Here is a 72,089-nt window from a genome sequence, read left to right as displayed (position 1 = left end):
CTGGGCGACAGAGTGAGACCCAGTCTCAAAAAAAAAAAAAAGAAAAGAGAAAAAAGAAATTAAAGTAGATTAGATATGTTAACAAGTAAGAAGCAAGCTTACTGGTCACATTAAAAACTGTATGTGGGTAGTTTAATGTATGTAAATAGTGTTTAAGTTGGGAAGTTGCTTTTCATTCATATTTTTGATTAGTTACAATCATGAAATGACAAAAACTTATTAGCAAAACAGTGATTTTTCTGTATTAGTTGTCTACATACATATTTTCACTGAATAATATGGATAATTTTTGTAATTCTTTCATTTTTAACATTTGTTCCAATGGCATTAATTAAAATATAATTTTATGTCTATGGGGTCTAATAATAAAAAATTGGAATTATATATTATATGTCTTTTAAAATTTGTTCATTTTATTTATTTTTTAATAACTCAATTTTATTCGTATTTTCTAAAACTATTAGTTCATGACTGATTCAGAGTAAAAAACATACACAAAAAAACTGGAAGTTAGCCACACTGAACTAGGAACTGAAAGTCTCACTGAACTAAGAGACTTTGAGTCTCTGTTTTCTGTTCTATGAAACAAGAATGTCAATACTTTAGAAAGATACTGTATAATTAAATAAAATCACGAGTAACACATTCCTGGTCTCTATTAGTCATTCAATACATGTAATCTTTTATGGCATATGCATTTAGACTATTTTAATAATAATATCTAGCCTCCATAATGTTATGTACTATTCTACATTCTTCCTGTGTATTAACTCATTCAATCCAAGTCCTGTGAGATGAATAATATTATTAGCTACATTTGACAGGTTAATAAACTGAGGGCCATAGTCAGTTTTCACTAGATAATGCTGTAATAAGAAACAGCTTCAAAATTCCAATAGCTTTTAACAATAAATACTTATTTCTCACATATATTATTTTGGTGGCTGCACCTCACTTTCCTTAGCTCTTCCCTGTGGGTCTTCTCATTCCAGGCCCCAGGCTGAAGGAGTAGCCAGCTCTTCTGAGGGACACATCATTTCCTTGGAAGAGGGTAAAAGCAAGAGAGATGGTGGAAACCCACTGCAGCTCTTGAAGCTGCTTGCTAGATACAGTATACATCATGTTTACTCACATACCACTGGCCAGAGCACACTCATGGCCAAGACCAAGGTCAATAGAACAAAGAAGTATCATCCCCTTAGAAGAAGGGGAAACGATTATTTGGGAGCAATAATAGTCTGTCACAGTTACACTATCTTTTTTTGTCCCTTTTGTTCTGCTATAACAGAATACTTGAGATTGGGTAATCTCTACAGTACAGAGATTTATTTCTGAAAGTCCTGGAACTAGGAAGTTCAAGGTCAAGGGGCCTACATCTGGTGAGAATTGTCTTCTGCATCATCCTATGATGGAATGCAGAAGGGAAAGAGGGAATGTGCATGAGAGAAAGTTGGAGAGTGGGGGAGAAGGGACTGAACTTATTTTATCAGGAACCTACTCCTGTAATAATGGTGTTAATCCACTCATAACTGCAGAGCCCTTGTGACATAATCACTATTTATTTATTTATTTATTTATTTGAGATGGGGTCTTACTCTGTCACCCAGGTTGGAGTGCAGTGGCACAATATCGGCTCACTGCAACCTCCGCCTCCCAAGTTGAAGCGATTCTCCTGCCTCAGCCTTCTGAGTAGCTGGGATTACAAGTGTACGCCCCCACATCCGGCTAATTTTTTTATTTTTTTATTTGTAGTAGAGACGAGGTTTCACCATTGCCGAGGCTGGTCTTGAGCTCCTAACCTCAAGTGATCCACCTGCCTTGGCCTCCCAAAGTGCTGGGATTAAGGCATGGACCACCACACCCAGCCCTAATCACTTCTTAAAGGTCCCACCTCTTAAGGCTGTTGCTTCCAACACATGAACTTTGGGGGACACATTAAAATCACAGCACACAACTTGCGAGAAATTATGCTAATATTCAAGCCTAGCAGTCCAGCACTGAAGTCTATTCACATAATAGCATCATCTCTCCTGTTCCCAAGAAGGTTGCATCAGATGGAGAAAGAAAAATCCCAGCAGTGCTTTCTCTCTCCTATATCCAACATGGTATAAAAATTGATGACTATATAGAATCCATGAAACTAGACAAGAAGCCCAAGGACAAGAAGTTCAAGGTCTCTCAGGGCTATAGAGTTTCATCATCAGTGTCTTCTCAACCATAGAGAGATGCCTAACTTGGAGAGCACAGATGAGATAATTAATAAGTGTCCATGCTTCAGTTCCAAATAATGACAAATGTTAGAATTTAAGGTCAATATGTGCTATTCTCATTCTGTTTTTTCTTTTCTTTTAAATCTTACTTAAGACAAAAGAAAGCATAACTCCTCAAAAAGTACATTTGGCACTGTACTGTCAGGCTTGTTTCCAAGTAGTGATATTATTAACAATATGCAGAAGATACTGCATTAACCATTTATTTTGCACTGTCTCATTTAATATTCATATATGATATAGTGCATTTGTAATTTTCTCTTTTGTTTAAGTCTATGTGTAGATTGTTTGCCACCTAGTGGCAGTTGTTTTCAACTCAAACATTAATATTCATGACCAATTCTAATTAGTTTGGCAATGTGCTTTTTTTTTTTTTTTAAGGAAAAATTCCAAAGTCGTAAAATGTTTAAAAGTGGTGACAATGACATTATTCTGCTGTAGCAAACTTTAAAAAAAGTACCTTGCAAATTTGGTTCATATTTAATCCTTGACAATGACAGATGAGGCAGTGTATTCAGAAGTCATTTCCGGTTGCAAGAAGAATGTAGAGAATGATAAAATGAACGTTTCAATTTTTAGCAAATAATACTAGGATGTTCTTTGGATGTGTTGGTTTTCTGTGTTGCATTCACTATTGCTTGGCAAAATATATACACATAGCTACTAAATTCATTGACTTATCTCATGCATATGTTGACCTATGTAACTTAAAAGAGTTAATCAGTTAGTAGTGATGTTTTAATTGTTAACATTTTATTAAAAGTTATCTAGTCAAAATCTCATAAGAGCCTGGGCAGCAGGACTGAAATAATTCCCACAAATAATATAAAAACAACATTCCACGTTTTACAAAAACATAAAATCCCAAACTTCTGTATTTAATGTATTTGAATATATTAGAATGGTAGGAGGAAAGAGACATGGAATCAGGAAGTGGATATAAAAGGGAACAAGTGAAGGAATGAATTAATGACTAAGCTAACAGAAAGGAGCTTAGAGGCAGGGCACGGTGGCTCTCACCTGTAATCCCAACACTTTGGGAGGCCAAGGTGGATGGATCACCTAAGGTTAGGAGTTCAAAAAGGGGCTTAGAGGATAATGTGTCTTGAACTGAAAACTCAATGATGATGAAGATCAACTAAATCTCTAAATGTGAGGTCCAAAAAATAATGAGGGTGGTTTTACATTTAGGAATCAAATTTAAAAGTATTTTTTCAAAAACAAAACTTTCCCTTTTAAGCAAAGGAGGTATTTCTCTGAAGTACAGGAGATACTTGTTTTAGTTGGATGATTTGGGGTTTGGGATCATTATAAACAGCCTGAGGTTATTTATATTTCAAGTTCACCAGGTCTTGAGATTTTGAATATACGGTTATTAAATGGACAAAGTTTTGAACTGAAAGGTAACTGTCTGATACAAACACTTGGTAGAAATAGAATAAAAGAGAACAGGATTTAACAACAACCATAACAAAAACCCCAGAGATATTTAAGGAGAGAAATAGCTGGCCCACTTGGTTTGGGTCAGCATTTCTCAAATGTTGGCTGTTTCCCCCCCGTAAAAAAACAAAAAAAATGTCCGGCATTGCTCCATAGGAAAAGATGGTGTTGTAGGGACACCATCTACTCTCTCCATTTTGCAAACTCACAGAAAGCCTGAGCCCATTAAAGCCTCAGAGATGCCCTGCATTAAATAAATTAGCCTGCTTGACTTCACCGAACTTCGTATTTCTTAGACTTATTTGACCAAATGATGTTTGTTCCTGTAAAAGCCGTTAACATCCTGAGTTTTGCAAACTTAGCCTTTCATGGCCATTTCGCAAAACACTAGTTTAGGCAGACTCCCCTCTTCTATCCCTTTGTGTTAATCTCCATTTTTCATTTCACAGGATTCTTTGTGACGCCTGTAACTATACGAATTTCCTTGAAAACACTCACACACAATAGTAAAAATAGCATATTCTTGAGAAATGGAACCAATAGGATATACCTTATAGAGAGAAAGAGACATATAGGAAGAAATTTATAAGAAGTTGGCTCACGTGATAATGGAGGCTGAGAAATCCCAGGATCTGCGACCTGCAAGCCAGTGGTGTACTTCCGGTCCAAACCCAACAGCCCAAGAACCAGACAAGGGGAGCCAGTGTCGCAGTCTGAGTCTAGAACCGGGGTTGGGGTGCTGAGCAGGCAATGGTATAAGTCCTGTTCTGAGTCGGAGAATCAGGAGCACATATGTCCCAAATATATATGCTTATTGAAAAATTTTAGACCATAGGGATTTTTAAGTAACACATTTTATTTGAGAAATGAGATCGTAGCACACCTCCCAAGCTATACCTCCCCTTCTTCATTCAATAATACACCTTAGACATCCCTCGTCAGTATAGTCACATCATTTAACTTGTGATTTTTTTTTTTTTCTAACCAGCCACAGAGTATTCCAGTGTAGGGATGAACATGAGATCTGGGGGCAGGTTTAGAAGCAGGATTGAGGAACAGGACACACCCAGCCCACGCAGACACCCCACTGGAGTAGGGACCCAGGAGAATGTGGCAACAGGCGAAGGAGCCTGTGGCCCTGGGCAGTGTGAGGGAGTCATGAATCATTTTAAACATGAGAGGAATGAGGCTAAGGCAGGAGATAAAATGAGCAACCATGGAAGTTAAGAATAGACCAGGCAAGGCTGGGCTCGGTGGCTCACGCCTGTAATCCCAGCTCTTTGGGAGGCCGAGGCGCGGGCAGTTCACGAGGTCAGAAGATCAAGACCATCCTGGCCAACGTGGAGAAACCCCATCTCTACTAAAAATACAAAATTAGCCAGGAGTGGTGGCACTTGCTTGTAATCCCAGCTACTCGGGAGGCTGAGGCAGGAGAATTGCTTGAACCCGGGAGGCGGAGGTTGCAGTAAGCTGAGATCGTGCCATTGCACTCCAGCCTGGGCAACAGAGCGAAACTCCATCACAAAAAGAAAAAAAAAAAAAGAACACACCAGGCAGGAAAATGACATGTGTCTAAAGCAAAACAATATTCAGTACGATTTTTGAATATTTACCATATACCAGGCACTAGAATAAGTACTTTACTATTTTTTTAAATGGTCACTAAAACAAAATCTTTTGAGGGAGATATTATTATCTCCATTATACCTATAAGGAAATCAAAGATTAGGAAATTCAAGCACACTAGCAGAGATGAGAAGGCTAGCAAACCTCAGGGCCATGTGTCTGACTTGAACAGTCAAGCCTCACTTATCACTGCAGCTCACGGTCCAGGGTACATACTAGGTGAGAGAGGCAGTAATGACTCGTATGTAGGGGCCTGGCATGACCACATGACTCAGGACAAGCCGTTTACCCAAGATGACCAATATTTTTAGTAGCATAGGAGGTAGGGAAGGTGTCAATGACAAGGTGAGGAAAATGCCGCAATGCTCTGTTCTTTTCCTGAATTTAGATGTTTTCTCATCTCTTTCCTTCTAAAGCCAGCTGAATAATGTCCCAAAACCACGTGGCTTGACATCTTTTAAATTTACATTGTCCTGGTGCCTTTGCTACATTTTCTGACCAGCTTTCTCACACTTTGTCAAAAAAATCATCCCTGGCTCTCCCTGCTCACTCTGCATTTGGAGGAGGACTTTCCCTCCTCCAGCCTCCTCCATGTCCAAGTCAGCCTCACCGGCTCCACCACCCAAACTGAGCTTCTTCTCATTCAATTGTGAGCTCCTGGAGAGCAGAAATAGTGACTTTCTGTCTTTGCACATGCAGTGCCTCGTGTTGCTCTGCCTGGAACAGACACTGGCATGAGAACAGGAGCTCAGACATGTTTATTGCAGGGAGGGTGAGACATTTGGCCACAGTTAAGGAAGAAGAGAAGACAGGTGTGTAAGATTCACTTTCTTGGTTTCCGTGGGTATGACATGAATGAGAAAGACAAAATAATGTGAGTGGACATGATGTTAAGATGATTCACCAGGAAAGTAGCTAGAAGGTGTGTGGCTCACTTTACAAAGGGAAAGAAAAGGAATTGAATTTACCTATTTTTCAAATGTTTTACTCAATTTTCCCTGTCTATCATTCAGGCATAAAGTAAGAGTCCAACCATATATTCTTTACATATACATACATATATATCTATCATGTATGTATATACACACACATAATTTTTTCTTATATATGTGATATCTATATAAATATCTACATACTTTATACACGTGTAAGAAGCTTAGTCATCTGTACCTAAAAATCCAGCTATCATTGGGATATACACTTATAGGCATTGACATATCATGCTTTTATTTTATGAAACACTTCATCATAAATTAGTTCCTTCCATATTGAGGAAAGATTTGCAGAACAAAAAGTTCTCACAATAGAGATGTTGGTGAGTCACTCCCACTTTGGTGACTCATGCCATTTTGGTTTTATAACCATTTAGTAATATGATAATAGTAACTCTTGAATTCCATGTGCCTCTACAGACCTCTAAAGATCACACAGGCAGTGTGAAGCAGCAGATAGAGGCCTTAGAATTTTAATTCTAGCTCCACTGCTTCTGAAGTGTGTGCGTTGGGGTAAACTCTAAGCTTTCATCTCTCTCTGTGTAAAGTATCTACCTTAGACAGCTACTTTGAGGATTAAAGAAGGTAAGCAAGAGAAAAAGCTAACTCGTATTATGTTCTCAAAAATGTTAAATGTATTTTTATCCTCCTGATGCTTCTCCTAATGGCAATAAAAATGTCAGGTAATAGGCACAACAGACATTAACATTCATTTAAGTTAAAGCATACCTTTATATATTTTAGCCTATTTTTATCGATTAGCAAAGTGAGCTAATATTAGTTGCCTGCCTAGGTGGTAAGCGTTTGAGGCAAGACTTGCATTCACGTTTTTTGTCAAAGGTGTTGTGTTCAATCTACTGTAACATTCTCTCTGGGAAGAGAGGCAAAGGAAGGATGAAAGTAAGAAGTATGGAATTGAATATTTTGAGCATTTACTTCTCACAATCTTTCTAGGGTAGACCATATTGTGTAGTTGATAAAAGTGAGACACAGAAAAGTCGAGTAAACTTACACAAGGTAATAGCAAAACCAGAAACCATGAGTGGGCAAAATTGGAAAACTTGTATTTTATATTCCAGGGGTCTCTGTGGTCTCTTGTTACTATTGTGACTCATTTGAGTGGCTATTGTTCCTATGCTGTAGCAATTTGTAACAATAAAAAAGATGACATATTGAAGGCCTATTTGTGCCAGCTTCCGAATATTTCAATTCAGCCAACATCTACCCAGTCTCATCTGCAAATGCTACATTTAAATGTTTCTTCCGTCCGCAACGTTTCCCTTACTCGTCTTGCTAATAAGTGAAAATCTACCATTAGAAATTAAACCTTTGGATTAATGGTCTGCTTCTTCTTAAAATGCAGAGTGTTTTCTCCCCATATCAGTATCAGTATCAATCTTCCCCATATCAGTAATTTGTATCTTAAAGTGAATTAGCTTGCCAGATCCTTGCCTCCCACATTCTATAACAATGAGGAGGAATGCCATACAGCAGTAAAAAATGAAGACTGTGAACACATTGTGTAGGCTGACCTCACAGGACATGAACTTGATTCTCTGCTCCACTTGGCTCATTTAGTTCTGTTCAGAAAAGGCTGTAGTGTATGTACATAATAGAACATCATGCAGTTATTAAAATCATATTTTTGAAGAAAATGGGAAAACATCCCTAATGAATCATTAACTAAAAATAATAGGGCTGGGCATAGTGGCACACACCTGTAATCCCAGCTACTTGAGAGGGTGAGGCAGGAGATCACCTGATTTCATGTGTTCAAGACCAGCCTGGGTGATATAATGAAACCCCATCTCAAATACTACTACTACTAATAATAGAAATAAAAGTTGCACTTACCACATGATCCTAACTTTTTAACATGGATATCTGTGTGTGCGACACACACACACACACACACAGAGATAGGAGACAGTATTTTGGTCAAGTCAGAGACAAGATGATGTGAGCCCAGCTGCTTGCAGCATGAAACCTACGACGCTGCAGAGGTTACCTGTGAGCTCAGGGTGAAACAGCCTCTCACCTGCCGTGAAATCTTCCAGGAGCTGTTGCTGCTGCTGCTGTGTCTCCTTCCTCTTCCCTATGAAATAAAAATAAAAGAACTTCAAACGATACTGAAGGGTGAAAATAAAAGGGCCTTAAGATCATGTAACTCCTTGCCATATCCTAGAGGTAAACTCTTCATTTCTTATTGTGGCTTCCAGAAATGTTTTATTCATATGGAAGTATGTATCTCACCTCTATCATTTCATTTCCATATATGGATACACTCTTCTGCACCAGTTTACTTTCTACTTTAGAAGTCTACTTCTAAACGACTTTCCATGTGAGTATTTATTATATTTCACAAGAACTTATATAGTGCTTTCCATGTGCCAGACCCTTGTCTAAGTGCCTTGCAAATATTGTATCATTTTATCTTCATAGCAACTTCATAGCAAGAGGTCCTATTCTTGTGTCCATTTCACAGACAAGCAAAGTGATACATATGGATATTATGATATTTGCTATAGATAACCCCAGCTATAAATGGTGGTGCGAAGTTTCAAACCCAGGTATGATTCCAGACTCCGCACTGAGCCTTCAGAATCTACTCACTAAGCTGAGCTGCTGGTTTGCATACATAGTATATATAAATCTTGGTGGATAAATAGATGTCACTCTTCTTAACAGCTGAGTGATATTCCCTTGTATGAATGGCCACAATCTATCAATCTAATCTCCTATTTATGAAACAGATTGCTTTCAATTTTTTTATAATTACAAAAATTATTACTATAGATGTTATTGCATTTATCTGTCTCTGTGTAAATGTGCAAGATAGACTCAGGATAAATGCTTAGTAGTGGAATTGCAAAATAAAAATCATTTAAACATTTGATAAGTAATGCCAAATTATTCCACAAAAATTTGCACCAATTTTTCTCTTATTAGCAGCCTATAAGTGTGCTTATTTCTTTCACATCCAGAAGCTTTTTCTTGCCAACTTACCAACAGGGGAGGGAGGAATCTGAGATTGGTCTCTCATTATTTCTATTTGCATTTTTAAAATTAAGAGTAAGATTGGGCATACATTTATGTGTTTATTGGACAATTATATTTTGTCTTCTAAGAGCTGCCTTTCATGCTTTTTATCCTTTGCCACTTTGTCTGGTAAGTTAAAAAAATTGATTACCAAGTGCTTTTCGTTTTTTAGGGATATTAGCTTTTGTCTGTCATATGTCGTGCATATCTATTTTCCCAGGTTGGAGGAAGTCTGTATCAGCCAAGTGAACATTGTGAGGTAGGATTTTCAGATATGGCAGTTCATGTAAGCATTTCCTTCCTTCCTTCCTTCCTTCCTTCCTTCCTTCCTTCCTTCCCTTCCTTCCTTCCTTCTTTCCTTCCTTCCTTCCTTCTTCCTTCTTCCTTTTTCTTTTCTTTCTTTCTTATGATGAAGTCTCTGTCACCTAGGCTGGTGCAATCATAGGTCATTACAATCCTGAACTCCTGGGCTCAACCTATCCTCCTATCTCAGCCTCCTGAGTAGCTGGGATTACGCGTGCATGCCACCATGCCCACGTGGGCATTTCTTGAAACTTCTCTCAGTGAAAAGCAAGGTAATAATAAAGCCCAGTTAAGACAATTTCATGGGGCAATAAAACAACATGGCCCCAGTACGTAGCTTTGGATGATCACACATGATTAGAATTAGAATACTGAAATGGAGACATTGTTTTCCTTCAAAGAAACACACTTCTTTTTGTATGTCTATATGCCAATATTTAGATCATCATCTACATTAAACCTAACATATAATAAAGATTTATTTCATAGCAATGGAAAAAGAATGGACTATAAAATACATGCTATTTCTGACAATTAGAACATTTGGGGGGAAAAGCCTAAACTTCTTTGTAACCCACAAATAAAAATAAGTTATCAGATTGGCACTACATTTTTTGGGATCATATCCAAAGGAAAATAGACCTTCACATATACTGAAAGTGTAAATCAGTGTAGGCCTTTTGGTAGTCTGTATCAGAGCTGGAAATCTGCATCTCTTTCTCCAGTGGTTCTACTTATAGCACTCTATCCTTTCGAAGTAGTCATATTTGTGTAGTACACAATATGTGTTGCTTGTATTACCCAGTAAACCAACCAATCAAAGAAAGCAACCCATAGAGGAAACAGTCTCAATACGCACATGTAGGTGAATTACTAAACAATTTATGGTGCATTCCTGTTACTCAATAACATGCACTCTCTAAAGAAATAAGATGGCTAATGTTAGCCAACATTTATTAGCACTCAGTACATGCCACACACTGAGCTAGGTGCTTTGCATATTTTTTTATTATACTTCAAGTTCTAGGGTACATGTGCACAACGTGCAGGTTTGTTACATAGGTATACATGTGGTATGTTGGTTTGCTGCACCCATTAACTCGTTGTTTACATTAGGTATTTCTCCTAATGCTAACCCTCCCCCACCCCCCACTCGACGACAGGCCCACAGTATTATTTGCATATTTCTACTCTTACTGAGATATTGGCTTAAACCATACATTTCACGTATGGATGGATTATCTTGAGAACACAGATCATATTTTCTAATTTCTTTTCTCTACTCACATGTGACACATTTGGAAATTTAAATTGCACTAACTGGTTTGATCCAATGCCACAAACATATTCCTTTTCATCTTTAGCTGTCAATACATGAATTTCATATGTAATTTATTTTTATGTTTAGTTTGGACAAAGTTAGATACTTCAAATTATATAAGGCTTTATGAGAAAACATTAAAGCTAAGATCCTTTTATTGCATGGAATTCAGAAATGCTTTATGTCAAAAATTGGGGTTGAAATCCTCCTTTAACTTATGTCTTCCAATCACTTTGCATATTTGGAAAACACTTCAAATTGATGAGGTGCTTTCTTCATCAGAATGTTTGATGTTAAAATCCAGTTATTGCTCTGATTTCCCTGCAATGTGTGTTTTAAATCAGAAACTTAAAATAAATCCTAAGCTTACTTAGGTATGATGAAAAGGTAATTAAAGATACACAAAATCATTCCCCTTTTATATTAGCGCTACATAGATAATAATCATAAATTTCAACTACTTTAGTAACCCGTCTCAAAAATTAGCATTTCAATATTTTTTAAAAATCTATTCTTCCCTAACAAAGTGTGGTCTGGAAGGATTGATTTTTCCAAGAGTTGTCAGGTTTTTTTTTTATCTTGTTTATTTAAATTCAGGAAAGACTACAGCTTCCTAAAATATCACAAATTTGAGATATTGACAGGTTTATCTTTTTATCTCTGGTATAATTATATAGATCTCTTTTGCATCGGTACTTGCCACTCTTTCATCAACTCAAATAAAGAAATCTTTTTATGCCTTGTATTGTTTTAACATATTTCCTCTTGACTTGAAAGACTATTTCATTGTCAAATTATTATAACCTGTGCAGGGCCATATCTGCATTTATGTTGAAATCTTTTTTAATTTTACCTTTGTCATATGGGAACTGAAGTAATTTAAGATGTGATATTAAATTTTGGATACTAATAAAAAAATTTTTTTACATTAATAAAAATTCTTTTTATACTAAAGGCTTGCTTATTATTCCAGTTGCCCTCTGGAAACAGCTGAAGGACCTCCTTAGGGTGAATCATGTTGCACTGAGGATTTTCTGCTTTTCTGATAATTGACCTCCCTTGGCCGACCAAGACAGAGCCACACAATGCCAAATTTCAACACTGTCTTTGGTCGTGTAGTCAAAATTTTTATTTAACAGAATGACTGGTGTGATTCAAAATAACTTTTTAAAAAGCTAATGTACAAATTTTAGGATCTCATAAAACTTGAAGCATATGTTGAAAGCCAATCGAATATAATCATAACAATATTAGCAACTCTTTCAGTGTTTTTCTGAAAGCAGGTTTGAAACAAGAAGATAAAGATAAAATGAAGGCCTTTGTAAGTACAAAAAACTTATTTAGAAAATGAAGCAAATTTCATCATGAGAATAAGTCATTGCTGCCAGTGAAGATACTGAGCTAAATAGTGCTGAAATAAATTCAATGAAAACATTAATCCCAAGGTTTCCTAGATTAGATGAACTGAAGGATCTCATATAATACATTTCTATTGCACTTATAATGAGTGTTATACTATTGGCAGCTAAGATTTAGTGGGTACTTACCATATGTTAGGCAAAAACTGTATTACTGAGTTCTCACATGAACTCTCAGAGGTAGTTGCTATTATTATTCATGTTTTGAAGATGAAGGGACTGATACATACAGAGAAGTTAAGCAAATCTCCCAAAGTTATGTGATTATTAAGTAGTAAGTAGCTGGGATTTGAATCTATAATCAGGCTCCAGAGTCAAATATCTTAACCACCACATCAACTCAACTGGGTCATATCTATATTTTGATAGTAGGATTTGCTTATCATCAAGATAAGTGATTACATGACCAATGAAGTAACTGCAGATCAGAAAGTTTAAAGAAATGATCCCAAGTCATTCAGTTAGTAGGAAAGCCAAGAATGAATCCTGGGTTCCCTGTCCAATGTGGCCCTCCAAACTGCTGCCTCCCAGTTATATAATACGTTAAGAAAACCAGAAAGTAGCCAGGCGCGGTGGCTCACGCTTGTAATCCCAGCACTTTGGGAGGCCGAGGCGGGCGGATCGCGAGGTCAGGAGATCGAGACCACGGTGAAACCCCGTCTCTACTAAAAATACAAAAAATTAGCCGGGCGTGGTGGCGGGCGCCTGTAGTCCCAGCTACTCAGGAGGCTGAGGCAGGAGAATGGCGTGAACCCGGGAGGCGGAGCTTGCAGTGAGCCGAGATTGCGCCACTGCACTCCAGCCTGGGGGCGACAGAACGAGACTCCGTCTCAAAAAAAAAAAAAAAAAGAAAACCAGAAAGTAAAATTAGAAATAGAGTCTGTGGCAAAATGACCACAGAATAATGAAACATGACCAAAATGATTTAATCATTTCGATTTACATAGCCTGTCTAGGTGCCCCCCCACAACTCCCACTCAAAGTTTTCTATTCATCATGGCATTTTAAGTAGCCTCAATAAATCGATCTGACTGAATTTCTTAGATATATATAATTCTGCCAGTGTCCCGAGTTATGGCCATGGAGATGACACAGTTTTAGCTCATTTGTAAATGATGTTATTAAAAGCATGTTATTGTTTGGATTGTAGATTAAGAAGGTAGGAGCTTTCTGAGCTATTCATCTGACATCTTTTATTAGTTTTAAATTAACCTAGAAATTAAACTGAATTACTTTTATGAGGATGAAAAATTGGTTTGGTAATTATCAGAATAGTCACTAGCTTGCATTTTATTCTTAGGTCATGCCTTGAGTTGCTTATATAACCTTCAGAAAGTCAATAAATCTCTCCAGTGATCCATGGAGAGGAAGGAAGAGCAGTGCGGTTAGGTGGCCCGCCTGAGAGCCAAAACGGGGCAGGGAAGCCCCCCCTCCCAGCCAAGGGAGGCAGTTGGTGCCCCTCGAGGTCAGAGGTCCCAGAAGAAAAAGCAGGCACCCAACTTTGCCGCTCTCCAGCCTCCTTGAGTGACATCTCCAGGCACAGGAGCGAACCAGATGGACAGGCCCTGAAGTGAACCCCCAGCAAACCACAGCAGCCCTACAGAAGAGGAACTGACCATTGAAGGAAAAACAAACAGAAAGCAACAACGGCAACATCAACAACAAAAAGTCCCCACAAAAACCCCATCCAAGGATCAGCAGCCTCAAAGATTGAAACTAGACAAACTCAAGAAGATTTGAAAGAATCAACAAAAAAACACTGAAAACCCAAAAGGTCAGAGTGCCTCTTCTCCTCCAAATGATCATGATGACTCTCCAGCAAGGGTGCAGAACTGGCCAGAGGATGAGATGGATGGATTGACAGAAGTAGACTTCAGAAGATGGGTAATAAAAAACTCCACTGAGCAAAAGGAGCATATTTTAACCCAATGCAAAGAAGCTAAGAACATTGATAAAAGGTTAGAGTAGCTGCTAACTAGAATAACCAGTTTAGAGAGGAATATGAATGACCTGACGGAGCTGAAAAACACAGCACGAGAACTTCATGAAGCATACACAAGTATCAATAGCCAAATCGATCAAGCGGAAGAAAAGATATCAAAGTTTGAAGACCACCTTTCTGAAATAAGGCATGCAGACAAGATTAGAGAAAAAATAATGAAAAGGAATGAACAAAGCCTCTGAGAAATATGGGACTATGTAAAAAGACTGAACCTACAATTGACTGGAATACCTAATGCACACTGGGAGAATGGAAAAAGGCTGGAAAACACACTTCAGGACATTATCCAGGAGAACTTCCCCAACCTAGCAAACAGGCCAACGTGCAAATTCAGGAAATAGAGGGAACACCCCTAAGATACTCCCAGAGAAGATTAACCACAAGACACATAATCATCAGATTCTCCAAGGTCGAAATGAAGGGAAAAAATGTTAAAGGCAGCCAGAGAGAAACGCCAGGTCACCTACAAAGGGAAGCCCATCAGACTAACAGCGGACCTCTCAGCAGAAACTCTAGAAGCCAGAAGAGATTGAGGGCCAATATTCAACATTCTTAAAGAAAAGAATTTTCTGGCCGGGCGCGGTGGCTCACGCTTGTAATCCCAGCACTTTGGGAGGCCGAGGCGGGCAGATCACGAGGTCAGGAGATCGAGACCACGGTGAAACCCCGTCTCTACTAAAAGTACAAAAAAATTAGCCGGGCGTGGTGGCGGGCGCCTGTAGTCCCAGCTACTCGGAGAGGCTGAGGCAGGAGAATGGTGTGAACCCGGGAGGCGGAGCTTGCAGCGAGCCGAGATCGCACCACCGCACTCCAGCCTGGGTGAGAGAGTGAGACTCCGTCTCAAAAAAAAAAAAAAACAAAAAAAAAAAAAAAAAAGAAAAGAATTTTCAACACAGAATTCCATATCCAGTCAAACTAAGCTTCATAAGTGAAGGAGAAATAAAACCCTTTCCAGGAAAGCAAATGCTGAGGGATTTTGTCACCACCAGGCCTGCCTTGCAAGAGCAAACTGGAAAGGAAAAACTGGTACCTGTCACTGCAAAACAACCCAAAATATAAAGTCCAATGACACCATGAAGAAACTGCATTAACTAATGTGCAAAATAACCAGATAGCATCATGATGACAAGCAAGTTAGATAAAGAGTCAAGACCCATCAGTGGGCTGTATTCAGGAGACCCATTTCATGTAGAAAGACACACATAGGCTCAAAATAAAGGGATGGAGGAAAACTTACCAAGCAAATGGAAAGCAAAAAAAAAAAAAAAAAAAAAAAAGCAGAAGTTGCAATCCCACTTTCTGACAAAACAGACTTTAAACCAACAAAGATCAAAAAAGACAAAAAAGGGCATTACATAATGGTAAAGGGATCAATTCAACAAGAAGAGCTAACTATCCTAAATATATATGCACCTAATACAGGAGCACCCAGATTCATAAAACAAGCTCTTAGAGACCTACTAAGAGACTCAGACTCCCACACAATAACAGTGGGAGACTTTAACACCCCACTGTCAATATTAGACAGATCAACAAGACAGTAAATTAACAAGGATATTCAGGACTTGAATTCGGCTCTGGATCAAGTGGACCTAATAGACATCTACAGAACTCTTCACCCCAAATCAACAGAATATACATTCTTCTCAGTGCCACGTGGCACTTATTCTAAAAACAATCACATATTTGGAAGTAAAACACTCCTCAGCAGATGCAAAAGAACTGAAATCATAACAAACAGTCTCTCAGACTACACTGCAATCAAATCAGAACTCAGGATTAAGAAACTCACTCAAAACCACACAATTACATGGAAATTGAACAACCTGCTCCAGAATGACTCCTGGGTAAATAATGAAATTAAGGCAGAAATCAGAAAATTCTTTGGATCCAATGAGAACAAAGAGACAATGTACCAGAATCTATGGGACACAGCTAAAGCAGTGTTAAGAGGGAAGTTTATAGCATGAAATGCCCACATCAGAAAGTGGGAAATATCTAAAATTGACAACCTAACATCACAATTAAAAGAGCTATAGAAGCAAAAGCAAACTAATCCAGAAGCTAGCAGAAGAAAATAAATGATTAAGATGAGAGCAGACTTGAAGGAGATAGAGATACGAAAAACCCTTCAAAAAAAATCAATGAATCCAGGAGCCGGTTTTTCAAAAAAAATTAACAAAATAGATAGACCACTAGCTACACTAATTAAGAAGAAAAGAGAGAAGAATCAAATAGACTCAATAAAAAATGATAAAGGGGACATCATCACTGACCCTGTAGAAATACAAAATACCACCAGAGAATACTATAAACACCTCTACACAAATAAACTAGAAAATCTAGAAGAAATGGATAAATTCCTGGACACATACACCCTCCCAAGACTAAACCAGGAAGAAGTCAAATCCCTGAACAGACCAATAACAAGTTCTGAAATTGAGGCACTAATTAATAGCCTACCAAGCAAAAAAGGCCCAGGACCAGACGGATTCACAGCCGAGTTCTACCAAAGCTACAAAGAGGAGCTGGTACCATTCCATCTGAAGCTATTCTAAACAATTGAAAAGGAGAGATTTTTCCCTAACTGGTTTTATGAAGCCAGCATCATCCTGATACCAAAACCTGGCAGAGTCACAACAAAAAAAGAAAACTTCAGGCCAATATCCCTGATGAACATCAATGCAAAAATCCTCAATAAAATACTGGCAAACTGAATCCAGCGGCCCATCAAAAAACAGCCACCATATGGATCACCTGAGGTCAGGAGTTCAAGAGCAGCCTGACCAACATGGTGAAACCCTGTCTCTACTAAATATACAAAAATTAGCTGGGTGCAGTGGTGCATGCCTGTAATCCCAGCTACTCAGGAGGCTGAGGCAGGAGAATTGCTTGAACCTGGGAGGCAGAGGTTACAGTGAGCCAAGATTGCGCCATTGCACTCCAGACTGGGCAACAAGAGTGAAATGTAGTCTCAAAAAAAAAAAACCAACTTAGCTACCATGATCAAGTCAGCTTCATCCCTGGGATGCGAGGCTGGTTCAACATATGCAAATCAATAAACACAATCCATCAAAAAAACAGAGCCAAAGACAAAAATCACATGATTATCTCAGTTGATGCAGAAAAGGCCTTTGACAAAATTCAATATTCCTTAATGTTAAAAACTCTCAATAACCTAGGTATTGATAGAACATAATAAGAACTATTTATGACAAACCCACACCCAATATCATATTAAATGGGCAAAAGTTGGAAGCATTCCCTTTGAAAACCAGTATAAGACAAAGAGGCCCTCTATCACCACTCCTAGTCAACATAGTACTGGAAGTTCTGGCCAGGGCAATCAGGCAAGAGAAAGAAATAAAGGATATTCAAATAGGAAGAGAGGAAGTCAATTTTTTTCTGTTTGCATAATTCTATATTTAGAAAATCCCATCATCTCAGCGCAAAAACTCCTTAACCTGATAACCAACTTCAGCAAAATCTCAGGATACAAAATCAGTGTGCAAAAATCACCAGCATTCCTTTACACCAACAATAGACAAGCAGAGAGCCAAATCATGAGTGAACTCCCATTCACAATTGCTACAAAGAGAAGAAAATACTGAGGAATACAGCAACAAGGGATATGAAGGACCTCTTCAAGAAGAACTACAAACCACTGCTCAAGGAAATAAGAGAGGACACAAAAAGAAATGGAAAAACATTCCATGCTCATGGATAGGAAGAATCAATATCTTGAAGATGGCCATACTGTCCAAAGTAATTTATAGCTTCAATGCTATTCCCATCAAACTATGATTGACATCTTCACAGAATTAGAATAAACTACTTTAAATTTTATATGGACTCAAAGTAGACCCTGTATGGCCAAGACTATCCTAATTAAAAAGAATAAAGCTGGAGGCATCACACTACCTGACTTCAAACTATACTACAAGGCTACAGTAATCAAAACAGCATGGCACTGGTACCACAACAGACATGTAGACCAATGATACAGTACAGAGACCTCAGAAATAATACTACACATCTACAACCATCTGATCTTTGACAAACCTGACAAAAATAAGCAATGGGGAAAGAATCTCCTATTCAATAAATGATGCTGGGAAAACTGAGTAGCCATATGCAGAAAACTGAAACTGGACCCCTTCCTTACACCTTATACAAAAATTAAGATGGATTAAAGATTTACATGTAAAACCCCAAACCATAAAAACCCTGGAAGAAAAGCTAGGCAATACCATTCAAGACATAGGCATGGGCAAAGACTTCATGACTAAAACACCAAAAGTATTTGCAACAAAATCAAAATGAGAAATGGGATCTAATTAAATTAAAGAGCTTCTGCACATCAAAAGTAACTATCATCAGAGTGAATAGGCAACCTACAGAGTGGGAGAAAATTTTTGCAATCTACCCATCTGACAAAGGTCTAATATCCAGAATTTACAAGAAACTTAAACATATGTACAAGAAAAAAACAACCCCATCAAAAAGTGGGCAAAGGATATGAACAGACACTTCTCAAAAGAAGACATTTACATGGCCAACAAACATATGAAATAAAGCTCAACATCACTTATCACTAGAGAAATGCAAATCAAAACCACAATGAGATACCATCTCATGCCAGTCAGAATGACAATTATTATAAAGTCAAGAAACTATAGATGCTGGCAAGGCTGTGGAGAAATAGGAATGCTTTTACCCTGTTGATGGGAATGTAAATTAGTTCAACCATTATGGAAGACGGTATGGCAATTCCTCAAGGATCTAGAACCAAAAATACCATTTGCCCCAGCAATCCCATTACTAGGTATATACCCAAAGGAATATAGATCATTCTACTATAAAGATACATGCACACATATGTTTATTGCAGCACTATTTACAATAGCAAAGTCGTGGAACCAACCCAGATGCCCATCAGTGATAGACTGGATAAGGAAAATGTGGTACATATATACCATGGAATACTATACAGACGTAAAGAGGAATGAGATCATGTCCTTTGCAGGGACATGGATGAAGCTGGAAGCCATCATCCTCAGCAAACTAACACAGGAACAGAAAACCAAACACTACATGTTCTCACTCATAAGCGGGAGTCGAACAGTGAGAACACATGAACACAAGGAGGGGAACAATATACACCAGGGCCTGTTGGAGGATTAGGGGGTGAGGGAAGAGAATTTAGAGGACAGGTCAATACGTGCAGCAAACCACCATGGCACAGGTATACCTACGTAACAAACCTGCGCTTCTGCACATGTATCTCAGAATTTAAAATAAAAATAAAAAATAAAATAAATCTCTCTTACTTTTAAGATAAAAATTATGAAGCTTAATTTTATCATGCTTTCTGTCATTTAGCACTGGCCAACAATTCTTATATGTGTAATGTGTTTCACTTACAAGATTACATGGAATAAGCAGATGAAGTCAAAGAAGCACATTTGCACACATGTTTAGCAGGGCTTTCCCCTCTCTCTCCCAAATTCCAGGCCTCAGGCCCCATGCTTTTAAGACTTACTGAGACAAAATTGCAAGGGCTGAGACGGAAGCCTTGAAAAGAACCTCACCTTTCCTACATGGTTGGTTATCAATCAGTATAACCTTTCTAGAGGAGCATTTTCAATACACAACAAATGCCTAGAAAATGTGCAAATTACCTAGCAATTCCACTTCTAGTAATTTACTTTATTCAAATATTTATTCACAATCATAAAAGAATTCACATCACAGCATCATTTAAAATAGTAAAACAACAGCAACAATTACAACCAAGCCTGTGTATGGTAAAAGTCTGTCAATAAGAGATTTGTTAAATAAAATGATAACTTCCATACTGTGCAGTATTCATTCTACAGCAATTTTAAATATATAATAGTTATTGACACATGGAAATGTCAATTAAAAGTTAATTAAATATGACCTCTATTTTTTTAAAAAAAATTTATATTAATAGTCTAAAATTTAACAAGGATTATATCTGAGGAATGGAATTATGTGTTTATTTCTTATTCTTCTTTGTGAGTTTCCATATTCCCCTACTTTCCCTAAACAAACTTGGAACATTTCCTGGTCTGATCTCTTTGTAAGTACTGACTTTAGATTACCATTAAATTTGGGGTATTTCTTATCTGAATGCTCACCTTGGCCAGGTGCAGCTTCCACTATATTTATCCTCAGCAATGGTGACATATCCGTCTCTTTCCCAGCATCAGTTTGGCTGTTTTGTTTTGGTTTTGTTTGCCTTTGTTCCATCAATGTTCTGTTGGTAAGATCAAGGGGAAGCCCTGATAAGAATCTTTTTTTCCTTTCAGTAATCCTTGAGCATCTTACTCATCACTGTGAGCTGAGCGATTAATTTATTCAAAGCAAAACTTTAGAGTAACTGACAAATGGGAGGAATCTTTCTCTAATTAATTTTACTGATGCTATTTATGTTAAAATAAATAATGCCCTGGGGATAACTAGGCTTGCAAATGAACATTTACTTAAACATGGACAAAGGGAGTGATGTGTATGATCGTAAGACTTTCTCCAAAGTCTCTATCTTACATAATAAATGTGCTCCCCAAAGTAACGGGGCATGAAGAAAAAAATGCATGACCTTGCAATTGAAAAGAGAAAAGCTTCTTATAAGACAAATATTCATTCTGTAATTTTCTGATTGGTAAGTTTAAATCCGACATAATCTAAACAGTTAATGTCTTGAAAAGGGCAAGGCAAAGCTTTCTTGGAGGAAACTTTGTTTATCTGAGTAACTTCAGTTTTGTGTGGGTTTGGTTTCATGCAATTTGGTTTCACTTCCTGTAATACATCATTATTTTTTTAACCCATGATGAAGAAAGTGTGTAAGTTTATATCATAGCAATTTGAGCAAGCTAGCACAATTTAATTAATGTATCAGGTCTTATCTCACATGGGGTTTTTCTGCAAAACTTCAAATTGTCCAAGAATGCCATTGCTATATGCAAACATAAATATTTTTCTGTTGGCACAAAACTTTCTATGTAAATTTGCCCATATTCAATTATGCTTAGCTGAATCGCCAGGCTCAAGAGTCATTATGATTGAGTTTCACAAGAACATCAGTCTGGAAATGCAAATATAGAGCTTATGGACTTATTTTTGGAACACCTGTCTGCGTTGTGTTGTCTGCAACAGTATTATTGAATGGTTCTTTTTATAAATGTTCAATATGCTCAGTTCTGTAACAGTATCTTCTTTTTTGATTCGAAAAACACTTATTTTACTGCCTTAAACAAAAACATAAAAACCAGATAGGCAGGGGAAGTCTAGATGACTTATGATTGAAGCAGCTCTATACAGTAATGAAGATGGTACAATGCTGTGACTTCAAAGAAAATGACTAAAACAAACATTCACAAACATCTTCATGTTTGTAGTAATATATCAATGCACAAAATATCAAAAACACAAAGTCTGTTTTTTTCCCTATAGGTTTATGATAAACTATCAAACTTCTATTTAACACATTTACTTTTACAAGCCTTCAGTGTTTAGAAGTATACACTGTACAAATACATACATGCTGGTATTTTACCATGAAAATTTTAGTTTTAGTCTCATACTAGTGACTTGCCTTTTTACCCATACTTATATACATTTCACTTCCATTGTAAGACATGTAATATCTTTCTAGTGGTACATTTTAATCAACATATATTTTTAAAATCTTGATTTTTAAATGAATCATTTTAGTGCTGTGACATGACAGGTTTAGCAGTTGAAGCACAATATGGTAACTACATTGTACTGTTTAAGCTAATTCACAGCTGTAGGAAAATGTTTGGTTTTTAAAATATAACCAAGATGAGGCTGGATAGTAATAAACACTGAAATACTAGAAAACAGTGAATGAATAGGTAATATGATTTTTCATCAGTCCCCATTGATTGTTTTGTTTTTAGAGACCTGGAAGAAATTGTCTTGAGTTTTAAATGTTCTGGTAAATTGTAACAGTATCTATTATAAGTCCAGTGGTAGTTTAGACTCATTTATTTCCAGATACTTCTCAAATACTTCAGGTTTGCTCAAACTCTAAAGACCCTCATCTAACATCTCCTTCCTACCATCCATTTGAAACTATTCATGCCCTAGGGGTAACCGAATTCTAGAGAAACATGCAAAGTTAACAACCAAGTTATCATGGTGTCATTTTCTCTACCCTTTTTATTTTCTAAACGTTTCAGAAGTTATTTCACAAACTGCTATTGCTCTTTCTCCTCCTCCTCCTTCTTTTAAACTGCTGGAAAGATGTACTCCCTAGTGCTAGGCAAAGCAAAACCCAGAAAGAGCTGGAAAATTCAGTGTATTCTAAACTTAGATTCCATGAAGTTTTGAGTGGGTCTAAATTTGGTAAAACCTGTTCTCTCATTTTTACTGTCAGCTTGTTTTAGATCATCTGGACTTGATTTTCAGAGAGAAGAAACTAAGGATCAAAATTCAGCTACATAACTTATTGCCAAATCAATACTTTAATGGGCATATGCATGTAGGATGTATGTGTTCGCATGTGTACGTGCGTGTGTGCTCATATATGCCTTTAAATAAAAGACAAGCTATACATTGAAACTAATGATTAATCAAATCAAGTTTTAAGGTTCCTACTCCCATCCTTGGTGCTGACTGTGGGTTTGCATTGGAAGGAACAGTGGAAAGCTATCAAGAAATGGGTCTAAATAGTCTAAAACTTTTTTTTGGCATTTTTTTTAAGGCAGCAATCAATGTAGAGTTGTTTTTTCTATAATTTATTGGTCAAACAACTAAGGCCTTTATTGACCTATGTTACATTTGAAAAGAGGATGTCAAAATTCATACTTTTTCAACAAGTTTCTTCACGCAACTCTGTATATAGCAGCTATTCAATACATTTTAGTGAAATGAATGTTTGAATAAATGAATCAGTGAACGATCCTGTATACAAAGGTATATAGAACATTCAGTGATTAAAATAATTTTATGTTTTCTTATGAATATGCTATAATTATTCATTTTTATTTAAAACTATACCCATATTACTGATTGCTATAATCAATTCATTTCTCTTAACTTTTGTCATGTAAAAATCCTTGTTTGGTCCTCAGGCACCCTCTAATCATATTATCTACCCAAGATATTAATATTTAATGATATTCGTGTTAGCCTCCAAAATGACCCCCAATGACCCACGCCCTTATATAGCCCCCTGTGGATTTAGTCGATGAATCAAGGCTGGCCCTGTGTGACAGAGAGAGTACAAAAGTGATTGTATATGGCTCTCGGGGGTGTAAAGGTATTGTATCTATCACCCCGATCTCTTAGATTGCTCTCTCTGGGGGAAGATAGCCACCATACTATGAGGGCATTAAAGTGGCTCCTTGAAGAGGAAAACTGGAGCAGCTGATCAACTTCCCACACATGTAAGTAAGGAAGGCACCTAGGAAGAGGATCCTGAAGCCCCAAAGCCTTCAGATGACAGTCACCCCAATCAAAATCTGACTGTAACTATAAGAGAGCCATAAGTGAGAACTAACCAACAGCACCCTTCTTGAATTCCTGATCTAGAATTTATGGGCATAAAAAATCATTACTTTATGCCATCAAGTTTTCCATAACTAGAATAATATTTAAAGGTCTTCATAGTTAGCAAATTAATGAACTAATTCTCACTTTTAAGAGAATTGAAAATCAATAGTGATTCTAAGTTCAAGCCCATGCTTAATTGTCCAACAATCATCTATGAAATTTCTCTTAGAAAAATTTCTATGTTGAGTGTATTCAGTTCTGAGTCATTAAGTTCCTTGTTGGTTTTGTTACTATTTAACATTGGAAGGCTGCAAAGCAGCCAGTTCCAGGTCCAGCTTTTCTAGACTTTAACTGCTTTGGTGGATTTACTTCTTATCCCTCTCTGAAGACATGCAGACAGGGATAAGAAGTAAATTTTATAGTCGATATCTACAGCTCCTCTTGGGATTGGTGAGCCAGACCTGGTGAGTGAATAAATTAAGGGATTAACAAATAATAAGTGATAAATATATAAAACAATGAACAGATTTTGGTGCCTAATATGTGTTGGGGACTGTGTTAAGTCTCTTCCCACATTATGCTCTGTGTTTCCACCCACATTACCCCTTCTATGTGTGCAGTGAGTTTTGCAGTACCTCACATGCATTTGATCTTTCCAATTAGCCTGTGTATTCAGAAAAAAAGAAATCTCATGGACAAAGGGAGTTTGTTAGCATTTGGTATCTTCCTGACATAATTTTCTTGTGAAGGATGTAATCAGCTTTTGATTTGTGTAAAAAAAAAATATCTGAGAATTACCCATTAATCGAGAGCTTCAACTTCCTCCAAGTGCCACAAGACCCCTGCTCTCTAAGGTCTTCATTCTTTTAGAGCAAATGACACTAAACAAAAAGAAGAAAAGTACTAAACAGCAATAAGTTCTGTGCAGAGATGTAAAATAGAATGGTATGCTAGAGTCACTGGATGGCTGTTTTAGAGGACAGATAACCTGAGATTTGAAAGAAGTGACAAAGATGAAGGGAAGGGTATCACAGGCAGAAGCAGCAGAAAGTAAAGGCCACACAAGGTGGGAAAGAGTTTGGTGTACTTGGGATGCAACAAAGGCAAATAGGTGGCAGAAAAATGTACAAAAGTGTACAATGGGCAGGAGAAGAGTGTACTTGTCAAATGAGGTCAGACAATTCAACCATTCCAGGTAGGGAGACCTTTCTACAATAGAAGAAAAAATTAGAATCTTTTCTTTAAAAAAAAAAAAAAAAAAAGGCAGTAAGAAGCCAATGAAGATTTTAAGCCAGTGATTTGACTTATATTTTAAACTGCTTCCGGCTGCTTTGTGGTAAATGGGTATTATATGGTGGCAAAGGTAAAAGCAGAGAGTTGTTAGAGTGGGCGCTAATCCAATCCGACTGATGTCGTTATAAGAAGAGGAAATTTGGACACACAAACAGCCACCAGGGATGTGCACACACAGAGAAAAGACCATGTGAGGACGCAGAGAATTAGTATAGTAGTATAAGGAAGGATAATGGTGGCTTGACCGCTTGACCATGGAGATAGTAATAGAAAATGAGAGAAGCTGATATATGCAATGTACACTTTGGAGGAAGATCCAGAGGAACTTGATGGATTGCATGTGGGGAAGCTGTCTGCCAAACCTCAGCTCTTTTGGCACTGTCACCTTTCTGGCCGGCACAGCTCTGTTTCTACACTCATTTTAGTCTTTACTGCCCTTTCCCTTCTTATTTTGTAAAACAATAAAAATTGGAAAAATGAAAACGTTGGTATTAATGATAAAAACTATGGATTTCATAAATGTGATATCTCAAGACAAAGATGGATATCATTAGGCATGCTGAAAAGAACAATTTTTAGCTTCAATCTGTTTGTTAAATAGATCTAAAGCAGTCAACAGTGTATTCAACACTGAGGAATGAAAGAAAACTAAAGGTTGTGTAAAATGAGGGAATGTATAGTTTCTTTAAGAAAAAGCACACTTAAAAATGTTTTTTAAATCTCTCTGGTCTGGAAATCTATCATGTTTAAGTCTGTTGTTGAACTTTTGCACACTTTTGCTATTCTACTATTCATGTTTTCACACTTTCAAATGTATATAGTCCTTTAGTAGGTACTATATTCCACTTAAAGGACTATAGATATCTGAATGTAGCCCACGATCCATTTATTTATCTGTTAATATATGTATGGATGTGTGTGTGTATGTGTATATATATATATATATATATATATGTATGTATATATGAATGTGTGTGCGTGTGTGTGTGTGCGCGTGTGTGTGTGTCTGGGACATTTTCTATGTGCTTGGGTTGCAGAAGTTAACAAACCAGGTCAGACACAATACCTGCCTTCATAGGGTTTATAGTCTAGTGGATATAAAGATAAATAAATAGGCAATCACAGTAGAAAGTGACCAGAGCTATGATGGGCAATGTGCAAGGTGCCATAGAAACACACAGGTAGATGCACTAACTAAGGCGAATGTGTTGGGGTGGGGAAGGGTATTGGAAAACACCCTGAAGGAAGTGAGTCTCAGGCTGAGGCTCAAGTTTGAGCTCTGTATGCTGTGGAGCTCATTCATAAGAACTCGTTGCCTCACTAAGGCGAGAGTGCAGTCATTCATTCATTCATTCATTCAGTAGCCACATCCTGGAGCAGCTTCTTTTCCCTCCGTAATATGTCACATGCAGTAAATCTGGTAATGAGACAAAATTGCTCTTATTTTAAAAAACAGGCCCCGGAAAGAAAGACAATTGTTAAGGCCAAAGATGGAAGTGAAGAGGAAGTAACCAGTATAATAAATTAATGGCTTTTAGCCATAAAAATAGAAATCTATGATCTATTGAATTGTTTTACAATAGCTCCGCTCTATGAGGCAGCTGAGCTCCCTTGTGTGTTCTGTATGGAAATAAATAAAAGCAGATTGAAAAATTGATACAGCAAGTACCAGAGCCAGTAAAAATGTACTTGTAGGTGAGAGAGATCAATCACCATGTGTCTGAAGAGGTGCACAGATCTTCACTTGTGGTTTTGCTTTTGTTTTGTAGGAAAATAGTGTTTTATGGTGGCATTCACAAATTTGGAAATTCACAGAGGTATCTGGACTTCCTTTCTGCCAACATGAAGGCCTATCCCCTTCAGAGAGATAAGATATCTTCTCTAAAGAAAAACTTATAGAAGTCAAGCATCTGTATCTCGGGTGTCTTAGCATCTTCTGAGTAAACCCATCCACTTTCGCGTGGCTGTTCACCCTCTCCAAGTTCTCATTCCCTGCATATGATAGGATAATGCCAGAGGTAAGAAGTCCATGAGACTGACTTTCAAATATTTTAAATGTTATTTACACAGCTAATTTAGTTTGCCCAAGTAAAAATGTGCACACCTAACAGGATCTATAAATGACTCTCCAGTTCAGCTCAGATTTCACTTAAAAACTGCTCCTATTATTAGCTTATTAGCTGGAAGTGCTTATGATAGGTTTTATGCTCAAATGAACCTTCCTTTTGAGAAGCTAGAACCCACCTGCAAAGTAAAAAACAGTGAATTCACTTACCCAGGATCAAGAGCAAATTCGGGGTAAGTTGAGGTTTCTAATATTCTTGCTTATGTCCATGGTATGTTTAAATTTTAGATCCCTGGATTAATACTACAAAGATTATCATACATATACAACCCTATAAAAGCTCTCACCATGCATTCCATTCCTCTTCTCTGCCTTCCTTTTCAACTAAACACTGGAAAGTGACTATTTAGAAAATCTCTTTATCACTACTTTCTAAGCTATTACATGAATATAGTTATTGAATAGGATCCTGTATGAATAGGATACTAGTTTTTGATCCACTAGAAAAAAGGCACGGGAAAAATTGTTAAACTAAGATCTTTGCTAGTGCTGAACAATATTTAGTACAATAAAAACAGTAGAACTGAGATTTTTTAAAAATACATGTTTTCTTCATATATCATTTTGTTAACAACCTTTTAAAAGCTTATAAAGCTACTTGAAGCTTACTTTTACTTGCTAAAGCACCAAGATTAGTATAAACCTGGCTTTGTCTTACCTGATACTAGAAGTCCCAGAAGGCCCTTACTGTAGCATGGTCACACCCCAAGAGTGATATGATATAGACATGCTGTGTACTAAAACAAACAAAAAAGCCTAATAATGCACACACGTAAGCATCACTATGTGTTTTTCTTAAAGTGACGTTTTAGTTATTGTTGTTGTTTATTTTAGTTTCATTTAGGTTGAGGAAAAAAATGGCCAGCAAATGAAACATTCTCCCCACAGCATCAGGTTGTACTACTGCTATATCTTTGCGCATTGAGCATTTCTTTGTAGTCTGTGAAACTAATGCCCATGTTTGATTTACATTTGCGCTTAAACGCCCTCAGCCCAATCCCTTAGAAAACTAATGCTTATCTGTGAAGCTTGGTAGTTGCTGTACAAGCAGTATTCCATGTCTTCATTAAATTACGATTAGGTGACTTTTATTTCTTTTTTTAGTTTAGTGCAGTTTGTAAAAATGAAAAAAAACTTGGCACAGTTTTGCATCCACCCAGGAACCTCAGATAATTTCTCAAATGTTTTTGGTTCAGTAAAATCCCAAATGCATCTTGCCAAGTGCCCTTTTCTCCATGACTTCCAAATCCATGCAAATTTCAGGGAAAATTTAATCCGTATGTTTCTGATCCATTCACTCAACTCATCATATTGTTGTCTTCAAAAAACAATTTTATGTCCAAGAAACCCTACGGGCATGTTTTATATTATATGTATATATATATATATATATATACACACACACACACACACACACACATATAATCTGGCTTTAGTCAAATTTTTCCCCAGTTGGGGCCTGGAAGCTGTACATTTTCAAGTATTAAGGGTTGCTTGAACTTTCCCCCAACTTCATTTTAACTTCAAATCATTCTTGTAAGAGGTAAATTCCAATCAGGATACAGAGAATGTGAAATGGCTGAACATTTCTGCCAGCAGCTGCCTTACCAGAACCAAGGCTGATACAATGAGCTTGAGCCTGCTAAACAAAGCCAGGTTTGCCCCTTAATCACCTTCCGTGCTCTGGAGTCTCAGGCGAACTCCCCTCCACTGAGTCATCCTTTAAAAAGTTAAGTTCAGGGATCTGAACCTGCCATTTTGTAAAAAGTGTAAGCTCAGACAGGTCTGAGCCCTTTGGGAACAATGTAGTATCACTTTGTAACCATTATTTCTGAAGGGTTGAGGGGAGCCTTTGTATAAATGGTATGCTCTGCATCTACCACAATATTGTTTGTTTACTTTTCCAAACATCATTTTAGGGTCATCAAATCATATTACACAGGACTTTAGTTCTCATGCAAAAAAAAAAAAAAAAAAAGGCCAGAATACGTCAAGATACTGAACACATTAACAAGTAAATAACAAATACATGTTTATGCATTGGCTTCTAGTTGAAGCAGTCTGGTTGGCATTTTCTCAAGGGAGTTATTTAAATTTTAAATGGAACAACATCTCATTTAGATTTCTACAAATATGCTAGGGCACAGAAGTAATTTATATGTACATGAAACTCTTCACTTAAGCACCTGGGTACTTGACAATAATTAAAATACAAAGTAGACTTATTAACTTTTCCTTTTAAATTTCCATCTTTTTGCATCTTTGCAGAGGGTGAGAAAAAATTTCTAGAGTAGATTGTCAAGTATCTAGTCTTTTTTCCCAATATCACATAATGCCTGATTGCAATTCCCTCCTGGTTCTCTTTCTGCTGCATCCTTCAAAAGCTATGCTCTGATCTTCCCTTATACACTCATTGTCTATTTTCAGAATGTTTTTATTTCTTAAACTTTCAGTCCCTTTTACTCCCAACTGCCAGAGAATAAACATTCATTTCACTTCAATATGAGCATATAATTAAGGAAACAGTTGAGGGAAGGTATCAAAATCATAGAGAGTGCTGTAAGTCAGAAATTTCCACAACAAAATTTCAACAATAGCTTGGGTATAGATAATTCTCATACTTATGTCATTGGCCCAGACCTCCATCCTCACCTTCAACCATCATGAATTGTCTTAGAGGACATAATTTAAACAAGTGCTTCTCAAAATATGGTACTCAGAAGTGCAAACACTAGGTCCACCCAAGACCTACTGAATTAGAAACTCTGGTTTGAGGCCCTTCTATCTGTGTTGTAACAAGTCCTCCAGGTGATTCTGATGCCCACTGACTTATGAGCTGACCCTGGAAGTTAATGTATTGAATCCCACAGTTTGCTTTTCATTTCCTGTTTTCATAACGTATTCTTATCAATAGCACTGTAATCCCCTCAATTCGTTGGCATTAAAATCCTGACGTTATTTTTGTTCTTCTTTGTTCCCCCTTCTTCAGTTTCTCATCAAGAAGGCTGTTATTTCCAAGGTGTTCTTAAAAATCTAATTATTCTCAGTTATTCTAGGCCCCAAAATCAAACCTCAAGCCTTTTCAATAAGCCAATATATATCCACTTTGTAGTTTCTTCTCCTATATTGCTGTTAAAATAATTTTTCACATCTGCTGATTTTGTCTTTCATGCTGCTGCTCAAGAACAGTGCTGTTTTATTTTGAACCAAAATACAATGCTCCTTTTGTTCTTTGAGGCCTTCACCAATCAACATTCCAACCCTGCATTAGTCTTATTTCTCATTCTCTAGCAAAGCAGATCTCATTGACTTGTTCTCACTTCCTTTGTACTTTGTATTTCCCTTATCCGGATGCCCTCTCTCTCCTTCTTTCCACTCTATTTTCTCTTCCTATTGAAGACACAATTCATATTCTTTGAATTAGGGCTCTAACTTTATCTTTCGCATTTATTTTTACTCTGTGATGACCGTATTGAATTGCTGTAACTTGTATGTTTCTTTCCCAATATTAATTCAAGTTGATACAAAGTATATCTCCAGATATTTTCTATATCCTCTTAAAGATGATCCTTTACTCTGTACTACCTATGATAAGATGCAGCACATGGTCAACTGGCTTAAAAGTAGGTAAAATTAGATACCAAAACTCAAGTGTCCACATTTGCAGTCATTGATAACCCTGGTTTAGGTTTATGGAGAGAGTATGGAAACTACTAGCTAATAACAGTTTGGATATTCACAACTAGTCATCCATGCCAACTGTTTTATGATGCTGTGCCATTCATTACCATATAGGGCACTGCTCCTTATTGTGCCTTTATCTTTCAAGACACAGTTTACTATTCAACAAATATGAAGCAGTGAAATCAGTGTGTGCTCATGTGTATACGCGTATCTTTGCCTTAACATGGGCCTAAACCTAAAGGAAATTCCATAAAGGCTATTAACAGAAAAAAAAAATTACCTCAATTTTGACCATTATTTTCATGGCTCCCTGAAATAAAAGAGTCTGTTTGTTCTTAATATTTTTATGATTTCATGATATCCTATAGAATAATTCAATTTCAAAAAGGCAGTGAACAATAGATGTGGTAGAAGGGCCTGAAGGGAAGAAATGGGTTAGAGAGAATCAGTAAAACTAAAAATATAACACAATCAGACTTCCAAAGCAAAGCCAGCTATAATGGAGCAGAAAGCATCAGGGGAAATCTCTTATTTCATTCTGGCACTGAGGGCAAAGAAATTTTACTTTTTAATTTCTTGGGGACAAATTGACTTTGTCAACACAGCATCTTTATTTTTACCACGTCATTTAAAATTGTATTTACAGTTTTAAATGAAAAACTTTAGACAAATTAAATTTAGCAGAGTTTATTTGAGGAAAGAATAATTCATGTATTGGACAACCCTCAGAACCAGGAGAGGTTCAGAGAGCTCCACCCAACATGGGGAGGCAGTATTAGATAGGAAAAGGAAATGACATACAGAAACAGCTTAATTGGCTACAGCTTAGTATTTGCCTGATATAGACATGCTCTAATTGGTTGGCAGTCTGTGATTGGCCAAAGCTCAGCTGCTGTGATTGGCTGAGGCTCAGCAACTTGTTATAAGAATATGCTCTTAAGTTAGGCTGCAGTTTGTTATGTGCAGAGGCTGCTTTAGGCCAAATTTAATTTAATTTAGCAAGAGTTCTATTATCAATGCCAATCTGTAGATTCTTATAATTAAATCTGTATTTGTCCACTACTCCTTTTGTGAATCCAAAAATCTAAAAATCTGTGGAAACTATTTTATTGTTTATTATCCTTGGGTGACAGAATATTACTAGACCTTAATGAATTTGGTGATGAAACCAAATTGACAAAATTATTTAGTTTTTATTCATCCCACTTGTGGCAAATATTTATACATTTTGCTGCTCAAACAATGTTTGGATACAGAGGGAAGTTCCAGACTACTTGGACATGTGATATAATATACTATATGGATCCTATTATTTAAATAAAATGCAAAATTTTCTGAAATTGGAAGCCTATCTGGCCCTAACGATTTGCAATTAGTAATTGTGGATCTGAGCTCATTTTCTCCTTTGATTTTATTAAGGAGAAATTCTAAATTATGTGCTACAATCATGAAAATATTTCTTTAGTACCTTGAAGTTTTTGAATGCCTCTATCATGAAGGAAGTAGCTGAGTCCAATTTTAACAAACAAAGGAGAACTCTGGATACAAATTATACAAAGGGACTGAAAATAATTTAAAACATGATGAAATATCAAGGAGCACAATTCAGAACTAAAGAATGTGAAGAGTTTTATGTATTTTGTTCTTTATCATAAGTATGTGCTGAATGAATACATGTACACACAATATATATATACACACATATATACATATAAAATGTACACATGTAAATATTTTGTCAGCCTAATGACAGACTTGAAAATCAGAATTGTAGTTGCTAAATGTGTATGCGTATGCCTCATGCCTTATTCTCGCAATAGATCACAGTAGCAGTTCAAAAAATAATGCTTAAATCCAGTGCGGTGTCTCTGATGAAAAGAAAAAAAAGATGCTTATTATAGATGTAAATACCCATACACACATAATCTCTACTCATTAGACTATTGGTCATCAAATTTTTTTCCAATATAACTATAGAAAATTAGTACTTTTCAGTATTTTATCCAGTAGAGTTGCTGGAGTATTAGTTCCCAATGTATGGTGCCAACTTCCTGAGAGGATAGTTTTTGGGTGGTTATTGTTTACCTGAGTAACTCAGAAGGCACCTGAGTTGTGCACAAAGCAGCCTGTGTTGGGAGTAGAGTGAGTCAGGCACAAATTCTCTGATTTATGCTGTGCTGTGACTCCCAGGAAGTTCCACTTGCCCCCCCACCCTCCTTTTTTTTTTTTGAGACGGAATCCCTCATTGTTGCCAGGGCTGGAGTGCAATGGCGTGATCTCGGCTCGCTGCAACCTCTGCCTTCTGGTTTAAACGAGTCTCCTGCCTAAGCCTCCCGAGTTGCTGGGATTACAGGCGCCCACCACCATGCCCAGCTAATTTTTTGTGTTTTTAGTAGAGACGGGGTTTCACTATGTTGGCCAGGCTGGTCTCGAAATCCTGACCTTGTGATCCGTCTGCCTCGGATTCTCAAAGTGCGAGGATTACAGGCATGAACCACCACAGCTGGCCTCCGCCTGCCCTCTTTAAGGAGAAAGTCTGGGTCATCACTCTTACAAATAGGGCAGGGCATGGGATTTGGACAATCAGCATTTACTGAGGGTCCGCTGTGTGCTGAAATCTGAAGACAACACTGGGAGCTGTTGCAATGTTACTAGCAGGCAGAAAAGTCTGTTTCTGCAAGAACTCACAGTATAAGCAGAGAACAGGGCAACCACACATTAAAGGAATTATCTAAGGTATATTAATAAAAGAGCATTGATAGTGTTATTAATATGCATTATGAATGTCAAATTCAATAACATATTCAGATGAAAACTATCAAGGCCTGGACTTGCTGAAGGCACTCTTTTCACCTTTGCTTTTGGTATGCAGGTAGATATTGCAGAATGTGCTCTTTATAGAGGTTAAGAAGATGCTGTAACGGAAAAAGGATTACAGGGCACAGCTAAGTTCCCATCTAAAGTTGGTGCCACAGCAAAGGAATCAATCAACAAAGTGAAGACACCAACCTGCAGAATGGGAAAAAAAATGCTCAAACACTACCCATCTGACAAGGGGCTAACAACCAGAATATATAAAGAGCTCAAACAACTCTACAGGAAAAAATCTAATAATATGATTTAAAAATGCTCAAAATATCTGAATAGACATTTCTCAGAAGAAGACATACAAATGGCAAATGGGTATGTGAGAAGTGCTCAACATCACCGATCATCAGAGAAAGGCAAATCAAAACTACAAAGAGATATGACTTCACCCCAGTTAAAATGGCTTTTATCCCAAAACAGGCAATAACAAATGCTGGTGAGGACGTGAAGAAAAGGAAACCCTCATACACTGTTGGTGGGAATGTAAATTACTATAGCCACTATGGAGAACAGTTTGGAGGTTCCTCAAAAGAGCAAAAATAGGACTGCCATATGATCCAGCAATCCCACTGCTGGGCATCTACCCCAAAGAATGGAAATCGTTCTATCGAAGAGGTATCTGCATGCCCATGTATATTGCAGCATGTTTCACAATATCCAAGATTAAGAAACAACCTAAATGTCCATCAACAGACAAGTGGATAAAGAAATGTGGTACATGTACAGAATAGAATTCAGCCAAAGGAAAGAATGAGATCCTGTCATTTGCAACAATATGGATGGAACTGGAGGTCCTTATGTTGGGTGAAATAAACCAGGCACAGAAAGACAAATTTCATATGTTCCTACTTATTTGTGGGAACTAAAAATGAAAACAATTGAACTCATGGAGATGGAAAGTAAAAGAATGGTTACCAGAAGCTGGGAAGGGTAGTGGGAGAAAAGGGGGAGTGTGGGGATGGTTAATGCATACAAAAAAGAGAGAGAATGTATAAGATCTAGTATTTGATAGCACAACAGAGTGACTATAGTCAATAATAATTTAATTGTACATTTAAAAATAACTAAAAGGGTATCATTGGATTGTTTGTAACACAAAGAATAAATGCTTGAGGTGATGGAAATCTCACTTACCTTGATGCGATCATTACATATTAGATGCCTATATCAAAATATATCATATACCCCATAAATACTATGAGGTATATTACTATATTACTATGTAATCATAGCAATAAAAATATTAATAGAGTTGGTGCCAGTAAAAAGATGAGAGAATCAATTGCAAATGAAGGATTGGTTCTGGAGCCTCAGGACGCAGACAGACACAGAGCTCCAATACTGCCTCCTGGCAGTTAACGAAAACATTCCACCCACTGTATTGTGGCCATTATTTTAGAGTATGGGAACCCTTTTGTTTCCTAACAAAAAGTCATAAGTTTTACATTTCTTTGCCATGATGTGAAAGGAACTGATGATTTCTTTCTCAGAACTCTGTGGCCCTTGTGAGTGAAACAGAGAGGACAGGCCACGCTTCAACATGAATGCAGCAGCATCCTTTGGAAACAATCTCAAGACCTAACTGAAAACCCATGTTTCTAATTTAAGTATGAGACAGTAATTACTCATACAGCCAGAGAGGATTCCAAGTCCCTGCCTATTTGCAGCACTATCTAAAAACAATCAACTCATCTTTCAAATCTGACCAAACTACAAATGGTATGAGAACTCCATCGTTTAATAAGGATGTTCATTTTGGCACTTAGCAGCTTACGCATGGCTCACAGATGGCATCTGTCTCGTTTTGCGTAATCCAATCATCCTGCACTACTGCGTCTCACACTTAGTCTCCAGGAGTAATTGAAAAGCTCACAGTGACAATTGTGTCTTCTTCCAGATGTCATCGCTATAAGGAGTGGGGCTTTCATCACCTCCCTGACGTAGGATGTGTACATGGCTCTCCAGGTCAGAGTTGCTCCAAGCAAGGTAAAGAGAAATTACTTCTTTGCATTGCCTTTCAGTTGCTGCCTAGCACTGGTGTAAATGAATATGTTCTATAAATGGCCTCTCTGTCAGTGGGCAACTTGTTTCACTTTTGGCTGGGTACCATACAGAAAACATTCTGCTGCACGGCTTGCATCTTGTGGTAATAGGGCAATATAAAGGCACCCAAGCCCAAGAAAGGATTGTAAAACATGTAAATAGTGGCTGTTTAGAAGGCACCATTTTATTGGGAGGTAAGCTCTCTGGTATTAACACCTGCACGTCTGCTATCGTTTTCTGAAATCATGACAGTTTGTTCTCAATCTTTTTTTCTTTTTTTTTTGCAGGGAGTGGCTTTTATTTTTGTAACTTCTGAAGGGTGTGCAAAATTTTAAAGGCAAAGTGTTGAAACATTTCAAGCTGTAGGTTTGTTAGTTTCTTTTTCCCCTGAGGCTAGTGTTAATAGTTGTGTTTTACTTCAGTGCAAAAATACCCCTTTAAAAAAAAAATCAAAGAATCTAAAACAAGGAAATATGCAAAGCCTCAAAGCAGCTGTGTAAATTCATACAGGCTTTAGGCCTATAACGAGCCAGCCTTAAGGGAATGATAGTGGAAAATCAGATTTTTACTTAAAAATTAAATTATAATTACGAGTGAGTGCTACATTCATTTTAGTAAAATATCAGCACCGTGTGTATTTCCTCAAGCTTTTTCTTTACACTGCCATCATCACCACATATGTCATCAGTGAGAAATGTTGAGCATGACAAAAGCTAAGAAAAATTTTCAAGGTCAGTAAAACATTATTTCAGGAAAAATATTTTTAAAAAACTTATTTTTAAGAGGTTTTTAAACTTCATAATTTATGTATAGATTTGGGATTGAACTAGCAATAATAACTTCTGCTGAAGAGATAAAAATTAGAAGATAAAATCCTTTCTCTTAAGTAGCTTACACAAAGAATGGGGGCTCTATATTTAGTCAGGGCTTACACAGACCAGACAGACACACACACACACACACACACACACACACACACACGCATTGCAGGGAAAATATCCAGATAGTTGCTGCAGTTCCTCACTATCTTAGAATCATCTGAGCTTCATGTGTAGAATTACAGCCTTAGAACATTAGAAGAATAGTGAATATGTTTGAAATAGACAGGTTGTTGACTATCTGAATTCTCATGATACATCCCTATAAGTTATGAGTTAACTTTTCTTTTAAGTGCTTGTTCACTGTCAATATTATCAGCACAAGAATTACTGATATGCTCATAAATTAATAGTAATGGCAAAAGTGACCTTCATCTAGAGATAACTCGAATACTCAACAAACATTTATTGAGTGCATGCAATGTGCCAGGCATTGGGCTAATTAAATCCCCCCTATCTCTATACTTTAAATGAGAGAAAAGCTGACTCAAGGGAAAAAGTCATGGCCAAAGGCCATTTAATTAATTTGCTGTCTGGGAAAATAGCACAAGAACTGGGAAGAAAGCCCAAGTGTGAGGACTGCTAAATTGTTCAGAATACAATGTATTCTACTCCAGTAGACGACATGTTTCCTAACTATGTTAAACTAATGGAAACTTTCCTCTGTAAAACAAATGTTGTAAAAATCTCAGAAGCACAACACATTCCTGCATATCGTCAGAATTGTTCACCTGAACTGGAGAATTTCATTCATTCAGGCAATTTCAGAGGGAACTACTTATCAGTAGGATGGAGACTTTGCTGTGATTCTACAAGTGAGAGAGTCATATCTCATGATTTCTCCAGGAATTGTCCAAAGAACTACAATGCAGGCTTTCCTATGGGGAGAAGTAAGAGAGAAAGTATTATCTATTGGGCACATACAGTACTTAATGTTAAGAATTGTATACATGTTCAGAATACAAATCCCTTATGAAACTTTACCTGTAGATGAGTAGAACAAAACTCAGAAAGTAACCAGCCAGTGTCACACACTTGTCAGTGATGAACTGGCGGAGAAATTCCAGTGTATCTGACTGAGAGTCCACATATTTTATTAATAGACTATGGTTCCGGCCAGGTGTGGTGGCTCATGCCTGTAATTCCAGCACTTTGGGAGGCCAAGCCAGATGATCACTTTAGGTCAGGAGCTCAATACCAGCCTGGTAAACATGGTGAAACCCCATCTCTACTAAAAATACAAAAATTAGCTGGGTGTCGTGGTGCACACCTGTAGTCCCAGCTACTCAGGGAGGCTGAAGCAAGTGAATCTCTTGAAGCCAGGAGGCAGAGGTTACAGTGAGCTGAGATTGTGTCACTGTACTCCAGCCTGGGTGACAGAGCAAGACTCTGTTTCAAAAAAAAAAGACTATGGTTCCTACTATAGTGGTCTTGTCTTCCATTATTTCTTTCCTTCCTTCCATGATTATTATTCAAGATATATTTATGGAATACCTATGAAAGCCTGACCAATATTTTGGGGGCTGAAGAATTAAATGTGGTCAAATCAGTGTCTGTCTTTTAGAGACTGGAGAAAGAAATGTATACCTCCAAAATAGGTACGCTACAATACAAAACGATCAGATCTATAAGACAAATATAATATTATGGAAGCAATAAAATAAGATAGAGATTGATTCTGTCCTGCAGTGAGGGGTGGAGTGAGAAGATGATATATGAGCCAGACCTAGAGAATATAGCTACTTGCTCTGTAAAGAGTGAAGCTACTGTAGGCAATGGGAACATTCTGCTTTGCAAAATCACACAAGAGCTTCCAGTTTCCACAGAATAAATGGAGAAGGCTATAGAGAAGGACTAGGCCTAGATTTCACAAAAGAATTCTCCTAAATCTTCAAAGATCATATACTCCCAATGCTACTTAAATCATTTTTGAGTATAGAAAAACAAGAAAAGCCACAAGAAAGTTTTATGAAACAAGAAATATGTTGTCACCTAAACCATATAAAGATAGTACAAAAAATAAACTATAGATCAATCTCACTTATGAATACAGAAAAATCTAAACATATTAGCAAACAGAACCCAAGAACTCATCATAGCCGGGCGCGGTGGCTCACGCTTGTAATCCCAGCACTTTGGGAGGCCGAGGCGGGCAGATCACGAGGTCAGGAGATCGAGACCACGGTGAAACCCCGTCTCTACTAAAAATACAAAAAAAATTAGCCGGGCGTGGTGGTGGGCACCTGTAGTCCCAGCTACTCGGAGAGGCTGAGGCAGGAGAATGGCGTGAACCCAGGAGGCGGAGCTTGCAGTGAGCCGAGATTGCGCCACTGCACTCCAGCCTGGGCGACAGAGTGAGACTCCATCTCAAAAAAAAAAAAAAAAGAACTCATCATAAAAATAAAACATCATGACCAAGTGACATTTATTCCAAAAATGTACGGATGGTTCAATATTAGGTAATCTACTAACATAATTTAGATGTTCATAAATCCAAGCATAAAATCATATGATCATCTTCACTCATCTTCATAGACGCTAAAACTGCCTTTGACAAAAATTGGCAACTGTTCCTGAACCATTCCTGATTAAAATACTGAAAAAAATAAGAACTGATGATTTCGTCTGATCAGATATATATGTATATATATATATATATAAAACCACACATGCACACACACATTGCAATCCTAAAGCTGGTATATTACTTAATGGAGAATACTAGAGGCATTTACAGAAAGGCCAAGAACAAGGCAAGAATGTACACTAACTCCACTACTATCTAAACATATGTTAGGGTTGGGTGCAGTGGCTCATGCCTGTTATGCCAACACTTTGGGAGGCCAAGACGGGTGGATCACCTGAGGTCAGGAGTTCCAGAACAGCCTGGCCAACATGACAAAACTCTGTCTCTACTAAAAATACAAAAAATTAGCCAGGCGTGGTGGCATGTGCCTGTAATCCCAGCTACTTGGGAGGCTGAGGCAGGAGAATTGCTTAAACCCAGGAGATGGAGGTTGTGGTGAGTTGAGATCTCACCATTGCACTCCAGTCTGGGCGACAGAGTGAGACTCCATCTCAAAAAAAAAAAAAAAAAAAAAAAAAAAAAAAAAAATATATATATATATATATATATATACATGCTTGTATGTGTGTGTGTGTATATATATATACACACACATATAAAATATATATGTTAGAGATACTATCCCATTCAATCAGATCAGAATAAACAAAAGAGCCATGAGAATTAAAATAGAAGTAAAACTATCTCTATTTACAGTTGATATTGTAGTGTATCTGGAAAATCCAAAACAATCAATGAAAACACTAACACAAACAATTTTAAAAATTAGTAAGGTAATAAGACTATTTAAATACAAAAATCAGAAGCCTTTCTATACACAAACAATAGCTAGTTAGATAATGTAATGGAAGAGGAAACTTCAGTTGTATTAGTAGCAAAAAATTTGTTTAATCATAAGCTTAACAGGAAGTGTGTAAAATCTATATGAGAAAAAAATTAACATACTCCTGAAAGATACAAAAGTGGACTTGAATAAGTTTGGAAATTTTTCTCATTTTTGAATGGTACTCGTAAACATAATAAAGCTATCATTTATTTCCATTTTAATAAGTGGCATGATCTCAATAAAAATAAGTTGTTTTTATGGAGCTAGTCAAGTAGATTTTGAAGTTTATATGAAAAAATAAAAATAGCTATGAGAACCCTAAAGAAAAGAAAAAGGAGAGGTGACTAGCCTTACTAGATATTTTTTAAGCAGCTCTATTGAGGAATAAATTAATATACAAAAAGTGCACTTATTTAATATATACAAGTTTATACATTTGAACATTTGCAACACCTGTGAAACCATCACCATAACTAAGATAATAGACATATTTATCACCTCCACAAGTTTCCTTGTAAACATTATAAAGTTTCCTTGTGTTCCTTTGATGGTTTCCTGTGTGTGCATGCGTGTGTGGTAGGAATACTTAACGCAAGCTCTATCCTTTTAACAAATGCCTGCCAGATATAAAAACATACTATAAAGCTTCTGTAATTAAAACAGTGTGGTATTGATTCATGAGTAGATAGCTCAATGGAAGCGAATAGAAAGCTCACAAACAGACCAAAGTGTACATGAAAATGTAGTAATGAAAAAGACAGTATCCCATTGGAATGTCATAAAGCAAGGAAGTACAAAAATGATGGGGATATGTAAAAAGAACACAGGTGGTATCTGGTAGGTGCTCAAATTGGTCAAACTTGGGATAATTTGAGCATTAACAGGAATCATGATGTTAATTAATTACGGCATACAGAAAATAAAAAAGACCATAGGTTATCAAAAATAAATGAATAAATAATAAATAAATTAATAGGTAAGTTCAAGGGTAAGAAAGGAAATCTCTTTATGGAAGAATATCTACTGAAATGTAGAAGAAAAAATAAAATAATAAAACCATCAGTTTACAATACCAATATAAATAATTAATTCAGATGAGATATGTTAATGAATGGCTAAAAAGTTTTGGGGGAACAGGATATTTATATAGTCTCAAGTGTCACCCCACAGATTACTTATTAATTACAAATGATAAACTGTGCAATGAAAATAGATCTAGTAGATATCACCTTTACCAAGTGATCAAACTGACCAACAGTAATAATGAAAGTCATATCATGCATCTTCTCATAAGATACAATGGGAAATGCACAATATTACCTTTGTAGAATTCTTCCCCAAAGAATCTGATCATGAGGAAGTCATCAGACAAATTCAGAGTAGGTTACTATAGAGACATGACAACCAAATGAAACATGTGAAAATATGATTGATTCTAGAATTCTCAGATTTTCAGAACAATAGAGGAAATCTGAATATAAACTCTGTATCAGTAATATTTTATATCCATGTAGGATTTATTGTGTGTAGTAATAGTTTTGAATTATAGGAGAATGTCCTTGTTCCTGCCTGTGAGAATTTGGGAAAAATACTTAAGTTCTTTAGAAATTTTGTCTTCACTTTCTGTCATTGAGAAAGAAATGTGTTATAATGTCACATTAGCTTGACACTATACCCCGTCATCTTTAGCAAGGCTGTCTAGAACAGTATGCATTTCATTCACCAGAACAAGTAATTCATTTTTTAAAAAAGAAAAAGTATCTTCGCTAACTTGATAGAACAATAGTGTCTATGAAGTTTGGGTATGTGTTTCTTTATTGTTAGTAAAGTAAAAGATTATATTCGCTCGTTTTAATTGGAAATTTGTCTGTTGCCCATTTTACTCAGGAACCCAGACCTGTGGCTGTCCCATGTGGAAATCCTGCCTGAGGGGAAACTCTAGGACAGGCCTAGGTTTCTGTTTGTCACCTAGACCAGTTCCTATATCCTCAGTAGCTATTTGCATTGTATTAACCTGAGAGGTTTGTTAAAATGCAGTTACCAGGGTTAAGAATAATAACTTTTGTGAACCACTTAAAGGCCATGTATGCGGGCAGATATTGAATATGAAGAGTATGGACCATTATGATTGTTCCTAAGAGCCTAGATCTTCATGAAACCTAGCTTATCCCTTTTCTTTGAGGTAGTTTTGCAATTACTTTCAGCAATTATGGATGCTCCTTGACTTACAATGGGATTATGTCCCAATAAACCTGTTGTAAATTTGAAACATTGTTAAATTGGACCATTGTAAGTCAGGGACCAGCTGTAATCAGAACCACAAAGCTTACTTTCTGACCAGGATTCAATAAATTTTATATACAGTTGTAACTCTTTCAGTGACTAGCTTTGTGAAAATCACTTAATTTCTCTGGGCCTCTGTTTTTTCATCTGTAAGAGGTGACTAACCCACATGTTTATTTGGATGAGTGAGCTCATCTAGGCAAGTACACAGTGAAGAGTCATATAAATGTTGGGTATACTTGCTTGTTCTAATTATTTTCTGTGTGATTATTTTGTCTCTTCTTACCTCTTCCTTTTTATCCCCAGGAAGTCTGAAACAGTTTTGGGCAGAATGTCAACACTTGATAATTATCTCCTGATTGGTGACTCTCTCACTGTACAGCAAAGATTGCTTTTATCTGGGGTACTGTTCAGTGTGGCCTGGACTCTGACCAATCATAACTGATTCTACTTAAATAATCAGAATGTCGTGTAGGGCCAGCCTTCTATTAATTCTAAAACTGTAATGAATCATCCAACAACTTATATTCTTTGAATACCTACTGTGTGCCAGGAACCACACCAGACACTACACATATATTAGTGAGCCAAATGGACACATCTCTTCCTCCCAGTCCCTTCTTAAATAAAATGAGGTAAGCAGCATAGAAAAAGTAGACCCTGTATCTTTTAGCAATTACTTGCAGAACCGTAAAATAATATCTAGAAGACATCCCACTAGGGTGTTGTTAAATGCAACAACAAGAAAAACTTGAGAGCTGAATGAAGAGAGGTGGCTCTCAACTCCAGGAGAGTGGAATGAACGTGAGCTTTTCCGTTTTGAATTATGCCCCATTAAGCCAGTGTAGAAATTGGCAAGTCAGTTAAGTGAGTTACACTGCTGAAGTACTCAGGCTCCAATTAAGCTCAGAATCCTTAGGGATGCCACCTGCACATGCTCATATTCTATCCAGGTTCCAGCCTAGTCCTAGCAAAGATAGTGCTCGTGGTTTTGGGAGATTCTAAAAGCGCAAATCAATAGCTCTTTCCTCTATCCTTTTTTACATAGGTATAGTCTTTTCTTAATTTCAACTTATTAAAACTGCTTTATTTTTTAGGGCAGTGGAAGGAAGGCTGATATCAAAATATTTTGATCAAAAAAGATGACAAACATGTAAAGACCAGTTGTAGCAGACCGTTTTCTGAAAGCAACTTGGAAAAACATTCATTACATCATAAATGTGCACAATTTGCAGACTGGTACACATTTATTTCACTTTCAGAATAGGATTGTAAAAAAAAGGTGGAAGCTTTTTAATAAAGAAATTGCATTTATAATGATCTGTGTTTGAATATTGTAAATCTTCAGACTAATGAGGAATTTTCGGGAGAAAAGAGAGTGTTAGGGAGCATATAGTAGAGAATAAGAAGTCAGGGGAACTTCTTGGAGGAAGTGAGGTATCAGTTTAGACCTGAAAAGATGAGTGAGAGTTAGTTTTCCAAAGAGAGGAGCCGTTAATTCTAGACAGGGGGAACAGCACTGAATTTTTCCAGAAATAGGAAGTACTTAAGTATGGCTGGAGCATCAAAGAGGAGAGTGAACGCAAAGGAAATAACAGGACCCATGGGTGACCTTATATACACAAGATAGTATGTGAAATGTGCTTGTGTTTTCCTTTTCTACCAGTTCCTCCATTGGAGGTGATGTTGTGCCAGATAATTAGATTTGGTGTAGCAGGAAAGCAATGAAGAGGAACATTGAATGCTGTGGGTGCTCGTTTGTTTTCTCAACTTCCAAAATGAGCTCCATCAATAGACTGGAAAGAGAATCCCGGAGAGAGCTTGAATAGCCTCTGCAGGGATCTACCTGCGGAGCACCAGGTCTTGAGGGAGAAAAGAGGGAGATGGTGAGGAGGTGGCTGGGGGAGAGGCTGAGACTGGACTGCAAGTTTTGGGACGTGTATGGAGAAGAGCTGGAGAAGGCAGGAGAAGACTACCTAGAATGGTTTGTGGCTGGCACCAGGGAGCTAAAAGGAAGGTGAGGCACTAGTTGCAGGCAAAACCCTAGTAGAGCCCTGTTAACCTGCTGTTAATGGGGGAACGTGTGTTTCTCCTTGCTAGTAGGTGTAGCTACCTGCCTCTTCATTGCCCTTGTATAGTCCAGCAGAACAACCCATCCTCTGGTCCCTAGGACTTTGCTGAGTCCATGAACTTGCTCAGTGATCCTCTTCTCTTCATGCCAGCACCATCTCAATGGGCCAGAGTACTTGTAAACCCCCTGAAACTGTATGTCCTTGACCCCAGAGGAACAAAGAAGGCAAAGCGCCAGCTTCTGTGCTCCAATGATAAAGATGAATCATACTTCCTGTCTGGCAGTGTTGTTGTGAGGATTAAAGGAGATAAGGTTTGCAAAGTGGCTTGCTTGGCGTCTTGCACATACAGGTATTAAGCAAAGGTTACCCCTTACCACATCCCCTAGGGATATTCCTCAAAATTGTATTAATCAAAGCATGCTTTAAAAGTTTGTGAAGATGCTCATGGGTTGAATAAATTTATTGAAAAAAAATTATTACCAAAAAAGTAAACATATGCAAATTTAAATAAAATGGTATAATGAATCCCATTTATCCCTCACCTAGCTTCAAAATTATCAGCTCCTATTCAATCTTGTTTCATGTTGATTTCCAGCTATTCTCTTACCTTTTTATTTTGAAGCTAACCCAAACATTATACTATTTCAACTGCAAATATGTCCTTAGGCATCTTTAAAGATAAGGACTTAAAAAAAAAAAACACCATACCATTATCTTACCTCAAAAACGTAACAATAATTTTTTAACATTATTAAACATCCAGTCAAGTTTAAATAGCCAAAATGTCTCATAAATGTCATAATTTTTTACAGTTTATTTGATTCAGGATCCAAATACATTTAAAAACATAATAAAAAGTTTGGCAGTAGCCAAATACCTAGACTGCTACAAATTCTGACTCTCATATATTGGCTTTTCCTAGAGTGCAGCAATAATATTGTATCATAATAAAATAATGTTCCCTCATTTGGAAGCATTATTAAGTGCTTTTACTTTGTTAATTCAATATAATTATTTTCCTAATCTCAACTTGGCCACTAAATAAAGGTGTGTCCTTGGGCTATTCACTCAACTTGTCTAAGTCACAGTTTTCATACGTTTAAAAAGAGAGTGTTGAACTAAAATTGATTATTCAGGCCAGGCGCAGTGACTCATACCTGTAATCCCAGCACTCTGGGAGGCTAAGGCGGGCAGATCACTTGAAGTCAGGAGTTTGAGACCACCCTGGCCAACATGGTGAAACCCCGTCTCTACTAAAAATACAAAAAATTTGCTGGGCATGGTGGCGGACGCCTGTAATCCCAGCTACTTGGGAGGCTGAGGCAGGAGAATTGCTTGAGCCTGGGAGGTGGAGGTTGCAGTGAGCCAAGATCAAGCCATGGCACTCCAGCCCAGGCGACAAAGCAAGACTCCATCTCAAAATAAATAAATAAAGATTATTCAGCATGCTTTCATTGTGAACTTCTGGGTGGGAGGCAGGACAGCACAGGGTTGAGAGGAAACATCCAGCAGGTCTGGCCTGGAGCCCTGCCACATATAGGCCACATGAGCTGGGATTACTTCCTTAATCTCTCTTTGTCTCAGTTTCCAAGTCTGTGAAATGCAAATGAAAGACAACCAAACCCAGAAAGTTTTTCCTGTATGCATATAGTGGTGGGGTACAGGGAAGGGTGAATACAATGAGAAAATATGAATACAATGAGAAAATATGAATACAGTGATTGTCACATAGGAATCCTTCAATAAAGAGTCAATATAGTTAGGCTATCAACTGGGGCAGAGGATGAGGAGATGAGGCTGGAGGACGGGCAGAGGTGAGAACTGTCTTGTCCACTGTGGCAGCCACTGGCCACACATGACCGTTTAGCGTTTGAAATGTAGCTAGTCTGAATTGAGATGTCTTGTAAATAAATTACCTTTTGTACTTCTAAGACGTAGTATGAAGAAACAACATAAAATATCTCTGTTTTTAATGATTCATTTATGTCAAAATCTTAATATGTTGGATACATTGTGTTAAATAAATATTATTAGAATTAATTTTACCCTTTCAAAATTTTTATAAATGTGGCTATTAAAAAATTTAAAATTACATATGTGGCTTGCATTGTGTTTCTGCTGGACAGCACTCGCTAGATCATCAATTGCCATTCTAATCATTTAGAACTGATCCTGCTCCTCTTATTGTCCATCTAGTCAATAAAATTGGTTTGGAAAATTGGGAGATAGAGTCAACAGTTTCCTCTCCCTTAACCCCCACAAGTTATCCATTCTGTTTTCTTAATAGTTCACATACCTGTCCTCCTCTCCATTTCCACTGCAAATCCATTTAAATGCTTTCCCGACCTGATGGCCCCTCTCTAGTCTATACTACTCCTTAAATCTTTCAGTCTCCCCAGGGCCTTCAGAGACATGCAAAATTCCTCATTAAGGCATAAATTTCCCTTCACGTCTGACTTCAGCTCTTTAAACCTCTCCCACCAAAACCCCTCTCCATCAAGGTTTGGCTTCACCTAGGTCTTTGCAAGTGCTTCTTGTGCCTATGGCAACCCCTGCCACTGCCCCAGCTCATCGTAAGTAGCATAAGGGTTGAGTCAGAGCAGGGCTTGAGTCTCAGCTCCACAATTTATTGTTAAATGTTCAGAAAGTTATAAGACCTCTCTGAGCCTCATTTTTCTTCTCTCTAAAAAAGGATTCTACCACTCAGAAGTTTTATAAGGATTAAATGAGGTAATGCAGATGTGATGCCTTAACTCAAGAAAACCTACAGTAAATGTTGTCAAGGATTTTCCAGGGAATGTTCATGCCCCCATCACACACGTGCATGGAGGCACACATACACACACACATAACCCACCCATTTTCTACTGGTGTCTCGCTTGGGCTTACATAGCACTCCATACCCTCCTCAATAATACCTCTTCTCTTTGTATTGTAGCCATTTCTTGATTCATTCTTGCCTCTAGATCAGTAGTTCCCAAAGTGTGGTAATAGGTACAAGTGACCCAGCATCAGCTGGGAACTTGTTATGAACACAAATTCCTGGAGCCCATCCCAGAATTACCAAATCAGAAACTCTGGGACTGGGGCCCTGCAATCTGTGTTTTAACAGGAACTTAATGTGAGTCTGATGCTTGCACATTTGAGAACAACAGCTCAACTGCATCTCTACGGCTTGGACCACATCCAATTTACCTTGCATTGCCACCCTGCCCAGTAACTATTTGTCAATGAAAAAAATGGAGGAATAAATCCTGATAATGATATGAGGGCATAAAAGGATATCAAGCAGAGGAAGTGACGGTCTGATTGTTTTTTAGAAAATTGTTACGTTCTATAGGCTCTGTAGGGTGTAGATTTGAGGAAGAAAATACTAAAAGCAAATGAATTTGCTTATGAGAAAAGTATTATTTGAAAATCTAGATTTATAATTCAGGTAGAAAAATTAATTATTTACAAAAATTATGCCTTGCTTTTCCAAATATTTCCTACAAGTGATTTTTAAATGTATTATTTTGATATTATTTTATATTTAGTGTTTTATAAATTTGTCAGGAAAAGTAAGTGTATCTCTATGTAAAGTTTGTCAGGCCGGGCGTGGTGGCTCACGCCTGTAATCCCAGCACTTTGGGAGGCCGAGGCGGGTGGATCACAAGGTCAGGAGATCGAGACCATCCTGGCTAACGCGGTGAAACCTCGTCTCTACTAAAAATACAAAAAATTAGCCGGGCGTAGTGGCGGGCGCCTGTAGTCCCAGCTACTCGGGAGGCTGAGGCAGGAGAATGGCGTGAACCCGGGAGGCAGAGCTTGCAGTGAGCCGAGACTGCACCACTGCACTCCAGCCTGGGCGACAGAGCAAGACTCCGTCTCAAAAAAAAAAGAAAAAAAAAGTTTGTCAACAAATATATTGCCTCGCAAATTATAATTAAAAAATGGTTCCAAATGTCTTACACAGATTTAGTATTTGTAGGTTTTCTGGGCATGTAGTACAATCCTCATGTTTGGATTATACAAGTAAAATTTTATAGTAAGTTAATGCATTAAAAAATTAAAATGTTATTTAAATTTTAATATTAACAGAGATAAGAATAGTTTCATGGTTGAAAATACATGTTAGTATAGAGTCTATATATTATTCATCTTATTTTGGATCAAAATGAAAGCAATCATCTAGAAATATCTAGAGGCTATTAATGCTCAAATTAAAGAAAAACTAATTGATTTCAATACATGGTAGGAAGAATAAACCAAACGCAAAGACACATGACTCTTAAGAAAATTGCACCGCTAAAGAAGCTCCAAGATGGGCACTTTGAAGTCATTCCCATCCCATGGGTCCTTAAGCAATACAAGGCTAGCCAACACTATCTAGTAATGATTCATCATCTTTTGTCAAACTAGTTACCAAAGACCATGTGAAAAATCCCAGGCTCTTGGACCTCCTTCCTGTTTTCTCCACAGGTTGTTTTGCAGAAGTTTCTTCTATGTGTCATTCTGTTCTACACTGTGTACTATGTGTCCCTGAGCATGGGCTGCGTGATGTTTGAGTAAGTAGCACATTGTCTTCAAACAGAATTAAAAAGCTAACATGGAATAGGAAAGACGTTTATATTTAACATTTCACATGTCTTTATGGATTAGAGGATGTAGATTTTTTTAAAGACATAGTTTCTTCTCACGCCTGCAATCCCAGCACTTTGGGAGGCCAAGGCGGGCGGATCACGAGGTCAGGAGATCGAGACCATCCTGGCTAACACCGTGAAACCCTGTCTCTACTACAAATACAAAAAATTAGCCGGGCGAAATGGCGGGCGCCTGTAGTCCCAGCTACGCGGGAGGCTGAGGCAGGAGAATGGTGTGAACCCCGGGGGGCGGAGCCTGCAGTGAGCTGAAATCACGCCACTGCACTCCAGCCTGGGTGAAAGAGCGAGACTCCCTCTCAAAAAAAAAAAGACTTGGTTTCTTACTTTTATTTATTTTTTATTTTTGTTAGAGACAAGGTCTCGCTATGTTGCCTAGGCTGGTCTTGAACCCCTGGCCTCGAATGATCCTCCTGCCCTGGTCTCGCAAAATGCTAGGATTACAGGCATGAGCCACTGCATCCAGCCTACTTGCATTATTTAAGTAAAAATAGGCAAACGTTCTATCTCTGAAAATGATAAAAGTAACAATCTTAAAGTGGATAGAACCAGTTAGGACTGTTTCTCTTACCTCTTTGGAGGATGCTCATGGAAAGAAAGTGAACTCATTACTCCCTGGTCTGGTATTGAATCAGAGAAGGTTTGAACAAGAAAGGAGCTTAAAGATCATTCACATACAATTTAAATAATTTCTGTTATATTGGAAATAGCTTTTGGGAGGCAAGAGACCTACATTCTGAACCAAGTTCTTACTGACTTTCTGAATCATCTTGACCAAACCACAGTGTATCTCCTATTTCAATGCCTTCATTTGTCAAATGGAATCATCCAAAAAAGTTATCATGAGGACAAAATGGGATAATACATGTATTTTAATGGTATCATTTTTATGTAAGTGTAAAACATTATTTTTCAGGTAATTCTTTGTCTTGCTATGGTTGAATTTTGTCTCTACAGATTCTGGCTGCCAATATATTGGTTGCCTTGAGATACATTATGTATATTTACAAATGATTTCTTAGAAATTGAGTGCTTACACAATTTAATTTTATTGTGCAAGCAAGGAATTCTATTTCAATATGCAAATTAATACCAATATGCAACTATCAAAAAATAATGATACCAATGTTTGCAATGGAAAGAATGTTATTCGGCATGCTTGCAGGCAAGCCCAGGGAGGAAGTATCTGGTGCTCACATGCAGCCCCAGCCTCTTCCCTGGGACTGGAGATGGTGAGGCTATGCCTGGGGCAAGGAGAAGGCAAGACTCTGTAGGATTCTCTGAGCGTGGCATTTCAAGGATTTGTAGTTAACATGAGTCAGAGGTGAGGAATTTGAAGTAATTAGACCTTAAAGCTTCAGGAGGTAGCTAACTGGTTGGCCAGCTGCACAAAACTACAAACTTGGGTGTAGTATAAAGTCCAGCTGTATGCTTTATAGACTCAGATTTTAGAACAGGAAGGGGACTCGGAGATTAATCTCTTCAATTTATAGATAGGAAATTTGAGCCCAGAGAGGTTAGGTGACTTGCCCAAGTGCACGGTTATAGCACCACCAGGATTAGAACCTGTATCTTGTTGTTTTTCAAGCCTCTGCTGTCTCCATAGTATTACGTTCTCCTTCCATGTTTGATGGCAGGAACTACCAAGATTCTAGCTGAGACATCAAATAAAATTAAGTCCACTTGGTGGACAAAGTGGAACTTAATTGGACAAAGAAGACAATATAGACAAAATGTTATTTGGCTATCATCCAAGTCAGCCAGTTTTTAATAACTCTTTTTAGCTCACTTCATTTTTTTCTGCTTAGCAAGTTTTTTTTCTATAAATGATATCATATAATAGGTGTCATTTTATAACTTTTTTCAACATTATATTTCAAAAATATGTCCATGATGAGATGTATTTAGCATTGAATTAATTTATTCTAACTGCTACAGTAGCTCACTTAATGTTAAAAAAAATATGCTATAGCACCATTTAGGTGAACCTATTTTACATCTGAAGAACTACTGGTTTGGTCCTCAAGTGAGTTTACATTTCATAACTAGACATTGCCTTGTCTCTTGTTACCTTTTTACCCTCTCACCTAATGATTGACCTGAAATTTTGCTGTAACTGTTACCACAATTTGTAATTCTAGCAAGAAGAGTGAGATGTTTGAGTCAGAAAAAGATTCTATAGAGATTATTATCTTCATTGCTGATTCCTTCCCATTTCAGCCAGTTTTGAAATGTGCCACAACGTGGGTAAATCGCATGACTTATCCTTGTATGGGAACAGTAATGTGCATCACTTTGATGTGCAGTTATGAACTGCCTCATTCAGAGTAAACTGTTTTCATTTATAACATCTTTAGGGTGCATGAGTTGAATGTCCTGGCACCATTTGATTTCAAAACAAATCCCTCATGGCTCAACATAAACTATAAAGGTAATTGTTTTAATTTTAAATTCTTATCAATTAGTGAACTAAATGCCACTAAAAATAAATTTTTTAATTTTTTAATTAAAATTTTAAATATCAGGCCTGTCTCGCAGTCATCTATGTATTTTACCTGACTTCAAAAATTAGGAAAAGTGCCATCAAAAATTTTAAAGTTGTTATTCCTTGGAGGTGGAGTAATATGGAATAAGTGGAGAAAAAGAATGAGAATTCCTATATAAATTTTCATTTCATTGTATTGGGGTAAATTTTTGTTCATTATTTTTAAAGAAAAGGAAGAATAATGACTTAATGTGCTGATGTAGAAAAATATTTGTGAGATATAAAATAGAAAATTAAATACAGAAAAAGAGTTCATATAATACAATTTCATTTTTGTAGCATAAAGTAAAATACATGGTGTCAGTGATAAGAAGTCTGGAGAATTATGCGACAAACTGTTATCTCCCATCTGGGATGACAGAGAACTTTCGTTCTCTACTTTGTACATTTCTGCTTGGTTTTATTTTTCTTCCCAAAATAGTATAGAACTTGTTGCAGAAGAAAAACAGTAAGAAAGAATACACTAAGGCAAAATTTCTCTTTTAAATTTGGCATTTTTGTTGAATAGTTATTAATTAATATCTGGTGTGTTTGTAAACCTTCACACCTATGTACCTTGAATATATGTAAAACATTCTTGTTTGGGGGAGCTTCATGGTGAGTTTGCCCCATCTTCAGAAAAGTAAAATTTTAATGTTTTCTATCATAAAACATATTAATTAATGAAAGCTTAGAAAATATCTACAAGCAGAAAGGAGAAAAATAAAATAAATCGCATACTTACATTCTGTATACAGTAATTACTCTTCATATTTTGTGAAGATTTTCCCTATTCTTGTTTTTTAATGTACTGTCAATTCCCTAAACAATACAATTCATTAGAAAACCACTGGAGAATATTTTTGGGGTACAAATATGCAAATATAGAAAAATCGCTGGAGGCCAATGAAACGGGATTTCTACTATAATTTATATAGGAAACTTGGTCAGTTAGAGTTACTGAATTCAAACAAAAAGCTTTAGTACAGCCTTGTTTGGTGCCATTATTGATTCAATTTTGGATAGCAAAGCATATGTAAGAACAAGATACTTCGATTCTGAGATACAAGAGGTCTAAGACTTTATCTTAACTTTCTTTCAGGCCCTTCCCTAGTTTTTACCAACACTATCCACAAATGATTAAAAAGAAAACAGTCCCAGTAAAGAGTCAAGTATGGGCCATGTGTGTGTTTTGGGTAGAGGGAGAGATTGAACACTCAACTGTCATTATTTAATTCTAGTCTTTGGGTCAGTCAATAAAGAAAGGGCAATATCACAGGCTTATGGAAGAAGGCTGTGTTTTTTCATAGCAGAGATTAGTGAAGAACTTTTACATAGCAGGGATTAGTGAAGATCTCCAAAATGCCTGGCAGAGTTTACAGTCATGCTTTCCTCTCATGAAACACAAACATTTGTACAAAGATATCAATAAATCCTTAGCGTATTAGATCTTTAATTTTGGGTTTGGGGAGAAAAATGTCATAACTCTTTAAAGTTGTTGCTGTGAGAATCTATACCTGTCTAATCTCAGAGATATTAATAAAATATAAGAGTAATCTCAGAGACTTTGGCATGTATTTATTATGGTCAGGTTTTGTGTAGGTTTCAATAATTTTGTCACCCAGGAGATCAGTTTTAGCAAGGACACTGGAAAGTGTGAGTCCAGTTAAAACACTCCAATTACTAATATCTTTCCTTTGCATCGCAGAGAAAAGTTTGCAAATTCCTTTCATTTTACATTAAAATCCTCCCAACAATTTTTTTGAGATAAATAATACTCCATATTCCAATTTATGGAGAAGAAAACAGACTGACCTAAAAGTTAAAATCTTGCTCAACACCTCATAACTCTTTATTATTATTAGTATTATATTTTAAGTTCTAGGGTACGTGGGCACAATGTGCAGGCTTGTTAAATAGGTATACCTGTGCCCTGTTGGTTTGCTGCACCCATCAACTCGTCATTTACATTAGGTATTTCTCCTAATGCTATCCACCCCCAGGCCCCCACCCCCTGACTGGACCCAGTGTGTGATGTTCCTCGCCCTGTGTCCAAGTGTTCTTTGTTCAACTCCCACCTATGAGTGAGAACATGGAGTGTTTGGTTTTCTGTTCCTGTGTTAGTTTGCTTAGAATGATGGTTTCCAGCTTCATCCATGTCCCTGCAAAGGGCATGAACTCATCCTTTTTTATGGATGCATAGAGTTCCATGGTGTATATGTGCCACATTTTCTTAATCCAGTCTATTATCGATGGACATTTGGGTTGGTTCCAAGTCTTTGCTATGTGAATAGTGCCTCAGTGAACATACATGTGCATGTGTCTATATCATAGAAAGATTTATAATTCTTTGGGTATATGCCCAGTAATGGGATTGGTGGGTCAAATGGTATTTCTAGTGCTAGATCCTTGAGGGATCACCACACAGTCTTCCACAATGGTTGAACTAATTTACACTCCCACCAACAGTGTGTAAAAGTGTTCCTATTTCTCCACATCCTCTCCAGCATCTGTTGTTTCCTGACTTTTTAATAATCGCCATTCTAACTGGCATGAGATGGTATCACATTGTGGTTTTGATTTGCATTTATCTGATGACCAGTGATGATAAGCCTTTTTTCATGTGTCTGTTGGTGGCATAAATGTCTTCTTTTGAGAAGTGTCTGTTCATATACTTTGTCCGTTTTTTGATGGGGTTGTTTTTTTCTTGTAAATTTGTTTAAGTTCTTTGTAGATTCTGGATATTAGCCTTGTCAGATGGATAGATTGCAAAAATTTTCTCCCCTTCTGTAGGTTGCCTGTTCACTCTGATGATAGTTTCTTTTGCTGTGCAGAAGCTCTTTAGTTTAATTAGATCCCATTTGTCTATTTCAGCTTTTGTTGCCATTGCTTTTGGTGTTTTAGTCATGAAGTCTTTGCCCATGCTTATGTCCTAAATGATATTGCCTAGGTTTTCTTCTAGAGTTTTTATGGTGTTAGGTCTTACATTTAAGTCTTTATCCATCTTGAGTTAATTTTTGTCTATGGTGTAAGGAAGGCATCCAGTTTCAGCTTTCTGCATATGGCTAGCCAGTTTTCCCAGGACCATTTATTAAATAGGGAATCCTTTCCCTATTTCTTGTTTTTGTCAGGTTTGTCAAAGATCACATGGTTGTAGATGTGTGGTGTTATTCTTGAGGCCTCTGTTCTGTTCCATTGGTCTATGTATCTGTTTTGGTATCAGTACCATGCTGTTTTGGTTACTGTAGCTGTGTAGTACAGTTTGAAGTCAGGTAGCGTGATGCCTCCAGCTTTGTTCTTTTTGCTTAGGATTGTCTTCGCTATGTGGGCTCTTTTTTGGTTCCACGGGAACTTTAGAGTAGTTTTTTCCAATTCTGTGAAGAAAGTCATTGGTAGCTTGATGGGGATGGCATTGCATCTATAAATTACCTTGGGCAGTATGGCCATTTTCATGATACTGATTCTTCCTATTCATGAGCATGGAATGTTCTTCCATTTGTTTGTGTCCTCTTTTATTTCATTCAGCAGTGGTTTGTAGTTCTCCTTGAAGAGGTCCTTCACATTCCTTGTAAGTTTGATTCCCAGGTATTTTATTATCTTTGTAGCAATTATGAATGGGAATTCACTCATGTTTTGGCTCTCTGTTTGTCTATTACTTGTGTATAGGAATGCTTGTGATTTTTGCATGTTGATTTTGTATCCTGAGACTTTGCTGAAGTTGCTTATCAGCTTAAGGAGACTTTGGGCTGAGACGATGGGGTTTTCTAAATATACAATCATATCATCTGCAAACAGAGATAATTCTACTTCCTCTTTTCCTAATTGAATACCCTTTATCTTGCCTGATTGCCCTGGCCAGAACTTCCAACATTGTGTTGAATAGGAGTGCTGAGAGAGGGCATCCTTTTCTTTTGCCAGTTTTCAAAGGGAATGCTTCCAGTTTTTGCCCATTCAGTATGACATTGGCTGTGGATTTGTCATAAGTAGCTCTTTTTATTTTGACATACGTTCCATCAATACCTAGTTTATTGAGAGTTTTTAGCATGAAGGGCTGTTGAATTTTGTTGAAGGCCTTTTCTGCATCTATTGAGACAATCATGTAGTTTTTGTCATTGGTTCTGTTTACATGATGGATTACGTTTATTGATCTGAGTATGTAGAACCAGCCTTGCATCCCAGGGATGAAGCCAACTTGTTCCTGGTGGATAAACTTTTTTATGTGCTGCTGGATTCAGTTTGACAGTATTTTACTGAGGATTTTTGCATTGATGTTCATCAGAAATATTGGCTTGAAGTTCTCCTTTTTTGTTGTGTCTCTACCAGGCTTTGGTATCAGGATGATCCTAGCATGAAATGAGTTAGGGAGGATTCTCTCTTTGCTATTGATTGGAATACTTTCAGAAGGAATGGTACCAGCTCCTCTTTGTACCTCTGGTAGAATTCGGCTGTGAATCCATCTGCTCTTGGACTTTTTTTGGTTGATAGGCTATTAATTATTTCCTCAGTTTCAGAACCTGTTATTAGTCTATTCAGAGATTCAACTTCTTCCTGATTTAGTCTTGGGAGGGTATATGTGTCCAGGAATTTATCCATTTCTTCTAGATTTTCTAGTTTATTTGCATAGAGGTGTTTATAATAGTCTCTGATGGTAGTGTGTATTTCTGTGTGATTGGTGGTGATATCCTCTTTATCATTTTTTATTGCATATATTTGATTCTTCTGTCTTTTCTTCTTTATTAGTCTTGCTAGTGGTCTATTTTGTTGATCTTCTCAAAAAACCAGCTCCTGGATTCATTAATTTTTTTTGAAGGGTTTTTGTCTCTATCTCCTTCAGTTCTGCTCTGATCTTAGTTATTTCTTGCCTTCTGCTAGCTTTGGAATTTCTTTGCTCCTGCTTCTCTAGTTTTAATTGTGATGTTAGGGTGTCAATTTTAGCTCTTTCCTGCTTTCTCTTGTGGGCATTTAGTGCTATAAATTTCCCTCTGCATACTGCTATAAATGTGTCCCAGAGATTCTGATACATTGTGTCTTTGTTCTTATTGGTTTCAAAGAACATCTTTATTTCTGCCTTCATTTCGTTATGTACCCAGTAGTTACTCAGGAGCAGGTTGTTCAGTTTCCATGTAGTTGTGTGGTTTTGAGTGAGTTTCTTAATCCTGAGTTCTAATTTGATTGCAGTGTGATCTGAGAGATCAGTCTGAGAGACAGTTTGTTGTGATTTCTGTTCTTTTACATTTGCTGAGGAGTGTTTTTAATTTAAAATTTAATTTTAAATTAAATTTTATATAATTTAAAATTATGTGGTCAATTTTAGAATAAGTACAATGTGGTGCTGAGAAGAATGTATATTCCATTGATTTGGGGTGTAGAATTCTGTAGATGTCTATTAGGTCCGCTGGTGCAGAGCTGAGTTCAAATCCTGGATATCTTTGTTAACCTTCTGTCTTGTTGATCTGTCTAATATTGACAGTGGGGTGTTAAAGTCTCCCATTATTATTGTGTGGGAGTCTAAGTCTCTTTCTAGGTCCCTAAGGACTTGCTTTATGAATCTGGATGCTCCTATATTGGGTGCATATATATTTAGGATGGTTAGCTCTTCTTGTTGAATTGATCCCTTTAGCATTATGTAGTGGCCTTCTTTGTCTCTTTTGATCTTTGTTGGTTTAAAGTCTGTTTTATCAGAGACTAAGATTGTAACCCCTGCTTTTTTTTGCTTCCCATTTGCTTGGTAGATCTTCCTCCATCCCTTGATTTTGAGCCTATGTGCATCTTTGCACATGAGATGGGTCTCTTGAATACAGCACACTGATGGGTCTTGACTCTTTATCCAATTTGCCAGTCTGTATCTTTTAATTGAGGCATTTAGCTCATTTACATTTAAGGTTAATACTGTTATGTTTGAATTTAATCCTGTCACTATGATGTTAGCAGTTATTTTGCCCATTAATTGATGCAGTTTCTTCATAGCATCTATAGTCTTTACCATTTGGCATGTTTCTGCAGTGGCTGGTACCTGTTGTTCCTTTCCATGTTTAGTGCTTCCTTCAGCAGCTCTTGTAAGGCAGCCCTGGTGGTGACAAAATCTCTCAGCATTTGCTTGTCTGTAAAGGATTTTATTTCTCCTTCACTTATGAAGTTTGACTGGATATGAAATTCTGGGTTGAAAAATCCTTTTCTTTAAGAATGTTGAATATTGGCCCCCACTCTCTTCTGGTTTGTAGGGTTTCTGCCAAGAGATCCACTGTTAGTCTGATGGGCTTCCCTTTGTGAGTAACCCAACCTTTCTCTCTGGCTGCCCTTAACATTTTTTCCCTCATTTCAGCCTTGGCGAATCTGACAATTATATGTCTTTGAATTGCTCTTCTCGAAGAGTATCTTTGTGGTGTCTTTCTATTTCCTGAATTTGAATGTTGGCCTGCCTTGCTAGATTAGGGAAGTTCTCCTGGATGATATCCTGAAGAGTGTTTTCTAACTTGGTTCCATTCTCCCGTCACTTTCAGGTACACCCATCAAATGTATATTTGGTCTTTTCACATAGTCCCATATTTCTTGGAGGCTTTGTTCATTTATTTCCACTCTTTTTTCTGTAATCTTGTCTTCTCACTTTATTTCATTAATTTGATCTTCAGTCACTGATATCCTTTCTTCCACTTGATGGAATTACCTATTGAAGCTTGTGCATGCATCACAAAGTTCTCATTCCATGGTTTTCAGCTCCATCAGGTCATTTAACATCATCTCCACACTGTTTATTCTAGTTAGCCATTCATCTAATCTTTTTTCAAGGTTTTTAACTTCGTTGCAATGGGTTAGAAGATGCTCCTTTAGCTCAGAGAAGTTTGTTATTACCAACCTTCTGAAGCCTACTCATCAAACTCATTCTCCATCCAGTTTTGTTCCCTCGCTGGTGAGGAGCTGTGATCCTTTGGAGGAGAAGAGGCACTCTGTTCTTTAAAATTTTCAGCTTTTCTGCTCTGGTTTCTCCCCATCTTTGTGGTTTTATCTACCTTTAGTCTTTGATGTTGGTGACCTACAGATGGGGTTTTGGTGTGTATGTCCTTTTTGTTGATCTTGATGCTATTTTTTTCTGTTTGTTAGTTTTCCTTCTAACAGTCAGACCCCTCTCCTGCAGATCTGTTGGAGTTTGCTGGAGGTCCACTCCAGACCCTGTTTGCCTGGGTATTACCAGTGGAGGCTGCAGAACAGCAAATATTGCTGCCTGATCCTTCCTCTGGAAGCTTCGTCCCAGAGGGGCACCCACCTGTTTGAGGTGTCTGTTGGCCCCTACTGGGAGGTGTTTCCCAGTCAGGCTACGCAGGGGTCAGGGACTCATTTGAGGAGGCAGCCTGTCTGTTCTTGGAGCTCGAACACTTGGAGCTCGAACGCCGTGCTGAGAGAACAACTGCTCTCTTCAGAGCTGTCAGACAGGGACGTTTAAGTCTGCAGAAGCTGACTGCTGCCTTTTGTTCTACTATGCCCTGCCCCCAGAGGTGGAATCTATAGAGGCAGTAGGCCTTGCTGAGCTGTGGTGGGCTCCGCCCGGTTTGTGCTTCCAGGCCTCTTTATTTACACTGTGAGCTACTCAAGCCTCAGCAATGGCAGATGCCCCTCTCCACATCAAGATGCAGCATCACAGGTCTCTCTCAGACTGCTGCACTAGCAGTGAGCAAGGCTCCGTTGGTGTGGGACCTGCCGAGCCAGGCATGGGAGGGTATCTCCTGGTCTGCCGGTTGCTAAGACTGTGGGAATAGTGCAGTATTTTGTCAGGAGTGCACCGTTTCTCCAGATACAGTCTGTCATGGCTTCCCTTAGCTAGGAAAGGGAAATTTCCCAACCCCTTGTGCTTCCCGGGTGAGGCGACACCCTGCCCTGCTTCATCTCGTCTGCACCCACTGTCCAACCAGTCCCAATGAGACGAATCAGGTACCTTAGTTGGAAATGCAGAAATCACCCATCTTCTGCGTTGATCTCGCTGGGAGCTGCAGACCAGAGCTGTTCCTATTCAGCCATCTTGGAAGTGACTCCACAACTCTTCTTTTTTTTTTTAAGAGACAGAGATTCACTCTGTCACCCAGTCTTGAGTGCAGTGCAGTGGCATGATCATAGCTCATTGTAACCTCAAACTCCTGCACTCAAGAGATCCTCCCATCTCTACCTCCTGAGTAGCTAGGACTATGGGGCACACTATTATGCCAGGCTAAGTTTTTTTCAATTTCTTTTAGAGACAGAGTCTTGCTATGTTGCCCAGGGTGGCCTCAAACTCCTAGCTTCAAGTGATGCTCCCATCTTGGCCTCCCAAAGTGCTGGAATTACAGGTGTGAACCACCGTGCCCAGACAAGGTCTTATGACTCTTAAGCTGTCAAAGCGAGACTAGAATGCTGTTATCTTGACTTCAAATTTTGTATTACTTCCTTTAAGTCATGCTTTCTTTCTTATCATAAACAAAGCATAAGCATTCTCTATTAATATACATGAATACAGCTTGTGCAAGACTAAAATCACTATCTCCAAGCACCTTCAAGTTAACCTATAAAATCTCTAAATGCTAACAAAAGAGGCATCTCTCTTTCCCTACAATAATGTAGTGATTTTATAAACCAGTAGGGGAGGGAGGAATGAAATGTGATGGAAAGAGATGTTGTCAATATGACACAACAGGACAGTTCTTTCCTGGATATTAGGTGGCAGGGCATGCTGAACTGATCTCCACTGATCAAAGGAATTCCTGTGCAATAGAAAAGGAGTTAGTATGAATTCTGAATTTAACTTTTGAAACCTGTTAAGTTAAATAGAATTGAAGAGGAATATGTGTGAGGCCTTTAAAAAGATTGCACCTGGGGCTTGCTTCCTTGGTGCCTCGCTCACTGACTGCAATCACTGGCTTGCTGGATAATAAATTACTTCTGCACAGTAGGACATAAGATGATTATTTTATTTTTTGCTTTGAAAAATATAGTTTGTCTGCTTAGATTTGTTTATTCCTGAATTATATGAACATATCACTTATTTTCTGTGTTTTAAGAGAAAGAAAGGTAATTTTTATGGAAAGTGGTATCATTTACAAAGGGACCTTGGTGGTATATCACATATATTTGTCACTTTAAAGTCTGATGGATCTCTCTTTTGAAAATATGATAGTCTTAAAGATCCATATCAAAGACAAGAGGCAAAAGATTGACCCATCACGTGTTCAGGGCTCTTAGAGATTTGTGGTTCTCACCTGTAAATATCTAGCTCTTTATACATGTTCAGGTAAAATACTCTGTCACAACCAGTGGATTTAGAAGAGTGTCTCCATCCATACCTGTCATTTATGAGACTTTCTTTCATCCATGGTTATCAGTTATGTTTCCCAAGTGACAATCTGAACGAAGCATTTTATTACAAAAACACAAAGGAACTCATTTCCAAGTTAGGCAGTGCTTGGTATCAGACAAATGTTGTAGTTCAATAAACTCTTACATTTGGTTTAATGTTCTTTCATTTCTTAAAACTCAGAACTGGATTTTTTCATTAGTTTTTTTTTTTTTTTTTTTTTTTTTTTTTTTTTTTGAGACAGAGTCTCGCTCTGTCGCCCGGGCTGGAGTGCAGTGGCGCAATCTCGGCTCACTGCAAGCTCCGCCTCCCGGGTTCACGCCATTCTCCTGCCTCAGCCTCCGAGTAGCTGGGACTACAGGCGCCCGCCACCGCGCCCGGCTAATTTTTTGTATTTTTTAGTAGAGACGGGGTTTCACCGTGGTCTCGATCTCCTGACCTCGTGATCCGCCCGCCTCGGCCTCCCAAAGTGCTGGGATTACAAGCGTGAGCCACCGCGCCCGGCCCATTAGTTTTTAATATATCTTAAAATGAGATTTGCAATCCAATTACAGATTTGCACATATTGGTTATATTGTAACTTCTTTATTGTATTTCACTTCTAAAATGTTAAACACAAAGAATGTGAAACAGAAATGATATATTGTGGTTTTCTACAAATCTTAAAACTGTTAAAAGATAAAATATGTTAATTGTTTTATCCAAATTTGAGGATTGTTAGGAAATGGAACATTTAAAAAATTCTTAGCAAAATTTCTTCTCAAAGTAAGCTTTCCTGGTCTTGTTACTAGTTGTATTTCAGAATGTTCATTGCTCTAGTCCTCAATAATTATATTCTTCCTTGTATTTGCAGTTATTTTAGTTTCAACAGAGGTCACCTACTTTGTTTGTGGATTGCTTTTTGTTCCAGTTGTGGAAGAATGGGTTTGGGATTATGCTATTTCAGTAACTATTCTTCATATTGCCATCACTTCAACTGGTAAGCAGAATAAAATAACAGAAACGAGGAAAATGTATTAAAACAGATGTTGGACGTAAACCACTTCCTGAGTAGAACTTTGTTGTCTGCATATTCTTGTATGATAGCTAAATGATAAAATCTGAAGATGAAAGGTCTTCATCCCTCTTTCCAGCCAAATTTTTTTCTACCACTCTTCTCAGGGAGGTTTTTTTAAACTTTTTTAAAGGCGTTTTATTTTGAAATAATTTTAGAGTTACAGAAAAGTTACAAAAATATAACTGAGAGTTCCCATGTACCCTTCACCTAGCTTCCCCTAATGTTAGCGTTTCATATAACCATAGTACAATTGTCAAAACTAATAAATTAACATTGGTATAATACTATTATTAGCTAAACTTTATTTGTATTACCCTGGTTTTCCCTGCATCATTTTTCTTTTTCAAGATCCAATCTGATTCAGAACTAAACTGAAATAGAGATGCTTCCCTTTCACATTCAACTTATCACCAACTGGGCAAGGTTTGCCCTGTAAGACATATTTTTCCTCCAAAATCCTTCCCTGAGGGCAGAAACTGATCAAAGACTGGGGGGATTCACAGACACCTGTCCAACAATAGTTATTTTAAAATAAATACCAGTTCTTGCATTAAGTGGTTTTTATTTCTACCCGTGCTTTTTGGAGTGAGAAGAAAATGGATACAAATTCCAATCCTACCTTTTACTAGGTGGGTAGTTGTGGACAAGTCACATCTCTTACATCAGTTTCCTTCTCTACAAAATGGAGGAAACCTGATGAGGTTCCAATTAGATAATGAGAAATTGTCTGACATGTGTCTAGCAGATAATAATTACTCAGTAAATGAATATCTCATCCATTTGTTCACCTATCCACTCAAAATTTACTCATCCACCGTATTTTTTTTCTCCCTTACTATACTGCCTTATTTTTTTAAAGCATATCAGTCAAAATATGAGTGATAACCAACCACAGGTTATAATTCAAAGTTTATTATTATTTATGACCAACTTAAATCACTGTCATATTTTCAGTGCCCTGATCTATTGATAGTATAATCTGTCTCCGCCAGGTGCAGTGGCTCACGCCTGTAATCCCAGCACTTTGGGAGGCTGAGGTGGGCAGATCACCTGAGGTCAGGAGTTGAAGACCAGCCTGGCCAACACGGTGAAACCCCATCTGTACTAAAAATACAAAAATTAGCCAGGCATGGTGGTGGGCATCTGTAATCCCAGCTACTCAGGAGGCTGAGGCAGGGAGAATCGCTTGAACCCAGGAGGCGGAGGTTGCAGTAAGCCGAGATCGCACCATTGCACTCCAGCCTGGGCAACAGAGCGAGACTCTGTCTCAGAAAAAAAAAAAGTACAATCTGTCTCCAACTGAAGAACACACAATTTCCAAATCAACTACAACTTCCCAGCTTCACTGCTATTAGAGAATGCCTGTATATTCATCGCCTAGTATTAGTTTCCACAGACACAAACCCTCCCTCAGTAACTCAAAGAATCACTGGACACCCCGCCCCCATCACTCTGCTTCTGAAGTGCTCTATTTTACCTTGGGGTTAATTTTCTCTGCAAGACAGCCACTGATATTTGTAAAAGGGCTTGGAGTATAGGTGGTTCAATCCTCAGGGTTGAAATGAGCTATAGGTTCTGGACCTAGAAAAGTTGTGAGTTAATGATCTAACACGTGGCACTTAGAAAATGTTAACAAATGACTACTGGACAGAAGTGACTTCAGAGTGAAGTGGTTTGGAATTCATGAGGGAACTAGGCATTGAGGATTCAGGACAGCCTGAGGATCATCACTTAAAATCAACTTTGGGAGCTGACCTGAGAACCTCACAATTCACAGCATTATTTCTAGGAGAAGAGTTGTAAAGGTTTGACTTAACGAATGACCTTTTTGACCAGGACTGAAGTATAACTTGGGGCTACATGATTTCATGAACATGGATAAACCTTCTCTTGTTGGGTGGATATAATTTGACTAAACAGACGTATTTCTTCTTGAGTAAAATATAAAAATGCATGTTTTGAAATTAAACACTTTTTTCTATTGCAGTTATGTTGGAATTCCCCTTGACATCACATTGGTGGGCTGCTTTAGGTATATCAAAATTGCTTGTTTAGATTATCTAATGCACAGAAATAATGTTAAATAGAATAACTGTGGAAATATATTTTATTTTCTCATAGATTTTATAATTGTCTTTCTAAGATAATAATATCTAAGATAATTTTAAAAACACACAGTTTTACTGAAGATGGACTCCACTGGTTGTCTCTTTTGGCCCAAATATACTCTCAGGCCAACCCAGATACCATCCACGGGAGAGAAGCTGCCATCTTAATACGTATTTAGAAACAAAAATACATCTGGTAAATAGAAATGTAAGAAGTATAGTGGCCGAGTGCGGTGGCTCATGCTTGTAATCCCAGCACTTTGGGAGGCCAAGGCGGGCAGATCACTTGATGTCAGGAGTTCGAGACCAGCCTAGTCAACATGATGAAACTCCATCTCTACTAAAAATACAAAAATTAGCCATGGCGTGGTTGCGGGCAACTGTAATCCCAGCTACTTGGGAGGCTGAGGCAGGAGAACTGCTTGAACCTGGGAGGTGGAGGTTGCATTGAGTCGAGATTGCACCCCTGCACTCCAGCCAGGGAGAGACAGAGCAGACTCCATCTCAAAAACAAAACAAAACAAAACAAAAAAAAGTATAGCATACTCTACTTCTCCTTTTGGTAAAATTGGAACTTATAGAGGAATGACAGATGTTGATGTCAATAATAAAGGAGCCGGAGTGAAAGTCAGTAAAGACTCTATATTCTGGCAAAGTCTTCAACAAGCCGTGGATTTTCTTAGCTTGCCTCCAAGACTGATCTGTACCAGTTTTTTCTCCCTTTCTTGCCCTCTCAGTTTTCCATTATAGTAGGAAATAAGGACTGAGTTTCCATGAGGAGCGAAACTAGAGCAGATAGATATAACTTTCTTTAAAAAGTGTTTTAGGGACAAATTTTGCACATTTAATGGAGTCTACATACACACTTGATTATATGCCTGTAGGTGCATCAAAGATTCTACCGTAAAAACAGGCCAACTGGGTAGACTCAGAAATAGTACGAGTTACAGGTACACAAAAGAACTGATGCCAAACAATACAGTTCCTCTTCTTTCCTTCTCTGACATTTCCTCATCTATTCACAAAGCTTCATGCTCTCACATCTTATTATGGGACTATATTTTATTTATTCCTATGTCCCAAGACACAGTTTTCTCTAACTTCTTATTGTACACAACTTATCTAAATAAGCCCTCTCGTAGTATTTATGGATCTTCAAAAGGTTGAATTTTTAGTAGGACAAAGAGGTGAAACCTGATTTATAGATCACTAGAGGGAACTGCCCTCTGTAGAAGAATTCAAGTGAAATAGTCAAGACTCAAGCCATACTTCAATGAAGACGAAATTATGATGAAGGAAGTGGAAACAACAATAAAAATGAGTGTGTATTGAAACTAGCAAAGTATGAAAAGAGCTTCCAGGTAAAGAACTAGGAACATAAGAATATACAAAGATAAATTAGCCTCCACTCTTCTTTTCCCACAGTAATACAAAGAGCCTAGAAGTATATCTCAGAGCAGAATTTCTCAAATTGCAATGTACATAATGCGTGCAAGTCACCTAAAGATCTTGTAAAAAGGCAGTGAGTCTGGGTAGGGCCCAGGTTATGCCGGCACTGCTAGTCCAGAGACCATACTTGGAGCAGCAATAGCGCAGACATTGTTCTGAGCCTTTTTATTCCCTTATGCAACCCATAAGTTGAAACAAAGTCAATAAATTTTATGTCTTTATAGTATTTTCAAGTTCTTAACAATTGAGAAGTTCTTCAAGGTGTCTAACTTTAATCTCCCCTGTTGTTTTTTAAAATCATCATTTTCTAGAATTGAAGTAGCCAACCACATTTAGCTCAGTCTTACTTTTAAGAAATCCAATCTAAATTGGATTATGTTTTCCATAGAATTCTATTTTATGAAATAGGAAAATCAAGATACAAAACAGCAAACATACAGGAGACGAGATTACACACACTTTTACTTATTTTCTTCCTTAATCATATTATGTAACAGTAATTAGAAATTTAGGAGAGAAACAGAACATTACAATATTAACAGTTATTTGTGTTAATAAACTGCTACACAGGCCTGGCATGGTGGCTCATGCCAGTAATCCGAGCTACCTGGGAGGCTGAGATTGGGAGGATCTCTTGAGCCCAGGAGTTTGAGGCTGCAGTGAGCTATGATGACACCACTGCACTCCAGCCTGGGCAACAGAGTGAGACCCCATCTCTAAAAAATAAAAAAGTAAATAAAAGTAAACGTAAAGCAAAGTTGGATGCTTCTATGCTTCTAAACAGATTTCAACGTTTGTCAAATATGAAAACCATTTAGTTCTAAATCTGTTGCATCTGGCTTTCCAATACAAAGGTCATATAATCTTTTCTTAAATCAGTCATTGATTTGGCAATAATATTGTGTAATATCTTCAATATGTTCTGACAACAGCATGCATACCCAAACATATTCTGGAACTGCCTCTCAATTTTAATGGCCTACGTAATATTAATCGTACTTACCATTCATTGATATGCATAATATAAGCCAGGGACATTGCATTTATCTCACTAACCTTTATTACAGTCCTGTGAGATAAGTATTATATTCCAATTTAGCAAAGGTAAAAACTGAAGCTTATGGAATTGGATAATTTAGGAGCATTTTCAGAGTCACTAAGATGTGTCCCTTAACTAGCCTTTCCTTCAACATAGGTGGCCACACAGAGACACTTCTACATAGAATCCTGAAGCTAGTACTGCACAGATGTGATGGATGCTGCCTCTATAGTGGGTACACACTCTAAAATAAAGAATATACAGGGTTAAGAGCAGAGCTTACAGAAATTGAGAACACCATTTAGACAATGTGAAGAGTAAAAAGAAACTGAAAAGAAGATAGACTGATCAGTTAGTATCACAAGCCATAGTAGGACTTCCCTGTTGCTTTCTAGTTCTGTGACTATTGCTTTCAAAGCACACAGAGGCAAACATACAAGACATGACTTGGGAAAGAACATACAGATGGTCAAAGGAGTTGTTTCTAAACTCAACTGGAAAATAGCAAATGCTGCTTAACCTTTTGAAAGGAAAATTATGGAATGGCTTAATTTTCATTTTTAAGTGTTAAAAAAATCTTATAAGAGCTAAAATGTCCATAATAAAATATTCAGTCCTCAGTGCCGTGCCTGGCACATAGTAGAGCATTAATAAATATTTGTTGTGTCAGTATGGAGAGAATTCAATGAGATAAAATTAAGGAGAAGAGATTTTCCTGGCATGTAATGATATAATTTGTATATTATACAAATTTGTATATTATATATTATATATATTATATATTGTGTATTTGTATCTTATACAAATTTAGGGACAAATTTTGCACATTTAATGGAGTCTACATACACACTTGATTATATGCCTGTAGGTGCATCAAAGATTCTATCGTAAAAACAGGCCAACTGGGTAGACTCAGAAATAGTATGAGTTACAGGTACACAAAAGAACTGATGCCAAACAATACAGTTCCTCTTCTTTCCTTCTCTGACATTTCCTCATCTATTCAAAAATTTGTAATGTATATTTGGGGTCCTGACAGGGAACATACTCCAGTGGACTACCAAGGAAAGCTGTTCAATCTTCACCATAGGAGGGTCCCAAAAGGATATAGACAATTGCCTGCTGTAAATAATTATATATATATGTGTGTGTTATATATAATTATATATAGCATTATAAATATATGCACATTACATAATAGTTATATTAATATAAATATATATTTATATATAAAGATGGGGGAAATATTTTTATGTGGGTCAGGTAATTAAACCAAAAGACTTCAAAAGCTTTATCATTCTAAAGTTACAGAGAATAACACACTGGATATATTTGTGACACCTTCACTTTTCTTCATGTATGACATCACTGTCTTTATGGTAGTTGTACAAGAAGAAATTATATTTTTTCTTATAAATTGAACTGAATTCATCAAACATATACTTAGTAAGGAAATTAACCAAGTGAAAATGAACTTTTCTAAAACTTTTTGTTTAGCTTAAGCCAGATATTGACCACAATGATCACACTATCTAGTCACATTATATGTTTAGAGTACTAGTATTATTTATGTTACTTATTGACTCCTTCACTAGAGTTTAATTCTCCAATTACCTTGCATGTCTGTTAAGTCTTAGATGTGTAATTTCCTCCAGTATTATTTAGTATGTACAGAAAACACATGTAGAAAGTACTGAGGTTTTATTTTGTATGTCTTTCAAAGATGTAAATTTTTAACAAATCAGAAAAGGTACTGAAAGAAATGCTATGAGCATATGTGAAATGATGTTTTCTCTCCAAAAACAAGAACTTACAACTTTTGGATTTTATTTGTAATACCACAGAATTTACCGTGCCTTAGCCAGCTCAGTCACATGGCATATGCCACCTTTATGCCAAGAAGAGTCAAGTTAGGTATAATGGAATGGCCAATTCAATTTGCTAAAAGAGTTGGATGACTATTTTTGTTCAATAATCTTGGTTGGATTACTCAGAAGACAGTTGCTGTGGCCAGGCGTGGTGGCTCTCACTTGTAATCCCAGCACTTTAGGAGGCCTAGGCAGGTGGATCACTTGAGGTCAGGAGTTCGAGACCAGCCTGGCCAACATGGCAAAATCCGTCTCTACTAAAAATACAAAAATTAGTCAGGCATGGTGGCATGCACCTGCAATCCTAGCTACTCAGGGGGCTGAGGCAGGAGAATCACTTAAACCCAGGAGACGGAGGTTGCAGTGAGCCGAGATCATGCCACCACACTCCAGCCTGGGCAACAGAGCAAGAGACTCCATCTCAAAAAAAAAAAAAAAAAAAAGTTGCAGTGTGACATTTGAGTTAGGCTTTTTTTTTTTTCCTTTGAGTGAAAAATTTAAATGTAAGAGAACAGTGGCTACACATTTGGGAAATTCTATCTCATGGTCTCACTCTGGACATGTGTCTTTGTGCGAGGAAGTTGTGCGGTCCTGTCAGAGTTCTTCACTCAGGAAACTTTAACTTTTATGGGAGTTATACTGTTACTGTCACACAGAGAACAGCAGATTTATGAAAATTATATAAGGCCAGATCAATATTTTAAAACAAACAAGAATCACTGGGCCAATGAAATCAGAACTAAAGACATTTTCCTAAAACCAAATAGTTTAGAATCTCAGGGAGGTGAGATTGTTTTTTAAAATATATTTTCTGTACTTGAAATATTTCCCAGGTTAGTGGAAATGCTTTCCTTTTATAATTAGAGGGAAAGCACTTTAGAAAAAAATATATTCTAAACAACCACAACACAAACAAAAGGCAGATTGAAGAGCTAAAAGAATTGAGAATCGTGAATTCCTTGGCGTGTGCTTTGACTCCATTGCCTTCGATTTCTGAGTTTTAAGAACTCCTTACTATCATTTGACAGAACCATACACCTATTCCCTGAAAGAAATTTTAAATTGCAACAATTTACCATCCTCAGACTATATACCTACCCTCTCTTAGCTGAATCTATAAACTATTCTATTTCAAATGCTATGTCAGTTTCAGAAACATTATTTTAGTCATGACAATTGTTCTTATTCATAATCTCACTAATGAATTATTCATTATTGATAGTTAACCAAAACTTCCCTTTCATTTACTTGCAGGATCCGGCTTAATTTCGATGATATGTGGAGGCCAGACTTTAGCATACTATTTGTTCAAAGACAACTTTATCTATCCAGATCTGGATAATTTTTAACAGAACAGTTGAATTAATTTGCCTCAGAATTTCTATAATATTACATACATTGTGTCAGAGCTAAATTTTATTATTTGTTCTAACTTATATTCAAGGTTAAATATATTCAGTATAAAAAGAAAAAAAGAAGCCAATGGAGTGCAGAACAACTCTAGTAAAAAACTTCATAGGCAAAACGTTGCAAACTCATAACATGCAGTGTCTCTCAAAGTGTGTTCCACACAAGGCTGGTTCTCAAAGATGTAATATTGCTGTGCAAGGAAAAAGCAGTTTCATGTTTATTTGTGAAATCCTGGGTTTAAGTAAAACAGATTTATTTATTTCAGGATTTCTCCGAATGTTTATTTATTTGTTTTGAGACAAGATCTCACTTTTTCACCCAGGTTGGAGTGCAGTAGTATAATCAAAACTCACTGCACCCTCCAACTCCCGGGCTCATGCAGTCTTCCAGCCTCAGCCTCTTGAGTAACCGGGACAACAGGCACCTGCCACCATGCCTGGCTAAAATCTTTAACATACTATTATGAACAAGACATCTCTAAGCTGTAGTGTACATCATGCACTGTTTCTCAAATGTATTTGACCAGAGGCACGCTTTAGAAGCTGCTGATGTATCTTGTGGAAAGTATAACGTAGTAAGGGGCAGATTCAAAACTACTGTGAATCCCTGAAACCAGAACTACATTCTTTGGCTTCTGGTATTTGTTCTCTGTTAGAGCATTTCTTATGAAATTACTTCCCTTTTTTAGACTGTGGTCTTCTAAACACAGTGCTTTTCAAAATTTAATGTGTATTTGATTTATCTGAGGATCTTGTTACAGTGCAGATTTTGGTTCAGAGGGCAGGAATTGGGGCCTAAGATTCTGTATTTCTAACAATTCCCAAGAAATGCCAGCGCTTAGACCATACTTTGAGTAGCAAGGGTCTAAGCGATTGGGATCATATTTTGTTAAGTTGGTATAGCTCTGTATAACCAGTCCTGTGTTTTTAAAAATATTGTTATTATTCAATAAATGCTTGTTGAATTGGATGTAAACTGAGACGAGTTAAGTATTTATAACTGTATTAAATATTTACCGCATTTTAATAAGTTAAAGTATCTCCTGATAGAAAATAAGTGCCTATTATGGTTACAGCTAAAATATAAGCATAAGAAAAGGGACAGGAAAGTAACACTCCCTCAAACACACACCCACACAAATGAGAAACTAAACTAAGCCATTGCCTAGATTTTTTTCCTGAGTCTTTTTGCCCTAAAAATGCATTTCTTCCACAAGGGCATTCATTCTCCCCATAAGAAATGTCATGCTGATTTTATGTATTTTATGTGTCCACCCAAAAACTGCGATGTATTGATCAGTTACTAGTTTAGAAAATGTAAACTTACCATGTACATGTAAGCATGAAAATATGGCACTGGCTCCTTTGCTTCTTTCTCACATTACTTATCACACAAACTTTTGTATCCCATCTATTATTCTCATTCTTCCAGTTAATTTCTTCTAAAATGTTTGGCCATGGAAGTAACAAAACCCGGAGCTCACCTATCAGTCAAGGGGCTATGAGTTCCAATTACTAATGAAGATTTTTTATCTCTTAAGGAAGGCAGCATAGGGTAGCTATGAAAGTGCCAGCAATATGAGCTTTGATTCTGCAATTAAAACCCCCATTGACAGCACACAGGAAAAAGTGCCTTGCTAGAGAGACAAGAAAACTCAATTCTGCTCTGTGCAAAGTACAGACAGTAAACAAACCATGAATATATTGATGAGGAAGGGTGCCCCTGTAAAACTCACACCCTGTAAAAGAAATTTACAGAAACACTAAAACTGCCTAAATACATTTGTTAATTAAAAAAGATTTGGTTGATTAAGTACTTTTTAATATAATGAGAATTAAATTCTACTGGTAAATTAGAATAACAATCTCTCCAGACTCAGAAGACCTTAATATCTTGTCATTCTGTAGTGTAGCTTAATTAGCATGTTTATCTCTAGGATTAGAAATCCATCTGCTCAGGTAATTACTATTGTGTTACTCCTTCATTTTATTTCTTCTGATCGTAGGAACAATCTGTGGTTTTCCTCTTTTACTCATTAAAATGATTACCATTGCCTATTTGA

General features: G+C 37.3%; 1 protein-coding gene and 1 long non-coding RNA gene across 3 annotated transcripts; both read left to right on the top strand.

The window, feature by feature from the left end:
* Positions 1-35,839: 35,839 nt before the first annotated feature.
* Positions 35,840-70,999, top strand: TMEM244 (transmembrane protein 244). Of its 2 annotated transcripts, XM_063622139.1 has the most exons (6): positions 35,840-35,913; positions 49,078-49,163; positions 51,614-51,687; positions 61,950-62,075; positions 64,141-64,185; positions 69,872-70,999. In XM_063622139.1, exons 1-6 carry the CDS (start codon positions 35,881-35,883, stop codon positions 69,964-69,966), a joined length of 459 nt encoding a protein of 152 aa, XP_063478209.1. In that variant the 5' UTR covers positions 35,840-35,880; the 3' UTR covers positions 69,967-70,999. The 2 variants fall into 2 exon arrangements, with proteins under 2 accessions (XP_063478209.1, XP_055099940.1); XM_055243965.2 differs by lacking the exon at positions 69,872-70,999 and having other exon boundaries at positions 64,141-64,283.
* Positions 43,148-43,864, top strand: LOC134733227 (uncharacterized). The gene is made up of 2 exons (XR_010116742.1): positions 43,148-43,179; positions 43,642-43,864. It is a non-coding gene; the product is annotated as an uncharacterized lncRNA (long non-coding RNA).
* Positions 71,000-72,089: the final 1,090 nt, after the last annotated feature.

Source organism: Symphalangus syndactylus, chromosome 2, assembly GCF_028878055.3.
Source record: "Symphalangus syndactylus isolate Jambi chromosome 2, NHGRI_mSymSyn1-v2.1_pri, whole genome shotgun sequence".
Lineage (NCBI taxonomy): Eukaryota > Metazoa > Chordata > Mammalia > Primates > Hylobatidae > Symphalangus > Symphalangus syndactylus.
The sequence above is the reverse complement of the archived record's forward strand: the minus strand, read 5'-3'. Positions and strand labels throughout refer to the sequence as shown.

Excerpts from the sequence above, each read along its gene's own strand:
- TMEM244 (XM_063622139.1), top strand. The coding sequence starts at position 35,881 with ATGGCTCTCCAGGTCAGAGTTGCTCCAAGCAAG. Across the intron at positions 35,914-49,077 it reads TCAGAGTTGCTCCAAGCAAG|GTTGTTTTGCAGAAGTTTCT; the intron begins GTAAAGAGAAAT and ends TTTTCTCCACAG. Across the intron at positions 49,164-51,613 it reads ATGGGCTGCGTGATGTTTGA|GGTGCATGAGTTGAATGTCC; the intron begins GTAAGTAGCACA and ends TAACATCTTTAG.